The sequence below is a fragment of the Mercurialis annua genome, linkage group LG1-X, assembly GCF_937616625.2.
Source record: "Mercurialis annua linkage group LG1-X, ddMerAnnu1.2, whole genome shotgun sequence".
Lineage (NCBI taxonomy): Eukaryota > Viridiplantae > Streptophyta > Magnoliopsida > Malpighiales > Euphorbiaceae > Mercurialis > Mercurialis annua.
In genome coordinates this window covers 62,615,638-62,687,105 of record NC_065570.1, presented here as the reverse complement: position 1 = coordinate 62,687,105, position 71,468 = coordinate 62,615,638, and the positions used below count along the sequence as shown (strand labels likewise).

At 31.7% G+C, this 71,468-nt stretch overlaps 9 protein-coding genes across 11 annotated transcripts in view; 7 read left to right on the top strand and 2 right to left on the bottom strand.

The window, feature by feature from the left end:
* The window catches only part of LOC126666125 (UPF0481 protein At3g47200-like), a 2,292-nt gene extending 1,588 nt beyond the window's left edge, over positions 1-704 (top strand). Inside the window, exon 2 of one of the 2 annotated variants that reach the window (XM_050359078.2) lies at positions 155-704. In XM_050359078.2, the coding sequence (XP_050215035.1) occupies positions 155-255 (101 nt within the window). In that variant the 3' untranslated portion in view covers positions 256-704. The other variant, XM_050359077.2, reaches the window with a different exon arrangement.
* Positions 705-5,855: 5,151 nt separating this feature from the next.
* On the top strand, positions 5,856-7,011 carry LOC126666222 (uncharacterized). Its single transcript, XM_050359227.2, has 2 exons — positions 5,856-6,362; positions 6,443-7,011. The coding sequence occupies exons 1-2, from the start codon at positions 5,856-5,858 to the stop codon at positions 6,935-6,937; spliced, it is 1,002 nt and encodes a 333-aa protein (XP_050215184.1). The 3' UTR covers positions 6,938-7,011.
* A 12,452-nt stretch (positions 7,012-19,463) lies between these two features.
* LOC126685920 (uncharacterized) lies at positions 19,464-22,230 on the bottom strand. Its single transcript, XM_050379930.2, has 5 exons — positions 21,745-22,230; positions 21,328-21,463; positions 20,831-20,898; positions 20,500-20,586; positions 19,464-19,774 (listed from the first exon to the last, which is right to left on the bottom strand). The coding sequence occupies exons 1-5, from the start codon at positions 22,108-22,110 to the stop codon at positions 19,694-19,696; spliced, it is 738 nt and encodes a 245-aa protein (XP_050235887.1). The 5' UTR covers positions 22,111-22,230; the 3' UTR covers positions 19,464-19,693.
* Positions 22,231-22,357: 127 nt separating this feature from the next.
* LOC126685911 (serine/threonine-protein kinase D6PK-like) lies at positions 22,358-26,821 on the bottom strand. The gene is made up of 3 exons (XM_050379921.2): positions 26,476-26,821; positions 23,818-25,703; positions 22,358-23,323 (listed from the first exon to the last, which is right to left on the bottom strand). Exons 2-3 carry the CDS (start codon positions 25,500-25,502, stop codon positions 22,495-22,497), a joined length of 2,514 nt encoding a protein of 837 aa, XP_050235878.1. The 5' UTR covers positions 25,503-25,703; positions 26,476-26,821; the 3' UTR covers positions 22,358-22,494.
* A 9,327-nt stretch (positions 26,822-36,148) lies between these two features.
* LOC126665303 (serine/threonine-protein kinase D6PKL2) lies at positions 36,149-41,359 on the top strand. The gene is made up of 2 exons (XM_050358062.2): positions 36,149-36,749; positions 40,359-41,359. Exons 1-2 carry the CDS (start codon positions 36,223-36,225, stop codon positions 41,158-41,160), a joined length of 1,329 nt encoding a protein of 442 aa, XP_050214019.1. The 5' UTR covers positions 36,149-36,222; the 3' UTR covers positions 41,161-41,359.
* A 5,400-nt stretch (positions 41,360-46,759) lies between these two features.
* On the top strand, positions 46,760-47,408 carry LOC126674444 (uncharacterized). The gene has a single exon (XM_050368888.2). It carries the CDS (start codon positions 46,899-46,901, stop codon positions 47,406-47,408), a length of 510 nt encoding a protein of 169 aa, XP_050224845.1. The 5' UTR covers positions 46,760-46,898.
* A 1,399-nt stretch (positions 47,409-48,807) lies between these two features.
* LOC126664965 (peptidyl-prolyl cis-trans isomerase CYP71) lies at positions 48,808-55,571 on the top strand. 2 transcript variants are annotated; one of them, XM_050357600.2, is made up of 14 exons: positions 48,808-49,061; positions 49,211-49,296; positions 49,589-49,677; positions 50,046-50,285; positions 50,388-50,509; positions 51,167-51,242; positions 51,385-51,492; positions 51,582-51,758; positions 52,003-52,220; positions 52,436-52,568; positions 52,986-53,209; positions 53,786-53,939; positions 54,512-54,666; positions 55,308-55,571. In XM_050357600.2, the coding sequence occupies exons 1-13, from the start codon at positions 48,892-48,894 to the stop codon at positions 54,593-54,595; spliced, it is 1,881 nt and encodes a 626-aa protein (XP_050213557.1). In that variant the 5' UTR covers positions 48,808-48,891; the 3' UTR covers positions 54,596-54,666; positions 55,308-55,571. The 2 variants fall into 2 exon arrangements, with proteins under 2 accessions (XP_050213557.1, XP_050213558.1); XM_050357601.2 differs by lacking the exons at positions 48,808-49,061; positions 49,211-49,296 and having other exon boundaries at positions 49,588-49,677; positions 50,038-50,285.
* A 2,321-nt stretch (positions 55,572-57,892) lies between these two features.
* On the top strand, positions 57,893-65,919 carry LOC126672340 (histidine-containing phosphotransfer protein 1-like). Its single transcript, XM_050366289.2, has 6 exons — positions 57,893-58,028; positions 58,543-58,673; positions 59,252-59,323; positions 61,889-61,975; positions 65,351-65,423; positions 65,795-65,919. The coding sequence occupies exons 1-6, from the start codon at positions 57,969-57,971 to the stop codon at positions 65,849-65,851; spliced, it is 480 nt and encodes a 159-aa protein (XP_050222246.1). The 5' UTR covers positions 57,893-57,968; the 3' UTR covers positions 65,852-65,919.
* Positions 65,920-71,424: 5,505 nt separating this feature from the next.
* The window catches only part of LOC126664689 (extensin-2-like), a 1,582-nt gene continuing 1,538 nt past the window's right edge, over positions 71,425-71,468 (top strand). Inside the window, exon 1 of the mRNA XM_056104301.1 lies at positions 71,425-71,468. This exon is cut by the window's right edge and continues 1,538 nt beyond it. The gene's annotated coding sequence lies outside the window, so the exon portion shown is untranslated.

The following is a 71,468-nucleotide window of genomic DNA, read 5'->3' as shown; positions in this document are numbered from 1 at the left end:
CCATCTAAACAGAACAATTGAATGTCTATCATTTTTTTCATGATTTTGCCCATTCATAAACCCCCGGTTCCTAGTTTGCTGATGATTGATATCATGTAAGAGTGGTAGACGAGAACTTCCCGGGTGTTCGAACACTATTATTTTTCCCTTGAAGGGCTACGTCTACAATCAACAAGCTCCGGTATGAAAGCAACGAAGACTACAGAACCAGATGCTCCATGGAGTTGTACACTCAGCATTTTACAGCGCGTGTAACTGGCGATGAAGCAGAGGAAGGGGGGTCATCCGAAGGACAAATTCTCGTCTACGGAACAGGAACAGTAGCTCAAAATCTTGTCTCTTCTACTTGAAGCTACAATTGAAAAGCTCGAAAATCAAAGAAACGGATTATAGAGTCAGATGGTTCAGCCCCTCGGCTTCCTGAAAATCCTGAAGCATTTGAAAATGGATATGTATTTGGTGATGAAGCGCATGAGTCACCAGAGGGTGAACTTTTCATCTAGAGGAATGTGATATTTAGATGGAGCATGTGATTGATGTTCTCGTCTTTGCCAAATTATGTTCCAATGGTGAATTCTTTTTCCAGTCGGTGGCCTCAAAACTACAAACTATTGCCCTTTTTCTTGCAGCCTGAACGATGTTCAAATGAAAGAAATACTCCTGTATGTTTGACAAGATTAACTAATGCGAAAATTTGATTCTTAGCATATAATATTATTTATATTTAAAAAATAACACGCTATTAATTGTTTTAATTATAAGATCTTATATTATTTAAAATTTAATTTATATTAAAATCACTTAAAATAAACATTACATTAATTTATTTAAGTTAACACAATAAAAAAAATAAAATAATCTTTACAATTAATTTATTTAAATTAACACAATATAAAAACTAAAATTAACAAAAACATAAGTCAATCCTTATAATAACCATGGTTCCTCCACAAATGCTCTATTAATGCTTTTATAATATCGTTTCGTAAAATTATTCATGTAATATTTTTATATTATTGTCTCGTTAAATTATTTTTATAATATCTTTATATTAATTTTAATATTTTTATTATAAAAAATAAATAAGTAATATAATTTAATATTATTACATGTAAAACTAGTGTATAAATATTTAATAATTAAATAATTAATCAAATACAACCACAAATTATAAATATCAAATTATAATTTAACTATAATATTTTATTCAAAAAGTAAAATGGTGACTTTCTTGAGACGAGGAGTCATCAATTCCCAATTTGATGACTACCCTAAGAGATCGCCTTAACTTCAATAATTTTACTTGATAGTTGATACATTAGCAAATTACCTTCTCAAAACCCACTGGTTCGCCATAGTAAGGTTCTGGAACTTCAGTTTCATCGAGTTTCTTGTGGTAAGCGCACATTACTTTACCTGCAAAAATAAAACAAACATAAGAGTTGAAAAAACAATCTATACATAGTTAAGGGTGTGCATTTGGTTGGAATTGAGTTGCTTTGGTTGAATTTTTGGTTATGTTTAGTTTGTATTAAAACTTAACTGACATTTTTTAAAATTTAAAACCGAACCGAACCAAAAAAAAATCAACTTTTTTACATCATCAACCGAACAATCGTTTTTATATCTTTGTTTATTCCGTTTTGCACACGCTTAATTATGTTTACACTAATAATCATGCCAACTCTTTTTGCCTCATAGTCAGGCAGTTGCGCTCTACATTTCCACCCAGTAAACGCCTCCGATATAACCTGTAAACACAAATTCAACGCGAACATTAAGTAAGCATATACCGCAAGTCATTGTCATGTTGTCTATTTGTAGAAAGTTTACGATTTCAGTTCCTCTCACTCCTTCAAATTTGCCAACTAAAAAAATAGGTAGAGGTGGCCACGATTCATAACCCGGCGGTTCCGGTTCGAAACCGCCGGGTTGCGGTTTAAGAAAAAGTGAAACCGGCCCGGAACCGCCTAAAAGACGGTTCCATGACGGTTCGAAACCAAACAGTTCCGGTTCCGGTTTAAGACGGTTTAGAAAAAATATTGAAAATAAAATTAAAATTTAATTACTAAAAAATATAATTTAACAATAAAATAACTCACGGAAATAGTATTAAAAGAAAATAAAGAATTTTTTTTGAAAAGAAAGTATTAACCAAAACTTTTAACTAAAACAAATATAACATATATTTTACTGCAAAAATATGTATATATTATATAATAAAGATATAATATATATTTTAATGTATAATATATATATTTTTTATCAACAGGTTTGACCCTTTAATCTCCGGTTCCGACCATGAACCGCCGGTTCACGGTTCAACAAATTTGGAATCGGCCCGGAACCGCCCTTTTTCTACGGTTCCCGGGCCGATTTTAGTCCGGTTCCGGGTTTGACCGGTTCCGTGCCGAATTTGACCGGACGGATTCCGGGCCGGTTCACAGGCTGACCCGGCCCATGGCCAGTTCTAAAAATAGGAACTACAAATATGAAATAACATATTTGTAATGTGTGCATATACTAATACATGTAGCCATGGACGGAGCTAGAGCGCACGGTGGATTATTATTGATCATCTTATAAATAATGTTTTAAAATAATATCGATGGTAAATTTGTTAAATAATATCAATAACAACTTCTAGATAACGTGATTAAATTGAAAATATGTATAAATTTGGTGATTTTATTATGTAATAACTATAGATTATATCATATTTTACGAATACGAAGCTATATAATATCATGTTACATGGCGGTTGATATGACAATCATCATGATTATATATTTTAAGAATAAATTTCATGGAGTTGTTATGTTATATTAAAAAATAATATGAAATAGAAATTATATTTCTAATGTTATTTTAATAAAAGTTTTTTTTTATCATTGGAGAGGGAAAATTGCTTGTGGTAAGAATTGAACACACGATCTAACAGAATGTATTCGACATTTGTGTCATTTGAGCTATAGCTTATAGATTTTTAATACAAATTGAAATTTAATTTCATATTAAAATATAAGCCTAATAGCAAAATAAATTCAAACATTTGCGGGTTGTTGCATTACACCAAAAATTGTAATTTTTGTAATAATAATCTAATATCAGCATTTCATTGCAATTTTAGTCATTTTATCCAATCAATTTTTTTTTTTCAATTTTTCACTTCAATACTATACCTATTAGCTTAAATTGACCTTTCTGAACATTTTTAGCTTCAAACTCTTTTTTTTACTTCAACCACCAAAAAGTTGGAGAAAGTAGAATTGATTTCTAATGTAATTTTTGATTTTTTTTAATATTAGAAATTAAATTATAAAATTTTTAAAAATGAATTCTACTGACTAGAAAAAAAAATTGACTAGAATTGCAATAAAATGATAAAATCAGAACATTATTACAAAAATTAAAAGTTTAGTTAAAATTAAAACACTTTGTAAAAGTTTGAATTTATTGAAAAAAAAATTAAATAGACCGAGTCTAACACATCATCCTAGACTAAACTAATCACATTATAACACCTCATTAAATGGAGGAATTTTTAGGTAAACTCAATTCACCACGTCATCTGTGAATTAAATCTATCACATAATGACATGTCATTAAAATGATGACAATTTTGGAAATTCGTTTATTACTTATTTACACATTTGAATAGTAATATTAGAATATTGGCATCATTTTAATGACGTGTCATCATGTGATAGACTTAGTCCACGAATGACGTGGTGGACTGAATCTACCTAAAAATTCCTCAAAATTATAATATCATCATTAAAATTCTAACACATTTACTACACATCTATTACGAATTTTCCATCATTTTAATGAAATGTTATAATATGATTGACTTAGAACATCCACAATGAACTCTCTATTTATATAAAACTCTTTATTTTAAAGAGTATTGATGGAGTCTGCCTTCTGAACCGGTGAGTGAACCTGCAAAACAGGGTAGAAGCTAACCGGACGGTGGTTGTCCGATTAACTCTCCGATGCTAAAGTCAGTTTAGAGCTTTGAGCAGCGTTTTGAGTATATGAATGTAATTGTGATTCTAGGCATACCTCGTGCTCCTTTTATAGTAGTCGAATATACCTAGTAGAGTTGTATTAGGTAGGTGAATCCTACTTTGTAGGGATTCGGCCGTATCTTAAGGATTCTCCTGATTTGTCGAGATCTACCTTAATCTGATAAGAGTCCTATTTAGGAACGTCTTCCTAAATAGTCTTATCTTCCTAAAGTAGAGCTTATCCTTCCATATGTAGTGTTTGTGTCCAAATAGGACAAGGTTTCCATATTTAGTCGTGTATCCGAATCCCGGACCTGACGCGCTCTTGGCGGATCATGTGGGATTCGGTCTTTATTAGTGTATTACCGAATCTTAGAGATTCGGTATCTCCTTCATATCTTTCCGTCTTCAGGGGGAGTCCGGTGTCGCCTGAGAGTGGATCTCCTGCAACTCGGCTCCATTATACTTACAGTAGGATTCGGTATCCATCATTAGCCCCCCCGCAAGTGAGCTGAAGTAGTTTGGCATTTATGCCTTAGTGGATTTTAGCTCTTTTGGAGCTGAGTTCTTTTATGCGGGCGAGTCGCTTTGCATTCCGGGCGAGTCGTTTCATATGTTTGTGGGTGACGTTTCTTCTTTAGTAAGATTCTGCGTTGCCACGTGTTGTCCATCAGTAGAGGGTTATGACTGGATGAAGGACAAGTGTCTTCGTGCGCTATTAGTTGATCCTTATTTGTAATTATGGGATCTCGTCTTTTCGGTTTCTTTGGTTTAGGCTATATAATTGTTCATTTTCTTCAATTTTCTTTCTTCTTTAACCTTTGCTTTCTCTGCAACTGCTTAAACCTTCGATTTCTTCAAGCTTTCTGTGGGTTTTCTTCTTCTGCTGTCAAGATTCCTCGTTTTCAAGTTGCTCCTTATCTTTCTTTTGATCCTGCGTATTTGCTTGCGAGGTATTTTACCTTTTCTCTAATTTAATTTCTTGGTAGTTTTTCAGTTTTCATTTTATTCCTTCTGTTCTTCTTGTTCTTCGTCTTGTTCTTCTTCTTTTCCTTTCTTTTGATCTTTTAGAGTTTTAATTTCATTATCATTCCGTGTTTCCCCCCCATTTTAAAAATTTTAAAATGTCAGAAGTAACTGAGGGGGCGAAGGGTGCTCGTGACGAGCTAGAATATACCCGGAGCTCCTTGTCAAGAGAGCAGATACTCGGTTATTCCGAGGAATTTAGCTTTCCCGAGTCGTATGTTATTCTGAGACCGGCAAAATCGTATCGGGCGAATCGTAGCACCGATTCGCCTTCCAAGATAGTAATTTTTCATGAACAGCTTTTAGCGGGTCTTAGGTTTCCCTTAGAGTCTTTAATCGTAGAGGTCTGTCATAATTTAGGTGTTCCTTTGGGTCAACTGCATCCGAACGCGATTCGCCTTCTTTGTTCTTTTATGGAATCGTGTAGGGTTCGGATGCAGGAGCCTTCGCTTGCTCTTTTTAATTATTTTTATGTTTTCTCCCGCCGAAAGGGTGAGGAATTTATTTTTGCTGGTGGTCGACCGAATCGGTCTCTTTTTAGTCTTCCTTCTTCTTTGAAGGGTTGGACCCCTAAGTTTTTCTTGGTTCAGCACTCTTCTTTCTCTTCTTTTTCGCGGAGTTTTACTTCTAGTAAGGTTTCGCTTACTAATGTACCTGATCTGGATGATGGGGAGAAGGATTTCGCCCTGTCTTTGCTGTCGGATTGTCGTTTTGACAAGCCCAAGTACAGCGTTCTTTTAGAACAGTATTTGAGTCGCCGTGAGATACTTTTGGCGGGTCTTCCTTTAGAAGGTATTTTTCTAATCTTTTGTTGTTATGTTTTTGTTTTGTAGGATGTCGACTTCTCTTGAACATTTGCTTGACAATTTTCATGTCGATATGACTGTAGATATGGGCGAGGTCACCAGTGGCGTTCCTAATCCGTCTTCGGTCGCCGTACCGGATCCAACGCCTAATCCGGTGGATCTTGGTCTTGCTTCCGGCGATCAAGTTCCTGCTGCGACTTCTGAGTCGCCTTTGCTTCCTTCGAAGGAATCAGCTCCTTCTCTGAAGGGGTTGCCTACTGGCGGTCAGAAGCGTCCTGCTGAGGACCAGGCTGGGGCTTCTGCCAAGCGTCCCAAGAAGAAGAAATCTTCTGGGGTGTCTTTCGAGGAGGCACCTCGGTTTGCTGCTTGGGCGGACGCGCAAAATCCGCCTCGTCTTTCAAACGTCGCCATTCTTCATGCATGCATGGAGAATATTATGATAAAGGAGGACATTGAGTCCATTGATCGCGAGCATGGCGATAATTTGGCTGAGTTCGCCTGTCTCGGCGGTTTTTCGGTATGCTTCTTTCTTTTTTATATTATGATTTGCTTCTTCTTTTTTCTTTTGTTTTTCTTATTTGTTGTTTTCTTTCGCAGGTGGTCCAGTCCATCGCTGTTTTGGAGCGCCGCCGAAGGGATGCGGTGGATCAATTGAAGAAGCTCCAGAGAGATTCCGAATCCTGGCTCTCCGAGAAACAAAAGATGGAGGAGGAGGCTGGCGAGGCGACTGGTCTGATCCAACAGCTGAGGTCCTCCGTATCTACCAAGACTCGGGAGATTTCCGCTTTAGAGGCTCGGGTTCGAACTTTGTCCGAGGAAGTCGAGTCTCTACAGTCTTCTTCAGGTGCTCTCACTAAGGAGAGGGATGATCTGAAGAAAGAAGAGGGGCGTCTCCGCCGGCGATTGGGTGACTCTGGGAGCTTTTATTCCCAAGTCATGACTCAATACCGGTTGGCGATCGGGGCAAAGCTGCGGGAGCAGAATCCTGGCGTCGATCTTTCTGGAGTCAATCAGTTGGATCCTGCTTCTTTGGCGAAGGAGGTGAAGGCGAAGCTTGATAAGCAGAAGCAAGACGCTTTGAATAGGGCTTAGTTTTTATTTTCTCCTTTTTGTATTTTTTGCTTTTTAGTATTTTTTGCTTTCGCCTTTTTTTTGTATCGGATCGTGGGCGGATCCTTTGTAATTTTTCTTCTGTGAATATAATGATCTTTTGACCATTGCTTTTCTTTAGTTGTAGAGTTAATCTAAACTCGTTTGTTATTTTGAGAAGTTAATCTAAACTTCTGCTGGTGTAATTTATTTGTAGGTCCGAATGGATCCTTTTATTTATTTGACTCAGACGAGTCTAAATTATTTTTTAACTAAGATTCAAACGACTCTTGTTAAATTGTATGTATTAGGTCTCGAGCGAGCCTATAAGGTTTGTTTCGCCAAATCGCCTTTTATTTCAAAAATGGAAATAAGTACAAGCCATGAATTTATTGATAATACTTTCTCAGGTGTTCTACATTCCAATATCTGGGTACCATGGACCCAGTTATTGTCTTTAGTCTATATGCGCCTTTGCCAGTAGCTTCTTCTATGATGAAGGGGCCTTCCCAATTAGCTTGCATTTTCTTTACTCCTGCGTTTCCTCTGCCAACTTCCGCGTTTCGTAAGACCAGATCGCCTCTTTGAAATTCTCTAAAATTCATTCTTTTGTTATGGTATTTTGCGGCTTGCTTCTTGTATGTAGCGGCTCGGGCTACCGCTTCATCCCTTCTCTCCTCTAGTAGGTCTAGACATAGTCTTGTTCTAGCCTCATTGGTTTCTTCTTCTAGATAGTTTACTCTGATACTGGGTATGCCAATTTCTACTGGAATTACTGCTTCGGTGCCGTAGGCGAGCCTGAAAGGTGTTTCGCCAGTTCCTTTTCTAGGAGTTGTTCTGTATGCCCATAGAACGCTGTATAATTCTTCTACCCAGTTCTCCTTGTACTGAGAAAGTCTCTTTTTTATTCCTTGTGCTATGGTTCGGTTGGTGACTTCTGTCATTCCGTTTGTCTGGGGGTGCGCCACCGAAGTAAATTTCAAATTGATCATTAGTCCTTTGCAAAATGCCTTGAACCGCTTGCAATTGAATTGTTTGCCGTTGTCTGCTATTACAGTGTGGGGTATGCCGAATCGGCATATTACTTCGTTCTTGAAGAATTCCTCTACTTTGGCTGCGGTGATGGTTGCGACAGGTGCTACCTCTACCCATTTTGTGAAGTGTTCTATTGCGACGATTAGGAATTTCGCTTGATGTTTTCCCGTTTCGAACGGTCCAACTATGTCAATCCCCCAAGTGGCGAACGGCCATGGGCTTTCCATTGATCCTTGAGGCACTGCCGGTACACGACTGATGTTGTCGTGTCTTTGGCATTTATCGCATTTCTTGACTAATGCTTTTGCGTCTTCTTTGATGGTCGGCCAGTAGTATCCCTGGAGTATTGTTTTTCTTGCTATGGTAACTGCTCCTTCGTGCGCGCCGCATATTCCTTCGTGGATTTCCTTTAAGATGGATTCTCCTGTCTGAGGCGAGACACACCTAGACCATGGATGAGTTAATGAGGTTCGGTAAAGAACTCCATTGTGAAAAGAGTAGTTGGCAGATTTTCTGATGGTGCGAATGGCTTCGACTTTGTCTGTTGGTAATTCGCCGCGGTCTAGATATTTGATCAGTGGAGTCATCCAGGAGTCGACCTCCTCGATTGCCATGACTTCTGTTTTTCTGGTGCTTGGTGATTCGAGAATTTCCTTTAGCTGCATTTTAGTGAATAGATCTCCGAGTTCTGACGCTGATTTGGCGATGGCGTCGGCTTCGGTGTTTTCCTCTCTCGGGATTTGAATGATTTCCCATTGTCCTCCTTGTGCTTCCAGCTGTTGAAGCTGTGTTTTGACTTGACTCAGGTATTCGATCATCCCTGTTTCTTTGGCTTGATATTCTCCCTTGACCTGATTTACCACCAGCTGGGAGTCGCTATAGATTTTTAGGATTTCCGTTCTTATTTCTAATGCGAGGCCGAGGCCTGCAATTAGGGCTTCATACTCAGCTACATTGTTGCTGGCGGCGAATTGGATGTTTACTCCATATTCGATCTTGATTTTTTCGGGTCCTTTGAGGATGGCTCCTGCTCCAGCTCCTTTTTCATTCGATGCTCCATCTACGTGGAGTTCCCATACCAAGGCTGGTTTGGGTTGGCCAGTCTCGGTTGGAGTTATTTCTGCTACGAAGTCCGCCAGAGCTTGTGCTTTCAGAGTTGGGCGAGGTTCGTATCTTATGTCGTGTTCGCTGAGTTGGATGGACCAGTGGACTAATCTTCCGGAGGTTTCTGGTCGTTGGATCGCCTTTCGCAATGGTTGATTTGTCCTTACCACAACGTTGTGACTTTGGAAGTAGTATCTCAGCTTTTTAGCTGTGGTCAGTACGGCAAGTGCCATTTTTTCGATCTCGGGGTATCGTGTCTCCGCGCCCTTCAGGACTCGACTAATGTAGTAGATTGGCTTCATCTCGTTATCTTCTTCCCTTACCAGCACTGTCCCGATGGTCTCGTGCGTGGTGCTGATGTATAGGTATAGCGTCTCCCCTTTCAGCGGTCTGCTTAGCAATGGAGGGGTGACGAGGAACTTCTTTATTTCTTCAAAGGCGTTCTCGCAGTCTTCATTCCATTCAAATTTTTGTGTTCCTTTGAGGGCTTTGAAGAAAGGCAAGCATCTTTTTGCTGAGCAAGACATGAATCTACCGAGTGCTGTGATTCGCCCGTTGAGTTTTTGAACTTCATTTATGCTTCTTGGTGCCTTCATGTCCATAATTGCTTTGATCTTCTCGGGGTTCGCCTCTATTCCTCTCTGAGATATCATGAATCCCAATGGACTACTCCAATGGACTCTTTATTTTTAAAAATAAAAATAAAGAGTCAGTTTGGCTCTCCACATCTAGAAAGTCAAACCAGCTCTCTACTTTAAAAAAAATGCAACGTGTTTAAATCAAATGTCCTCCACTATTTTCTTGATTTTCGATCCCCATCAAAGTGAAACAATTCTATTTATTTTTAAGACCGGCAACACCAAATCCACAAGAAGCAAACCGATTTTAGAGAGAAAATGTGAATGATTCAAAGAAAAAACTTGTAACCCATCGTCAGAAATGTGAAAGTTTACACAGTGAAGGAAGAAAAATAGGAATTCTAGAGAAATAATAGGAATTCTAGAGAAAAATAGGAATTCTAGAGAAAAAACTTGTAACCGAATTTTTCCATTTTCGTCTTTTTCAATGGTTCCAGTTTTGATTATGGCAAAATTAAGAGTGTTTATTAAATTGAAAAAAAAAATTAATGTTGATAAAGAGGAATTATTTTCTAAGTCCCAATTATTTTCTAAAATTTCCTAAAGAGGAAAACTTCTGCTCATATTCTGCAATTGAAACTAATTTTTGTAAAAGATTTTAGAGAGTCCATTAAAATAAAGTTAAATTTTTACTCTCTATTATTAAAGATGCTCTTTATTTATTTAAAGATGCTCTTTAAAATAGAAAGTATTGTTGGAGATGGTAGTTAACGGATGACATGATAAACTCGGTCTATCCAAAATTTTCTCGAACTTTATTTTGCTATTAAACCTAAAATATAGAATAAGATTAAGAATTACTATGACTTTTTTTTGTCTGAAAGGTATCAGTATGACTTATTCATCTAAAAAACGTATTGCTATGAATTGTTCATCTAAACAAAAAGTATCACTATCACTATGACTTATTCATCTAAAAAACACGTATTAAAATTTTGTCTTAAAAAAATTGATTAATATTTTTTTTTTGTCATTATAAAGAGACAATGCTTGTGAGAAGACTTAAACTCACAAAAACAGAATGTTGTTTAATGCTTATACCATTTGAAATATAGCTCTCTAATATTTAATCTTCATAATCTCATCTAATAATCATTTTCATACTCTATGCTCATTGATTGGCAATATAAATAAAGAAATTATCTGATCAAAAAATTATCATCAAAATATAATCAAAATTCGCTATTAAATCTGTATACCTAAAATTTTGTGTTAAAAATAAAATTAAATATAAATTATAATTATAATTTTTTTATCATATGGAGAGATAGTTTTTAACGCTTGTGAGAATTTCTTTTTTTATAATTTTAAAGGTACTGCCCAGCGAACAGTTTATTTAAACTATACCTTATTGATAATGAAAGTTAGGATTACTTAGATAATTAGACTCTAAAACAATAATATTACTTACAAATATTTTTAGTACTTTAGATTATACTTAAGAATTTTTTTTTGGTATAAAATACATAGGGTGCCCCAGATATTAACTGTGAGACGACAATTTTAAATATTTCACATTCAGACTAATTTCCATTCGAGCCATGTAAGTCCTTAGCGAGAAGCGTTTTTAATCTCAAATTTTTAAATGGTTGTATACTTTAAATTTAAATAATAGAAACTGGACTTTTAATTTGACATTACACTCTTTAATTTAAAAAAAATTAATAATTTTAAAGAGTTATTTAGAAATACTTTAACTTTCATTAAAAAAACAAATATGGATCATATGCGCGTAAGTTAGAAATTAAAAATAAAAGGAGACAAGTGAATTTAAAGACTTCACCAGGTCAATAAAGCTATTACAAATCAATTTAAGGACTTCAACAAGTCAAGAAAGCTATTATCTTCCTCCCAACTGCCTCTTGCTTGGCCTAGACCAAGTATTTAAGGCGATTGGTGTATTTTACTACCTCCGTTCTTTTTTAGTTGTCCATTTAACCAATTTTATTTGTCTACAAATAGTTATCCATTTAGTAATTCCATGTGATATTAGCTACTTATCTTCCAAGTTTACCCATCCCTAATAAACGACCCTATGTTTTAATTTAAAAGGCATTTATTAACTAATAGGGCTATATTAGTATTTTTCTTTATAAATTAAGACAAAAGAAGCACTATCTTAGTATGTGCAATATTGGCTAAATGGACAACTAAAAAAGAACGGAGGTAGTAAATTTTTTTACTTGAAATCTCAATAAGGTTAGCAGTTTAAAGCCGATTTAGAAAATGAAAATTTAATTATAAATATAATTAGATTCTAATTTTATCAAAAAAAATATATTTTATGGTGTATTTACGTTATATAATTTAATTGTTTATATAATTATTTTTTCTTATTTTATTCATACATTTCTTCTTTTATAATGATGCTACTGATTTTGTAAATAACGAATGATTTGGTGTATTTGCTGTGTTTTTATGGTGTATTTATGTTATAGTGTATTTATAGTGTATTAATAGTGTATTTCTGGTATATTTATATTTTTGGTGTATTTCTGCCGTTTTTTTAGTATATCTATGGTGCATTTGCAGTGTTTATGGTGTATTTGCAGTGTTTTTATGGTATACACCATAAAAACACTATAAAAATACCATAGATACAATATATATATATATATATATATATATATATATATATATATATATATATATATATATATATATATATATATATATATTTTTATATTAGACTATAAAAACACCGTAATTACACCAAACAAACACAATAAATACACTATAAATACACTATAGTTACATTAAAAAACATGATTAAAAAAAATAAAAAAAACACCATAAAAAATCTATAAAAAAAAATAAATCATTAAAAAGTGAAAAAAAAAATATTTGTAAAACTAAAAAACAAGAAGAAGGTATTTTTAGTAAAAAAAAAAGATAGGGTCTGAAATATGTTAAAATGTAAACCCATAAATAAAATACAAAATAATATACTATAAGAAATTTCCACATTTTTATTATAGGAGAATTAGAGTATTTCTAAATGGCTATTTAAAATTATCAAATTTTTTTATTTAAAGAATTTGACATTAAATTAAAGATTCAATATCTATTATTTAAATTTAGATGACTTTTTTACTTTCTACTTTTTTAAAATAATAAAATATTAAATTTTAGAATAAATTAATTATTTGTTCTTTTAAATATAATATTATTTATTTTTGATATAAAAACTGGATCAATATATTTTTTTTATTTTTTATTTTTAATTATTATTTATAAAAATAAAATAAAATGAAGAGTCAAGAGTAAATATTGCTTTTTATTTGTAAGATGTTTTTTTGTTTTACAAATACTCTTTAAAATAAAAAAAAATATCATTGGAGATGCTCTTATCTCCCATTCGGATTTTTAAATTAAATCTCTTTTAATTTTTAACTTTTTTTAAAATTTAAAAGTTAGAATTTATTTTAATATTTCGGTTAAGCTGAAAGAAACACAAACAAATCGATTTTTCTTTACTTTAATTCGGATGATTTTTCATTTTTATTAAAAACTGAAAGATTTAAATATTTTTACTATCCAACCAAACCGAGCTTGGCACATCTCTAACCACACACCAACACATAAATCTGTTTAGAGGAAGTTTAGTCCTTATCATATAGCTCACAAGCCACCAATATTAAATAAATAAATGAAGCAAAATATAACATCTTCCTCGCAATTTCTCATTGCTTTTTTCTATATATGTATGTGTTATATGCAGTTCCTGGATATGAAAATAAAAAAAAACATCAACACACTAAGAAAATGGAACAAAATTATCAAATCTTTGATTTACCGGCTACACCGATAGATCGTTGCACACCTTATTTCAAAAACTTACCAGTTTATAAGCAGGAACAAGAGCTCAAAATCCTCTTTCTATTAACGGGAGGATCCGTTACTATCCAAAAGCTCGAATGTGCAAGCGAAGATGACTATCGAACCAGATGCTTCCACGTAATGTTTACTCAGCTCGACAACGACGATTATTATTCAGCATTTGTAGATACATATATAAACTATAATGATAATGCGTCGAGAATCCAACGGAGAATCCATCGAAGAAAAACTTTTCTTGCAGAAGAATATCGCCCGAGCAAGTTCAATACTAAAATTCAAAATAATCCGCGGAACAAGATGTGGAGTGCTCCCGATAAGAACTATTTCATGAGGAAGTTCCGAAGTTTGCCTGTTGATAAACAGGAGGAGGAGATCAAAAACTTGTCTGCACTTGTTCGAATAAGAGTAACTAATTATGCTAACAAACTGCAATGGGAAAGCGATAATGATTACAGAGCCAGAATATTCGGAGCGATGTTTGATCAGCTTCCTATATATTCGTTATATCCTGAATCATTTCGCGACACGTATGAACCCGAGATTGGTCGTGGAAAACAATTCTGCAGATTGGCTACCTATTTTATTCACTCTGCCATAGGTTCCGCAAAATGATCAACAAGCTACATCAATAATCTTTTTCTTTTTCTTCGGTCTTTAATATTTGGAAATTATTGTTTGTCTTGACTAGTTCAGAGTCGAATCAAATAAATTCTTATTTTTTTTTTGTAATGGGGAATATTGTATAACTAGGTCGATGCTCGTGCGTTGTGCGGGTCATTTTTATAATTTGAATATCTTTAATAGTAATTTTAATTCATGTTATGTTATTTAGATATCGCCGTCGCTAACTCATCGCTAATTTAGCGACATATTAATATATATCTAAACATGAGAGGTGTCATAGTGGATTTACAATAACTAACGGGTAAGTTGGTGTATTTCATTAAAACATAAAAAGGTTTAAGTTATATTATATCTCTGGTAACTAATTTCATTAAAACATAGTTAGTATATCTAATTAGGACTTTAGTTATATTATATCATTAGTAACTAATTAATCAATGACCATAAAACCGTTAATTAATAATAAATTAGAAATGATTATTCGGTAAATTTGCTCCCCCCCCTCTCCCATCCGTGCTTTTATATATAGTATAGATAAATAAATAAATTAAAAATAAAAATTAATTAATATTACTAATATTTAATATTTTTTATAATTTACAAAAATAAAATAAAGAGTCATGAATAAATATTCTTCTTTATTTATAAGATGTTCTTTTATTTTAAATGCTCTTTATAATAAAAAAAAGGTATCATTGAAAATGTACTTATTTCCAGTTCGAGTTTTAGAATTAATTTTTTTTTATGATTTTTATTTTTTTAAAATTATAATTTATTTTTATATTTTGATTAAGCTGAAAACCACCGAAACCGAATCATATTTTTCTTTTATAAAATTTGGATGATTTTTCATTTTTATCAAAAAGTGAAAGGTTTTAATATTTCTACTATCCAACCAAACTGACTGGGACATATCTCTAACCACACCAGCACATAAATATGTTTAGAGGAAGTTTAGTCCTTATCATATAAACACCTTCCTCGCAATTTCTCATTGCTTTTTCTTATATATGTATGTGTTAATTATATGCACTTCCAGACATAAACACACTAAGAAAATGGAGCCAAATTATCAAATCTTGGATTTACCGGCTACATCCATAGATCGTTGCACACCTTATTTCAAAAACTTACCAGTTTATAAGCAGGAACAAGAGCTCAAAATCCTTTTTCTAATAACCGGCGGATCCGTTACAGTCGAAAAGCTCGAATACGAAAGCGAAGATGACTATCGAACCAGATGCTTCCACATAATGTTTACTCAGCTCGACAACGACGATTATTATTCAACATTTGTTGATACATATATAAACTTTACTGATGATGCGGCGAGAATCCAACTGAGAGTTCTGGGAATCAAACGGAGAATCCATCGGAGAAAAACTTTTCTTCTGGAAGCATATCGCGGGAGCAAGTTCAATACTAAAATTCAAAATAATCCGCGGAACAATATGTGGAGTGCTCCTGATAAGAATCATTTCATGAGCAAGTTCCGAAGTTTGCCTGTTGATAAACAGGAGGATGAGATCAAAAATCTGTCTGCACTTGTTGGAGTAAGTGTAACTAATTGTATTAACAAACTGCAGAGCGAAAGCGATGAAGATTACAGAGCCAGAAGATTCGAAGAGATGTTTGATCAGCTTCCTGTATGTTCGTTATATCCTGAAGCATTTCGCGACACGTATGAACCCGAGATTGGTCGCGGAAAAATATTCGACAGATTGGCTACCTATTTTATTCACTCTGCCATAGGTTCCGCGAAATGATGAACATACATCAATAATCTTTATCGTCAGTATTTAATATTTGGAAGTCATTGTTTGTCGTGACTAATTCAAAGTCGATTCGAATAAAAAAATTCGGACAACGGAAAATATTGTATAATTTACACTAAGTGAATTATCGTCTTTCTCACTAAGCCGTCAAAAAAAATTAATTTGTACTCTAATTATTATTAATTGTTTAATCTAATAATTTAGTTGTTTTTGTCATTATTCATACGCTATTTGACATGGCGTGTCAATTGGAGTTTGATATAAACATCTAAAATTACCACATGGCGCCACATGGCAAAATTTAAAATTTTGGAGCCTTATCCCAAGAACCTCATTAAAATTGATAAAATAACAAAAATAACGACGGAAATAATTAAATAAACAATTATGAACACTTGAAATATGAATTAAAGTTTAGATAAAATTCTGAAAGAAACACGATAGTTTAGGGACAGAGTGCGTAAATTATCCAGGAATATCCCCACAACATACCATTTGAACTAAATTCGATAAAGTAAAACTTATTTAGAGTCTATAACAATTAATCCCTTCTTTGCCAATTGATCTAAGTTTTGTGGGTCAACTGAATAAATTCATAAAAAGAAGAACTCTTTTAGTACATAATCAATTTTGTAATGCCATAAAACTCTTCTCAAGAATCAAAGATTTGAATTCAAATCAATGAATGTAGAAAAGAAATTATAAAAGACAAAAGGGGTAGAGTTTGGTACTTCATGCCATCTTCTAATGAACTATATTCTCTTTACATGTCATATTATAGGCTTAATGCCTTTAAAACCCCGACTTTTCATCCTTCTTCCAATCATATCCCGACGTTAAAAATTTGTCAATTTTATCCTATTTTGTATTTTTTTCGTTTCAATCGTACCCTAAATCATAAAATTGATATTTATTTATTTGACAAAAGTTAAAAAAAAAATCTTCAAAAATGGTTAATTTAATATAAAAAGTTAACCTAATGCAAAAAGAGTCAATTTAGAAAAAAAAAATTGAACTTTTGCCAAATAAAAAAAGATCAATTTTATGCTTTAAGGTACAATTGACATGAAAAAATATAAAATAGGGTAAAGTTGACTAAATTCGACGTCAGGGTAGGATTGAAAAGGAGATGAAAGTTTGGAGTTTTTTAAGACATTTGGCCCATATATATAGGACTTTTTACACAATTATCCAACTTGCACATTATTTTAACAAAAATACTAGACTTAATGCCTTCAAAAAATTACTATCTTTTAACCCCTTTTCAATCCTATCCTATCCTAATGTTAAAAATTTTAACAATTTTTTTACTTAAATGATGAAATCATTCAATTAACTAAGTGTAAAGATTAATTTAGATTCATTTTGATTGAAAAAAGTACAAATAAATCCTTTATTTTTAAAAACCAAATAAAAACCATAATCAAACTAAAGTTGTTTTAAATATTTAATTAATTTAACTAAATCTAAGTAAATTTTAAACATATACAATTAATATATGCTAGACATGGAGAATATTTTTGAATATTTTTTTCAAATGAAAAAAACATCAATTTAATATTTCAGGATACAATTGAAAAATAAATATATAAAATAGCGCTTAATTTGTGATTTTTAAACGTCGTGATAGGATTAAAAAGGCTAAACGATCAAAGGGTTTTTAAAGCATTAGGCGAAAATACTACTCTCTTTTTGTATTTTGTAAAATACTGATAGATGTTAAATATCTTAACATTTATATCTTGATAATTCAAAAAAAAACCCAAAAACCACCACTTGCCTCTCTCTTTTCTTTTTTTCTTTGTTTCCCCTCCTTTTTCTCCTTTTTTTTTTTTGAGAGGTCAGCGACATTTATTGTTATTAAGACCTCGCTTAGTTGGGGATAAATTAACTAGGGACGTAAAACTTCCCAAAAAATGATAAAAAAATATCTACTTGATTCATTTTATATGGTACCGCATTATCTAAGAAAAACCTAAAAACCTCTTTTTTCTCTCTAAAAAAACCCTAGCCGCCAAGAGTTTTCTTCTTATTTCTTCTCCGGCTGCCGTCAATGGTTTGATTTTTGTTGTTGACGGTAGCCATCCCTTTATTTATGTTATTTTAATTTGATAGAATATAATAAATAGCGACTCTTTTTCATTTTTTTGATGGATTAAAACCTATCAACGAAGCGCAATTCATTTACCAAGAAGTGAAGATAGATCGAAGATCTTTCATCAATAAAATGGAATCGTTTATGAGCTATATTAGTTTTATTTGTTTTTCATTGTTTGTTTTTTTTCTGAATGTTTTATGTTGTCCTTTCATTATGAAAGGTTTGTTGTCCTTTCTCTGTGAAAGGTTTGTTGTCTCCTTTTTATGTAGGAGTTTGCTGTCTCTTTTTTATGAAGGAGTTATCAAGTGGTGATTGAATGGAATGCTCTGAGTTTGTGGGTGATTGGATAAGTTTTGATCGACGAGTGATCGAAGACTGCACTTATTTAGCAAAACAGTTAATAATTTATTTTTATTTTCGTAAGTAAGATCTGCGAATCAGGCAGCATGTTGTCTGTTCCATGTCAGGTCATCGGATTTAGTTTTCGAATTATTCCGAATTTCTTACAAATGTAACTGTTTCATATTCGATTTAATGAGATTTGATGATTTCAAAAAAAAAATGTCTTACTTCCCAGAAAGTTGATAGTCAAACTTCCCTTTAACTAGGAAAATAACTTCCTTAGCAAAATCTAGATAAGTTGTACTTCCATACATAAATAGATGTAAAATACAATAATATCTTTATATTTGCTTTAATTATTTGTTAAGAGTTTTATTGTATTTATCATTTAATGTATAAAAAAAAATAACTTCCCTAAAAGTTAAAAAAAAACAAACCAAATAGAATATTTTTTACTCCCCTAATAATTAAGTTCCTAAGTAATTGACTTTCCGGGAAGTTATTTTCCGGAAAGTGTATAATTACGAAACAAGCGAGGCCTAATACTACCGGCGTTGTTGATGTGTCGCCTCCGCCGTTTTTGTAGCTGTTTTCATCGTCGTTCTTCTTTCTTCTTTTTTTCGAATCTAAAATATATATTCATCGTCGTTCATCATTATTAATATAGTTGGTGTTTTCGTCATCCTTCTGTTTTTGTGGTTATTTTCATCGTCGTTCTCTTATTTAGATCTGAAAGTTTTTAGCTCTTATATCATCATTTTTATTCGTCTGTCATTGCCGTTATCATAACCATTGCCGCCGTTGTTCGTCTATTTTACTTCTTTTTTTCAATAAATTGAAGCAAATATCTTTAAAAGCCTGAAAAGTGCCTCACGTGATGGATTTTGAGCTTCAAAATATGCCGGTTAAGGATGAGTCCGAGTAGTTTTTTTCGATGAAAAGTCTGAGTAGCTGTTGAAGATTTATAAATTATCTACGATTTGATAATATGATGAGTCTGTAATTTCAACCCAGTCAAAAGTTTGCCCAAGGAAAGGGAAGATTACAGCTCCGTATCACAAACCAAGCTTAGATAATTAAATAATGTTACCTTCCATTCAATTGATTTCATTACTGACAATATTATTCAATCATAGCGTCATCTTCATAATTTGTGATGTGCCATGTACGGGGCAAAACAAAGATGGTAAAAGATTTGAATCGGGATTCTTCGTATTGGACACGATGAGCAACATGACGGATATTAAGTAATCACAGTATATCCTCAATTCAAGAATTGAAATTACCAGCTTTAATTTAGGAGTCATGAACTTAGGATGCCACTATTCTCGGCCACAATGCTGTCCAACAATGATTCACAGGCATCTTCAAGTAGATCCAAAACCTGTGATTAAAAAGAGAGAATATGAGTGTAACTAAAACACAAATTCAAACTTTTTGCGGATTTTTTTTTTCCATTTGAATACGCTAAGGACAGAACTCTGGAAGGGCACGCACATGATATCTCCTATGTAGCACGGAAAAGGAAATGCTGAAAATGACATATTGGAATGACTCCCCTCAAGTCCAAATTCCCTCCATTTCTCTCAAGTCCACTTAGATGGATGACACCCGAGCACTTGCTTAAATAAATTATTTCATTATATATCATTTTACTTTGGTGTCATCCATCTAAGTGAACTTAAGGGAAATAGAGGAAATTTTGGACTTGAGGGGATCAACCAAAATACATTATAGATAGAGTTTTGAAGTTTCATAAACGCTTTCATATTTGAAAACAGAACGCCAAAATGTAGGATTACATAAGTTTCTGTGCATGAAGGCACAAGTGAAATTTGTTTATAGGTGAAGCCTAGATGCCCAAAATATCAAACTATCAAATCATTTTTCCAGACTAATTGATGTATCAGATGAATATGTGCCACCCATTTAACTGCTGTTCGAACAATATCTAGTAATCATGATGCTGCTAAATCAAGATGCGCTCAATATCCGACAGCGTAAATAAAGTTTACCCAATAACGTGCAATTCACAGCATATGATTAAACATGAAATTAAAAGGTTATATGTTAGCTCCAATAATTTAACTTGATAAGTTAGCAAGTTACCTTCTCAAACCCCTGTGGTCCACCATAGTAAGGATCTGGAACTTCAGATTCCTCGTGTTTCTTGCAGTAAGAGCACATTAATTTAACCTGCAAAAACAAACAAACATAAGAAGAAACAATATATACTACGTTTAGGGGTGTGCATTTGATTGGAACTGAACCAATTGGTTTGGTTGGTTCAATTCATATTGAAACTAAACTGAGTTTTTTATATTCAAAACCAAACCAAAAACAACAGCTGGTTTTAATTTCATCAATTAACCAAATAATCTTTTTCATATCTTCGTTAATTCGGTTTTTGCACTCATCTACACTAAAAAAAATTGCTAACCTTTTTTGCTGCATCATCAGGCAGTTTCTCTCTAGATTTCCACCTAGTAAAAGCCTCCAATATATCCTCTAAACACAAATGAACCCGAACATGAAGTAAGCACATACCACAAATCATTGTCATATTGCCTATTTATAGAAAATTTACGAGTTCAATCCTTGTGACTCACCCCTTCAAATTTCCCATGGCACCAAAAAAGGGAACAGCAGATAACAGATGTGTCATGTGTGCATATACTAATAAATGCAGCCATGAGTACAGTGGACAACTGATCATCTTATAAATAAAAATATTTATATAGGATTTAAACCACAGTTTTGCGGACCTTAAATTTTTTGTTTTGCCCGCCTTAATAAAATTAAAAATGACTAGTTTTGGTTCCGTCATTGCATGTAGTAACTAAAAAACGACTAATTCTTGCAAGATACACCAGTGATTTCGAAAAACAAGACTGAACAAAGTCATACATATTGCAGCATTTGCGATTGTTATCTTACCTCTGTTTTGCTTGTCCATTGCAAGAATGATGTCAAAATCCCTAAAATCAGAAGCTCGAATTGGCCTCGATATGGATGTTATCTCAATTCCACGTCTCTTAGAGGCAGCTCTCATTCTTGGGTCAGCTGGATTACCCTTTGTTAGCCCAAAAAAAGTAACATAAACAAATCAAACACACATTTCTACCAGATATACAGTCAATTATTGTAGCATGGACACGGACAGGGCGAAACAGTGTGATTTGGAGGTCTCTGATGTTAAAAATGAAATTTCATGTCCGAAATGGAAAAGGTTGTCCATGCTACTGAGCATAGAATCTTAAACAAGAAACGAATCTTGATAGTGAGCTAGTTGGCCATAATTTTATGTGGTTCAATTTTCTTAGTAACCAAACAAAAGGGTCAACAGATAGATACCTCGTGGTAATTAATGGTACCAGCAGAGTCAATATTGAACTTGGAATCGAGACCTCTCTTAAGGACAACGTCTTTAAAGACACCTTCAGCAGCTGGGCTTCTACAAATGTTACCCAGACAAACAAACAGAACAGACAAGGCTTTGGTCTCTGTCTCGGTTGATGACGCCATTGATGAAGCTTTGACCGTAAATGCTCTAAAACGATGACTTCTGCAACTGGGTTTCTCTTGATGATGAATATGATTGGAATTGAGATTGTTTTTGATGAGTGGGTGAGTGATAAATGAGGGTTTTTGGGGGAGAAATTTGGGGGTGGAGTGGCAAAATTGTAAATTTATAGGCAGTCTGGTACTGGTGGCAATCATCCTCTTGGTAGAGTGGTGGTCTGATAGAGTAGTTATAGTGGTGGTTTAACTGAAAAACAGAATGAGGGGTTTGTAATAGATAGGCTGGCATATCGGAGGTTTGCTCCAAACCGACCGGAAACCGAACCGAACCAAATTGAAAATAGTCGGTTTGCTTGTACAATTTTAGAATGATCAAACAGTGAGAAAGAATGCTACATTTTCAGACTCGGGAAATTCCAAATCTAAACTAGTGATGAGGTATGTATACATAGAAATCTCATACATATTCCTTCCATAGCCGCCATTTTTCAGAAATACATTTTTACATACATTATATGCTATAAATACATATCAGTTACAACAACTCAGAGAAAAGAAAATCGATCATCTTCCTTTCTCAATCTAAAACATCTCAAAATTTGTATGCTCTTCCTTACTTTTCGTGCTGTCTTTGTTCTGAGGAAACGTGGAAGGAGAAAATTTAGGCATCTCCGGTGGTATTGCACACCGGATCAGTGCCCAGTTCAGGCCTTCGAAGAAGGCGTGCTGTTTGATCTCTGCAGCTCCTTTTGCGGATCCCAGTCGATTTTCGGGTTCTTTTATCAGTAATCCTCGCATCAAATTACGGGCGTGAAAACTGACTATAGGACTACTCGGAAACTTGAGGCTTCGTGAAACGACATTGGATAGGGTTTCATCATTTCCTGACCCTTTGAATGGCGTCTTACCGTATAACAGCTCGAACAGGAAAATTCCAAATGTCCACCAATCGACAGCGCTGCCATGACCATCGCCTTTGATGATCTCCGGAGCAAGGTATTCATGAGTTCCGACAAAGGAGTTAGATCGTGCATTAGTTGGCTCCACTACGAGCTGTGGGAGTGGGCTGACTAGAACAGCTACGTCAGTTTTTAACTTGCGAGAATTTGTAGAAACCGATAAAAGTCGAGGGGTGAAACATGAAACTTGCCAGGCTGGATGGACGCAGAACGGGTCAATGCAGCTACTTTCAGAGCATGGGCTTGACCTATTTTTAGCAGGCTCTTCAACTGGTGAAGATGACTGAACCAGAACTGGATTAGCAAAAGCACACCTCAGTGACAAGTCAAAATCTGAGAGCATTATGTGCCCATCTTCTCGGACAAGGATATTTTCGGGTTTTAAATCACGATAAACAACTCCAAGCATGTGCAAGTACTCAAGCGCAAGAAGGACTTCAGCAACATAAAACCTGCAGATGCGATGGAATTATTTTAATAGAAATGTCAAAGGATTTCCCATGATCATGAAGAAACAAACATCCTATAATATTCAACCGTCTAAAAAAATTTAAAACGGCTTTCTCATTCATCACGACTCACTCTGACCTCAACTTATCCTCCTTCCTCTCCCCGCAAAATAAAGGCAAAGTAAATATGACAGCTGCACGAAACTAATAGTGCTGGACTATATAGCACGGACAGAGATACGGAAAAACAGGACAAGTTGGACACGGAAAAACGGTGTTATTTTAAGGTTTTCTATGTTCAAAATGAAATTCAGCGTCTGAAATGCCAACTTCCCGACACGTTTGTTATGCATAGAAACTAGACTTATATTGCAAAAAAAAAAGGTCATTCTTAAGGGGAGAGATAAAGCGTCCAGTTGTACCGTACTATAAGATCAACTCACAAACCGAGTATTTTTTATGGGAATAACAAAAGAACTACTCAAAAAGACAAGTACCTTGCTGCTTGTTCAGAGAAACTTTTGCTAGGTTGCTTCTGCCGCAGCACATGTAGATCTCCGCCAGGACAGTGCTCCATAACCAGGCATGAAAATTTATCAGATACAAAATGGGCATACAATGTGGGGAGGAAAGGATGATCCAGCATTTGCAAAATCTCTCTTTCAGTTGCAGCCCTAGACATCTTCTTCTTGCTCGCCAAAAATTCATTGTCCATCACTTTTAAAGCAAACAAACAATTAGTACCAGTTAGCTCAGCAAGATAAACAGACCCAATGTCGCCACAGCCAAGCTTCTTGATGAGCTTGAAATGCTTCAGACCTAATTTTCCGTGCTGCCTCTGAACTTGACGTATGGCTTCCCACCTCAAGTCCCTAGACATATGCGGCCTAGTGCCTGAACGACTCGATCCACTTAGATTACTCTCTTCACTGCCACTAGTGCTACTACTGTAATCACCGATGCTACTTTTTGAACTTTGGGAGAATTCACTCTTTTCTCTTGATCTTGATCTTTCATCAACTTTTGCCAACACAGACTTAATTCTGTTTTCTGAATTACTTGAATCGAGTTTGCTTGAAATTGTCTCCTCAATGCCCAAATTGTATTCAATAATATGATTCACAACACTAGATGCTGAAGACAATTTCACAGTTTTGTGCTTCCCAGTCTCTGCAGTACTTTCACAAGAATCTGAATTACTTGTACTAGGATCAAGATCACTACTGACTTGTCCTATACATGAACCGGAAATGCTAGAGACAGAAGCCATGTCCTGCTTTATTTTCTTCTTCATAAGGCTCTTGTTCCTGAAGATTGGCTTCATAATACGTGGACTATTACATGCAGCGCTGTTCATCGCACTAGAAGGGCTGCAATTAGATGGTAAAGAAGTTGGATGTACATGACTTTTCTGCCTCTCCGGCAGTGGAGGTTTGGAGAAAACTTTAACTGAGGTCACACTTTTTGCATCAGCCTCTGGTAGTTCCTCACCATCATGACTGGTAGACGGGAAGTCTGAAGACTGAAGCTTGGTGGTTTCTGCTTTGGGTGTTTTAGCACTACATGTTGTATTCAAAGGAACATCTTTATCTTGAGAAGGATGAGCATTTTGATATGAAACTTGTGACTTGTCCATTTCTGATGTCTCGCATTTGTCTAAGGAATTTGATGCTACTATTTCTGGTACAATGGATATTTCCATCAAGTTACCATTACCTTCATTCAAGGGGACGCCAGATCCACTGGCCTCAATTATAACTGCTCTGTACATCCTTTTGATAGTTCCTGCCTCTGAGGACCTTGATGAACTTACCGGTTTTGATAAACGCTTCATAGCAGCCATATCTGATGCCTGAGAGATACATAAACCCCTCAATGCCTGCTTTAAACTTGCAGGCTCAGAAATTCCAATTCCTGACATTTGTGGTGAGCCAACTCTGATTGGTCTTTTCATTGCCTTCTTCCTTAAACCATCTCTACTACTTCCAGGGCTTAGCCCAAAACCCTTAGCTGAAGTTCTGATGTCAATGGCTTGAAATAGGCAATTGATATCATCCTCTATAGAATACCTATTAGCTGATTTTATAAAAGAATGCTTTCCAGCATTCCCATCCTTTTTTGAATCAAAACGTAATTCGTTGGTTGATTCAACAATTTCACAAGTACTAGGCAAAGCATCCATCCTCACAACATTCACTAAAATGCTAAAAAAACAAATGCTATCTCGTTTCAAGATCACTTTAACCCATTTCTGAAGATGAATTTCGGAGGTAAAGTAACACAGAAAGATACCCTTTGAAATTCTCTCCGATCATTACTGATTTCTTGAGTTGAATGACCCGTTGTAAACCCTTCACTAGCTTCAAAATGACGCGTTCAAAACCTGCCACAATCAACACAGATTTGCATAAATACAAGAAATGCCTCACAGATAAATACCATTCATCAGTAATATTATATACGACATAAACACTTGATGTTCCCATCAAGCGGCATATGCTTGAAATCCCACTAAACAGTTGGGCAAGTATCGACCAGAAGCTAAATAAGAACTTTTGCTAACCTCGAACAATTAGCAACATTTGGACATTTAGATAATTTCGGAAGTTCACATGCTCTCAGACAATCAATCAATGAAATGAAGACCATTCAACCATAATACCGTGAACAACATGCTCATTTTCAACAGCAAAAAATCAAGAAACATAATTCGTTTCATGTGTTACTCATCGCCTGCAATACTAAAGTTACAACTGGAAAAGTAAATCAGAATATTGCAGACAAGGACAGTGTTCTTCAAAAGTCTTTACAAGGTGCAGCAGCAGAACATTACAAGAAAGGCCGTTAATTACAAAAATTCAAAAAGGAAGACAGCATGTTATTAAATAGTGACAAATCAAAATAAAAACAATAACAATCATAATAACAACAAAGCATGTCGTGTGCGCTTGAACTGAATTTCATAGCATAGCTAACCAAATAATTAATGAAAAATACAAAAAAAAAAATTAAAAAAACAGAGAGAAAAGAGCATTTTCAGCAAATATAAAATTTCAACTAACATTAAAATCAAAAGCAAACAGCAAAACCGTTAACAATTAACTAAACAAACACGAAATATAAACTGTAAAATCTAAAAATAAAAGCTTCAGTACCTGAAACGCAATCAGAGCCATTAACGAAAGCAAAGAGTTGGAGTGAAGAAGAGATGAGGCGGCTTTGTTGAAGAAGAAGAAAGGTTTAGGGGTTAGGTGGAGTTAGGGTTAGGGCACGAGAGAGATGGTGTGGATCAGTAAATAAAAGTGTGTTTTTTTCTAGAGAGAGAAAGGAAGAGAGATAAAATCACGAGAAGAGGCTCTTCTTCTTCTTTCTCACCGCTTTTCTTTCTCTGCGTTGTTAATGGCGGAAAATTCTTACTTTTTTTTGAATTTTTCTTTTTTAATTATGTTAGCCGTATATAAGACACAATGCTACTAGGATTCTCTTATCCTCTACATCATTTCTATGCTATACTCCCGGCAAAAATTAAATTCCTCATACTTTCTTATCTTAGCCACAAATTTTCATTATTTATTTATTGAGCAAATTACTATGAGGAGATCCTTATATTTGTCATAATTCACGCTTTAGTCTCTCCTGTTTGAAAATCAAACTATTTGATCTTTCATTTTTGTTTTTGTCAACGATTTAATCTTTTTTTTTCAATTTTATTGTTAGTCAACGAAACTATAAGTATATAGTCCCCCACCTTTGTTTTAACAATATAGTCCATCACTTTTATTTCTGTCAACGATTTCGTCCCTCGTCCCTCATATTTGAAAATTAATATACCCCTAAATCCTTTAACTTCGTTGACTAACATAAAAAATGAATAGAGTGACTAAAATGTTGGCGGAAACAAAAGTGAGTGATCAAATTGTTTGATTTTCAAATAGGAAGGACTAAACTGTTGACGGAAACAAAAGTGAGGGACCAAATCGTTTGATTTTCAAACAGAAGGAATTAAAGTATAAAGTATGACAAATGTGGGGATTTCATAGCAGTTTGCTCTTATTTATTTTCATTATTAGGACGAAATTCAGGGTAATTAATTCTGAAGGTTATTGAACTTTTGAGTTTTTCATTTCAGTCACTAAACTATTTTTTTTTCTTTTTCATCACTGTACTTTCAAAAAAACAATTCATTTTAACTTTCCGGCCAAAAATGCTTAGGTGGTAGCAGGAATTAATTATTTTTTTTTACCTAATAACTTGCCATATATGCATAATTTGACTTAAAAACTCATTTTCAAAGTGAAATTATGTATATGTGATAAATTTTCAAAGTAAAACTAGCAACATCCGGTTATCATATATCAATTTTTTACTGCCAGTTAAGCTTTTTTGGCCGAAAATACTAAAATTAAAAAAAAATGAAAGTTCAATAATCGAAAAGAAAAAAAAATAGTTTAGTAGCTAAAATAAAAAAAATTAAAAAGTTCAATGATGGTCCGAATCAATGACCCCGAAACTCACCTCAATATCCAATCATCCATGTAAATTTCATCAAATCTATATTATTATTTTTAAGTAAACGGGTTTTTATTTGAAAAAACTAAAAATTTACTACCATAAATCTTCTTTTTTTATACCAAAAATAGAATTAATTGATGAAGAGTAAATTACAATTGGAAAGTCATATAACAAAGTTAATATATGATCTTTCAATTTTGATCTAAAACACTAAGGGGGTGTTTGGTTCAGCTTTTTGGTGGAGTTTTTAGCTTTTACTTTTCAAAAAGCTCTATAAAAGTGTTTGGTGAGATTTTCTTAAGAGATTTTTGGAGTTTTTGAACCTCCAACAGCTGCTGTTTGAAAAGCTCTATTTTGGAGCTTTTTGCCAACAGCTGATAGCTGTTTCAATATTTTTAATTATTTAGACCAAATTACCCCTATAAGAATATATCGTTTTCTTAATATATAAAGTTATTTAAATTATTTTTAAATACTCTAATTGTTTATAAATTATATAAAATTATTTTATTTATATTAAAACAACTATAATTTAATAATTTTTTTAAAATAAATCATAAATTTCTCAAAAAAAAATATCTAAATAAATTTAATCTAAATATTGCTTCTTATATAAAAATTATTATTAATTATATTTATTAAATATTATATAAAATAATATATTTATAGTTTAATAAATAAAAACAAAAATTATGCCCTTTACGGTCATTTTACATAAACAGCAACAGTTAATCAAATCTCACCAAACACGTATGGTCTATCAGCTACCAGCTACCAGCCAACAGCTAACAACTATCAGCAACAGCTACCAGCTACCAGCTGTAAGAAACAGCTGAACCAAACAGGCCCTAACAAACAACCCAAGATACAAGCATAATATAAATCGAAATTAGGCAAATCTAAACATCAATTCCGCATTAAGGACCGAACGAGAACTTAGGAGCGAAGTTCCGTTGAAGCGGGTCTTCGATTTGTCCTTCCGATTTGACCGACAATCCGCTTGATCCTTTGAAGTTTAGTATTTCTGATCCTCATCTCAATGAAATTCTAAGAAGTTAGAACAATACTCATTCAAAAAATTTAGATCTACAAGAAATTGACTATGAGGCTTGAACAATAACTCGAGATTTTTGAGAAATCTAAAAAAACACACCACAAAACCATAAAAATATAAATTTTCAAATCCAAAAATACTAAAAATCACTCCGAAAAAACTATCAAATAGGTAAATTTATTGAAATAAAATCTAAACTTATAATAAAAACTAATTTTTTATGGGCGGAGAGGGGGTGATTTCCGATTGAAATTGGAAAATCATCTCCTCTCACCCTTTAAGAGAATAACTTAAAGAGGAAGTTGTTTAGAGAGAAAAAGAGGGGAAATTTTGTTTAATTACTACCATAAATTGTTACTAACATTTATAATTTACATATAGTAGAACAAAATAATTGATACTCATCAAATGTCAAGTTAATTGATTTTTCAATAAAGTGTACCTTTGTTGATTTTTAATTGAGGATATTAACTATTGACGCGTAGATATTTACTATTGATGCTTGATTATAATTTTTTATTTCGCTCAATTTATATTAAGATGGGTTCTTATAAATTACGATCATTGTAATACGGAGGCTTGATGAAATTACTGATTGATCTCAAAAACCAAATAAATAAATAAATTATTAATCATTAGATGAAAATGGTGATATTCATCCAATGATTATTAAAGTTGTTTGGTGAAAAAATATTAAGTAACAAACGAAAAAACAACTATATCGTATATAGATATTAATAAACTTTTTTTATTTTAAAATAAAATATTTTCATGTATAATATATAGGGATTATTTTCTAAATACTTAGTTTTGGCAAAATATTTACACCATTTTGGCTCATTTTCCCCTTATTATCTACGCTACCTATTTCTCTAATTTATTTACCAAAAATACCCACTATATAAAAAGTCTTATCTCATTTTGGGTTAAATTTTTACATAGCCACTTTTTTTCCTCTCTTCTCTCTCAAAGTTGTCTTCTCTTTTCTTCTTCTTTTTCATTTGATTTTCAGTTTGTCTTCTCCAATTATTTTTCCGTTCGCGCTTCCGTTCGTCTACTTCCGATAGATTTCTCGTCGTTTCCGGTCGTTTTTTCGTTTGTCTTTCCGTTCGCGCTAGTCCGTTCGTCTCTTCCGTTCACGCTATGGATTTCTCGACTCGTTTTTAGATTTGTGTAATTTTTTAGGTTTTTTGTAATGATTTAAATATTTTGTAAATAAATTATTGTAGATCTATAATTTTTTGTTCATAAAATTGTTCTATTATTCATACAATTATTTATTTTATCTTCTCTTATTCATATATTTGTTTATTGCTACTGATTTTGTAAAGAACAAATTGATTTATGGTGCATTTTTAGTAATTTTATAATGTATTTAAGTTTTAGCGTATTTTTGGTGTATTTATAGTGTATTTGTGATATTTTTTAGTATATCTATGATGCATTTACAGTGTTTATGGTATATTTGCAGTGTTTATAGTGTATTTGCAGTGTTTATAGTGTATTTGCAGTGTTTCATGGTATAGACAATAAAAAACACTACAAAATGCCATAAATACACTATAAACACACTATATATACACTAATCTTACACTATAAAAACACTATATATACGCTATAAAAAAATTCAGAAAAAAAATCTATAAAAAAATAAATTATTAATAAATGAAAAATAGGGTTGTACATTCGGTCGGTTCGATCGACCGAACCGAAAAAACCAAAAACCGAAATTGGAAACCGAAAAAGGTATTTGTGAAATTAAAAAAAAGTATTTTTCATAAATAAAAAAAGTCAGAAAAGAAAATACAAACTTGACAGGTAAAAGTGTAAATAAATTAACAAAACATGTATTTCGGAAAATTACCACTAACATAATAAAATATTTTATTAACGAGTAGTAAAATTGACATAATTATTTATAAATTCCATTATATGTTTATATTAAAATTAATTTTTAAAGCATACATAATTGAATAATTTATTTTGTACGTCAGAAGCCTAATATTATCACCTCTTGTTTCCTCTCCTCTCAAAACCTCTCCCCTCATCTCCTCCGCTAACATTAGTCGCACTATACATTTTTCATTAAACCTTAGTTTTCTTCAATTTGCAACAATAAATAGTCTTTTATCATAAACATGAACTTATGCTAACTATTTTTAGTTTTAATTTTGTTTCATCCATCCCTTATTTATGGGGTTTTTAAAGGAAAATACTTTATTAAACTAAATCAGAAGCGAGACATCGGTTAGAAACAGAGATGGACAATGAAGAAGTTGGTACTCGGATAGATTATGAATGTGATAATTTACAAGTATATATAGAAGATATAAGTAGTTGTTGTCATCTAATCTAATCAGTGTCTGTATTTCAAACTAACACTAAGCTTTAGCCTTATCACTGAGTTGTATCCTTATCACTAAGTTTTATCCTTATCATCCTTATCATCCTCCCGCAAGCTGAGCAAGAGAAGACACGATGGTCAACTTGTTCCGCAGATAATCAAACCGAGATGACGAGAGAGGTTTAGTGAAAGCATCGATAATTTGTTCATGGGTGCTAATATAGCTAACCTGAACTTGTTTGTTTGAGACTTGTTCTCAAACATAATGGAAATTAGTTTCTAAGTGCTTTGATCGTGAATGAAAAATTGGTGTTGTTGTGAGGTAGGTTGCACTAAGATTATCACACCACAAAGTAGGACACGTTGAGCATGGCATACCAATTTCTTTGAGAAGGGAGAGCACCTATTGAAGTTCTAAAACCGTTGTAGAAATAGCATGTATATTCAAGTTCAGTTGATGATTTAGGGACCATCCGTTGTTTATGAGAGTCCCAAATAATCATATTGCTGCCATAAAAGATACAGAATTCGGAAGTAGACTTTCTATCATCAATGGAGCTTCCTCAATCGCTGTTACAGTAAGCTGAGATTGCTGGAGAACTTGTTGTCCAAAGAAGAAGACCATGATCAAGTGTATTTTTCAAGTAATGCTAGACACGTTTGACAGCACATCGATGTTCATCAAGAGGTTTGTGCATGAATTGAGCAACTATGTTCACAGAAATCGGGTCTTGTTAAAGAAAGATATTGCAGCCCGCCCACAATGCTACTAAACATTGTGAGATCTGAAATCGGCAGCCCAACAGTAAGTGACAATACATGCTTCAGATTAGCCGGAGTCGAAATTACCTTAGCACAAGTAACAATGTAAGCTCAAGGGACTTCAGGCTGGTGTTGCCTGAAAGCCACTCCGATGCTCAAGTCAGAAGGGTTCTTTGGTAGGTAAATGAATGAATAAGTATTGAAGTCACATGTGTGTGATTACCTTCTGAAGCCTCAGTTGTCTTCTATTTATAGGGTGTTTATGACTAGTTATTAACTGGAAAATCATGGGTATGGGCCACGTTTTCAGGTGGCTCTCAGGCCACATCCTCCGACTATCCTGGGTAGTGGGATAATGGGGGTGTAGGCGATGTTCGTCAAACGCTCTTGTATTTGGGCGATCCCTTCGGGGTGCTTTTGTCGAGCTTTAATCAGGGTACTCTCTAGGCATCCATGGCGATGCCTGGGCAACCCCTTGACGATCTTGGATCATGGCGTACTCCATAGTTCTTGAGCGAGTCTAAGTAAATTAGGCGAAATCTGGGGGTCAGTCATTTCTACTCCGGTATCAATTAGTAGTATTATTTTTTGTCATTTTATTTATATTAGTAGTGATCTTGTAAATTATATTTGGAGTTATAATTATTAATTAAAAAGAAAAAAAAGATATTCTTTTTATATAAAATGGACTGAAATACAACATGGACTTCTAAAATAAGATATTAAAAATGTGATATGAGCCTCTTTAATATAATAGAATGAAGCTAGTATTTAAAGAAAATAATGATTATTTATTTGATAGTAATAAGTAAACAAAGTAATTGTAGATGGGTTTGTGACTTGTTATGTTATGGGTCATTTTCAAGTGAAGAAACTAGTTAAAGAAAGATAAGAAGAGGGGACAAGAAGTTATGTCTTTTTGCAAATGTTTGATGGTATAAAGAGGAGCCGAGTCTCTATGCATGAGATAGATCTATAGACAATGCAATTAGTTTTTTTTATTTGATATGGACTAATAATCCCTTTTAATCCACAATTAACTTTTGTATTTGTATATTAGTAATCACTATAATGTGAACAAATTGATAGGGATAGTGCCATTTTGAAATTGATGTTTTAGTATTAGGTACAAATTGTTAGTATATTTGGCGGAAAAATAAAATCTATAAGCCCCTAAATAAACATGTAAATTTATGTATAGGATCATAAATGGGCAATATTGGGACAAACACGAAATATGATTATTCTAAATATAATACAATTAAAAATGGTGTTTGCTATATTAAATTTAAATAGGACTTAATTATAACACAAATTACATGATCAGATAATGTATTATTAAGTCAATTTATTTAAAATGACATGTCTATACTTATTTAATTATTTAGAAAATATATAAATGTATCTAATATAATGTTAACAGATTCACTAATACCTATTAAAATAAATAATAAATAATATAAATATAGTTAATACTTTAAAAAAAATTAAAATTAATTAATATCAATAAAAAAACTAATTATATGCATCAGGTGTATTTTATCTGTTTAAATACAAAACTAATTGTGTAACAAAAGAATTGACCCGAATATAATATAAATATATATTCATATCAAATTCAAATTTACTTAATTGTTTATCATGTCATTTAATTATACTATATTCAAAATTATAAGATTTATATATCTAGAGAGTTAAATAAATCTAATACACTCTAATTCAAACTAACATTGACTGCCGAGACACAAAATAAAGTTTTCATTATCACATAATGCAACTTTTACTAAAATACTAAAGAGCAAAGGGTCACTAAAGTCTTTAAATTAGTACATTAAATCAATTTATTCATATTTAATTATTTTAATTAATTGGGGACAATATTGTATAATTTCAGATAAATAAACTATAAAATTATATAAATTAACACCTCCATAAATCATGATAATTCAATTTAAGAGTTAATTGAAATAAATTTATAGAATAGTATATTTTATTGATTAAATAATTAGGTATGAGTTAATATATTTTGAAAGCAAAAATTGAGGAACCGCGATTATCACTTGTTCAAGGCAAAATGTATGAAAAAACATGTAGTTTTCCAAAAAGTGCAGATAAATCCTATAACTTATTCTGGATACAATTAAACCCCTTTAACTTATTTTCAGGTTATTTAAACCCTTTATATTTTTAAATGGCAAATAACTCCTTTTGTTAAATATTGTTTGTGGTCAAACATTAAATTGTTATGTGGTAATTAACACATTCAAAGTTATTAGAAAAAATAAATTCAAAGATGATCTTAATATTTACAATATCTCTCAAATTAATCTCTCAGATGTATTTTATTGGCAGAAACTTTAAATTAGAGGCCAATTGGCATTTTTTTCTTTTGATCTTTTTTTCCATCACTTCTTTTCAACCGATCACCACCTCTCCATTGCCATCTTTCCACAACTTCTCTGTCACGGTGAACAGATCTTCAGAGTGTTTGAGACGAACTCAATTCGTCTCAAAACTAGTTTCCGATTTTTGTCCTTTTTACTATTATTATTATTATTATTGTTATTTTTTTGGATAAAATTATTGTTATTTATTTAAAAATTGAATTGGATAAATATAATTATTAAGAAAGATTAATTTTGAAATGTTTTTTAATTGATGGTGTTTAAATAGAAAAAAAAGGTGAAAAAATGTTAAAAGATCCAAAAATATAAAATTGATAAATATTAGAATTATTTTTGAACCTTTTATCTATGTGGTTATGAGAGACACGTCAATAATTAATGAATATTTCTAATGGTGATTAACAGAAGGGATTAATTGTCCCATTTTAAAAAGTTAGAGGACTTAGTTGTATCCACAAATAGTTAAAAGGCTTATATGTACTTTTTGAGAAATTGTAGAGTTTGTTTGTTTTTGTACCTTCGTTTGTTCAAGGCAAAAGGTACAAAAAAACCCCTGAAATTTCTTCAAAAGTACAAGACAGTCTTTTTTGATTTTTGGGATACAATTCAATGCTCCGGTTTTTTTATTGAACAAAAAAGTCTCTCCGTCTATAATGTCGTTAACTGGTGACGTGGCCTTAGAAAAAAAGTTCAAAATGATACTTAATGTTTAAAATATTTACCAATTTTATATTTATAAAAAAATTAACATATTTTCACCCCCTTTGCTTAATTAATTTTTTTATTAAAACTAATAAAAACCTGATGAGATCAATCTAAACTCAATTAAATCAAATAAAATACGATCAAATATAATTAAATTAAACAAAACCTAATTAATAAAATCATAATTAAACTAATTAAAATATATTAAACCAATCAAACCCAATAAAAACCCAAGTAAAAATAATTAAACCAAATTTAATTCGATTAGAACCTATTCCGAAAATCGCAGGCCTTTTTTAAAAATCACCGTCAATTTTAAACCACCACCGGTCTTGAAACCGTAGCCGGTGCCAAAACCACCGTCGGTCCGAAAACAACCGCGACACGGCTGTTCTCAGATCTGAGAACAGACATGGCTTGTTCTCCGGTAGAGAACAGACCATGTCTGTTCTCAGCCTGAGAACACACCATCGTCTGATCTCAGCTAGGCTGAGAACAGACGATGATCTGTTCTCAGGTAGAGAACAGAGCATCGCCTGTTCTCAACCTGTGAACAGACCTTCGTCTGTTCTCAGGCGAGAACAGACCACAACCTCCAGTAGCCGGGGTCTTTTTATTTATTTAAATTTTTAAATTAAAAGAAAAGGAAAAAATATCATTCGGGTCCTTCGTTTAATTTTTTATAAATATAAATCCTTTGAAGGATCAAATTGAAATATATATACATATTAAGGATGTTTTTAAATCTTTTCCTTAAAGACATGTGACACCGTTAACTGCTATTTTTTAACGGAAGAGTTTTTTGTTCAATAAAAAAAATTAAAGGGTATTTTTGTTCAATAAAAAAAATCGAAGGACTGAATTGTACCTCAAAAATCAAAAAGAGCTGTCTTGTACTTTTTGAGAAACCTCAGGGATTGCCTTTGTTCAAATATTAAACTTTGTAATGTTCTGTAGTTGGACACAATTTTGTCTCTCCACGTCGTTGGCCCATAACTCGGCCCATTTAACTAGTCTCTTTTAAAATAAATAGAAACTAAAATCTCCTTCACCCCCTCTTCTCTCACTCCACTTCTCACTTTCTCTCTCTAAAACCATTTCTTTCACTCTCTCACTAAAAATGGAGCCATCACTGGACGACATAACCGACGATTTGCAAAGCATAAGTTTCGCATCCACCGCAACAACCACCATAACAACCACCACACTCCACCGCAGTACAAGTTCTGGCAGCTCCTCCTCCGCAACACTAACACCAGCACAGTCGACACACACTTCAAAACACCACCCCAACTCACTCTCTCTCTCTGACATCCGCTTCTCTCTCCGCCTCGGTTCCGGAGATATAGGCTCAGTTTACTTAGCGGAGTTGAAAAAAACTGACAGTTCAGCAGACGATACGGAGAGTCCGATATTCGCGGCGAAAATAATGGATAAAAAGGAATTAGTTAGTAGGAGTAAAGAAGGAAGGGCAAAAACGGAAAAGGAAATATTAGAAATGCTAGATCATCCGTTTTTGCCTTGTTTATACGCTTGTATTGAGTCACAACGCTGGATTTGTTTGTTAACGGAGTTCTGTAACGGCGGTGACCTTCATGTTCTCCGTCAGCGACGGCCGTTTAAACGTTTTGAAGAATCCGCTGTCAGGTAACAGTTACTGTTAGCTTTATATTTCAAATTTTGCTCAGTTTTTTTGAATTTTTAAAAAAGAAGTGTTTGATCAGTTAACTAACGGAAAAAACACACATAAAACACCGACGAGACGGAGAGTGGGCCCATTACCTGGCGGTTGACGCCGCGTGCATGTCAGTAAGTAGGCCCACTAATTTAGTTACGGTGTGGTTACTGTATAGGATATAAGTTTAGAGTGAGGAATGATCTTGAGCGGTGGAGTCTACGTACACTCATTATTAAGGTTTGACTTTGTGTTAGGGGAGTCAATCATGTTGCATTAGAAGGTGAGCCACGTAAATTATGTAGCACCATGTGATAGTTGGTCAATTTTGGGGCTTGATTTGAGCTAAATTTACTTCAGTTGCCACTGTTCGTTAGTTAATTACTTAATTCCAATAAGAAATAATTATAGTAGTAGTGTATGAAATTTTTGAATATATTATGTAGTACTTCAACTTTTATTTGTTTTTAAATTAACATTTTAAACTTTTTTTTATCATTTGGGGAGGGTTGATTTTATTTTTTTTACACTTATGGGAAGCATTGATCCCGCGAGGGTCACGAATGCTTAGCCCATTGGTAATATTTTAACTTTCTAAAAATACATTATATGAGTATTTTTAGTTATTTCCGACTACTAAATTTCTTAATAAAACAAAAAATAACTTTTAAATTTACTAATATGATTTGATATTTTGGTGCTACATAAAAAAATGTACCATTTACTCACCCTTAAAATTATTTTAATGCTAATATGATGATTAAATTTAAGCAAATATGGAATTTATTTTAATTTTTTAAGCTCGTTTATGACTGAAAAAGGGTCAAAAGTTCTTATTTGATGTATCTATGAAAAGTTATAAATTAATTTAAAACTAATAAAAGTTCAGACATTTAAATAGAATATTCTGAAAAGTTAACTTAAGTGTAATTCGTCCATTCCAATACTGTTAGCTGGTGTGGTATCTCAGTGTCTAGCTGATATTAATTTCTATTGGTGTAATTCTTCCATTCCAATAGTATTAGCTGGTGTGGTATCTCAGTGTATAGCTGAAAATATTAATATCATTTCTATTAGTAGAAGAATCTGTACTGAGAGTGAGTGAGTGATTAAATGTTTACTTGCAATTAGGTGGTTTGCAGTTTAATAATTGACACCAAATGATATTAGTTTTGCTTGCTTACACTAGCAATTATAGAGAGAATTTGCATGTATCCTCACCTAATTTTGCATGTATGAAAAGAAAAATAAAGTGGGGTTGGGGGTTAATAATTAGATCAATTATCATTACATGTTATATGGTGTCGAGTCATTGTCAAATTACTAATGTGCCTTATTTTATATGAAAAGATAAAAAGAACACATCCATTTTTGTCTTGTAGTCATTGGTATTTGAAGCAACTGCAATTTAAAGATGTTTCAGTGTCATAAGGTAGCTTGTTAGGCATATCTGCGAGAGAAGTCTCAAAATGGTCCCTGTTATAGTACAATATTTAAGGCATTATGGTCCTCACTCATAAAATTATTAATTTTAGTTGGTCTTTTTCGGTTACTTAGTGTTACAAGTTTGGTAAATAGATATTGTATCAATAAAATTACAAGAGTTGTTTGATGAAGAAAAAAACTCACCTTTTTAATGATTTAAAAGATCTTTTAAAATTTGACACTTTACAATTCAGACTCTCATTGTTTAGCGCTTTACTACCTAATGTTGTCGTCCAATGTCATTTCATTGATTAATACTGCTAAAATCGGTATGATTTGATGAAAAAACACTTTTAGCGTAAATATGACAAAATGAAAGAGTTAATTGTCGAATACTAAATTTTTAAAAGCGTGCTTAAATTACTACAAAATTGTAAGGTGAGATTTTTTTCTTTCGAATACTCCATAAATTAAGTCTACTGTGTTAATTGTTAAATGCCTAAGTAAAATTATGTCGATCATGCCATATAGATCATAACATTTCGTTTCTTTTAGCTTTATTTAGGGCCTTTGTGGAGTTATTAGACTGTCATTTAGATCATAACAAGAATTTGCTGTTCATCATCCATGATTTCGAAGCTTTTGTTTCCTTCAGCAAAGGAATCAAAATTCTAAAATGGGCCATGGAAAATCCCAACATTCAGAATTTCCGTTAATTAACTGGAATTCCGGATATGCTTTTTGAGATGAACCTCAAGCTTGTGACTTGTGGACCCAAATTCTCCTCATCTTACTGTTTATAGCAAACACCTATTTATTTTTCTTTTCTTAGTCATGAAACAAATATCCTACCCTTATCCTCTCTAGTCGTTTTCTGTTTCTTTCTAGCCCTTTCCCCTTATTTAAAGGAGACAGACCACACAAGAGGGAGATTGGTCCAAGAATTACAACCGACACTTAATCCAATCGATGTTTCTTTCCGAACATGTGTTGGAAATTTGACGTTTCAGGGATAAAATTTCATTTTTAACATAAAAAACTTTGAAATAACATTGTTGCAAAGTGTTTATGTCCAAGTGTTCTATTTTTCTGTTTCCATGTCCGTGTTAGATACTGTCCATGGGTGATCATCCGGTCGGTTAAACCGACATAACTATTTAACCAAACTATTTTGGTTAAGTTTGATTTTAGTTAATTCAATTAGCTTGATTAATTCAGGTCGGTCAATAAAAGAATTTGGCTTAGTGATGGTAAAAAGTTTAAAATTTTGTTAACTGGATTAATCGAACATTTTCTATATTCTTTATTTTTTTTCATTTTTTTATCAGTTTAACCAAATTAACCAACTAATTTGATGAATCTGGTTTAATATTTTTTAAATTTTGGTTAATTAGGTTAATTCCGTTTCAATTAAAATTGATAATTCCATTACGTCAATTAAATAGAGCAAATCCAGATGAAATAATTGGATTAACTCATTTATATGCACTTGCTGTTTGATATAAGCTTAGAAACTTTATTTGCTTTATTTATCCACCTCTCATGTCAAGATATTTTTCTTTTTTTTCATCATTACACGGCTTTTTCTTTTCTCATTTTTACATATTATTTGCATTAGATTATTATATGAATATTGAGGTTGGTGGTCCCTTGTGTTAAAGAATTATGTAATGAAAACAAAGGAAAACAAATTATTATTCTACATGTAGCAGTTTAATCATATGATGATAAACAAAAACATAATTCCTGGTTGCTAATACACAAATAGGCCCCTTTGCTTCATGTTTAGGACTCTTGCAGCATCTCAATTATTTTCTTGCTCAAATGCATTATTACATTTGCACCAAAATATTTTTTTTATTAATAATCATTCTTTATATGTTTGCCGATTTAACCGACTAATTCACTCGGTTCGATTCATTTTTGTAAGAATTTGGTTAATTCGATTGATTTAGTTTTAGTTAATTAGGTCGATTTGGTGGGTTTTGATTCGATTGATTTAGTTTTAGTTAATTACCTCTCAACATAGTATTACGAATCTCACTTTTGGTAATTATATTGAGTTGGTTAACTGAACAAATGATTTATTTATAAGTAGAAAATTTGTTTGCCAATACTTATTTATTTCCAGTTAATTAATCTTGTATTATTTACAGGTTCTACGCATCCGAAGTAATAGTAGCATTGGAGTATCTACACATGATGGGAATTGTTTACCGTGACCTAAAACCAGAAAATGTACTCGTTAGATCAGACGGTCATATAATGCTCACAGATTTTGATCTCTCATTAAAATGTGATAATTCAGCATCAACTCCTCAGATCATCACTACTCAAAACACACCCAATTTCGCCCCAAAAAATGATTACACCAATGATCATCAGCCACGTTTCACGTCATCTTCATGCATTATCCCAAACTGTATAGTTCCAGCAGTTTCATGCTTCCACCCCAAACGTAACCGCAAGAAGAAAACAAACCCCCGCCACGGCGGACCCGAGTTCGTAGCGGAGCCTATCGATGTCCGGTCGATGTCTTTTGTGGGGACCCACGAGTATTTAGCACCGGAGATTGTCTCCGGTGAAGGCCACGGCAGTCCTGTGGATTGGTGGACGTTAGGGATATTTATGTTTGAATTATTTTATGGGGTTACAGCTTTTAGAGGTGTGGACCATGAGTTAACCCTGGCTAACATTGTGGCTCGAGCATTAGAGTTTCCTAAAGAACCGGTAATACCGGTTCAGGCTAAGGATCTTATTTCACAGCTGTTGGTTAAAGATCCGGCTAGAAGATTGGGTTCAACCATGGGTGCTTCTGCAATTAAGCATCATCCATTTTTTCAAGGGGTAAATTGGGCATTATTGAGATGTACACGTCCGCCTTATGTTCCTCCACCGTTCGTAAAAGAAGCTGTATCGGATGAGAGCTGTTCTGATACACCTGTGGAATATTATTAGTGAAAGTTTTTTAATTGAAAGAAGATTTACACGTACGGTGTGATCTATAGTAGTATATTCCTGTCTAGTTGCCTGCTAATATTTGCTAAATATAGGTAATAATTAGGGAAATTTTCTCTAGCGGTCTCTGAATTTTCTTTCTTTCAGTGGGGTATCTAAATTTCAATTCATAACTAAATGAATCTCTATTTCTATCAAAGTAGACTAATCGTGAAAGTGATGTGATTTTAAAGGTCCCCGTAATAGATAATAATTATTTTTAGCGCTTAAGAGAGATAAAATGATTTTATGAGGGTATCATGTAATTTCCAAGAGATGTGTATAGCCAAATCAATTTATTTAATATTTTAGTTATGAATTAAAATTCCGGTACTAAGCCGCAAGAGAAAAGAAAACTTAAATACCATCGACAGAAACTTTCCAAACAGTTAAGCGAGGTTTAAGTAGTTGAGATGATATTCCTTGGTCAATGCAAGTGTTGGGGAACATTGAACCCCGGCAATAATAGCATAAGAGAAAGATATTGACTTGGGGGAGGGAATGAAGCCGGTGTCCACGGATCGGCGGCGGGGCCTCGGATGGTAGGGAAGGGGAGCAATCGAGCATAGACATAAGATGAGGAAATTGGTGGTTGTTTTTTTATGTGCATTTGGATGTGAAGACGAAGGCCTCAACTCCCCCATGTGAGTTGTTTAGTGAATAAGGGTGAAAATGTGGGGACTATAGGCTGGAGGTTATGAGGAATAGCGGTGCTTTTTTGTTTTTGTTTCTTATAAAGGATCACATGATGACTTCTTTGTTTTATGTTTCTTACTTGTTGCAAAATGATGTAAAGAAGATTGCGGTAAGTAGAAAGGTAGATTCCTACTAATCTTCTTTGTTCATGATCCTAAAGTTGAAGTTATGGTAAATCACATTGAACTATGCCTAATGCCTTAAGAAAATCTCGACTTTTTAGTCCTTTTTCAATCCTGCTCTGATGTTGAAAATTGGTTAATTTTATCTTATTTCGCATTTTATCGTTTCAATTCTACCCCAATTTTTCAATTTTTGTCATTCTTTTACTTAAAATGATGAAATCATTCAATTAAGTTTAAAGATAAAGTTAAATTCATTTCCATTCAAAAAAAGTAAAAATAAGTCCTTTATTTTTAAAAAGACAGAAGATATAGAAAAGCCCTTGACTTTTTTTCAAAAGTACAGATCATTTTTTTACTTTTTCTGGGCATAATTAAGCCCTCGTGTTTTTTTAAATTGAACAATTAAATCCTTATTATTTTAAAATCGAACAAATAAACCCTTTTAGTTTACTTTTGGGATACTTACCCCCTCAAATTTTTGGTAAATATTTTAAATATTAATTTTTTAAAAAAACTTTTTTCCTATATGATTATAAGAGACATGTCAACCATTAACGAGTGTTTCTAATGATGTTGGATGAAAGGAGTTATTTATTTTACTTGAAAACAAAAAGGGCTTAATTATACCCAAAAAAATAAAAAGGTTGATTTGTACTTTTTTGAAAACTACGAGGATTTTTTTGTACCTTTTGCCTTTTAAAATTAACTAAAAACCATTATCAAGTTAAAACTAATTTAAATTCTTAATTAATTTAATTAAATCTAAATAAATGTTAAACACATACAATTAACATATGCTAGACGTCAAGAACGTTTTTAAATATTTTCCAAATAGACGTCAATTTAATATTTCAGGGTATAATTGAAACATAAAAATGTGAAATAAGTAAAATTAACCAGATCTCAACGTTATGGTAGGATAGAAGAGGAGCTAAAAGGTCGGGGTTCTCAAGACATTAGATCCATTGAACTATTACAATTTCATGTTCATAATTTTCATTAATGTAGAACTCGAGGTCAAAAAATTAATGGTCTTGGTGATCCGTGAATTTTACAAGTTACGAAATCGACTTGCAGCAGCCAATACTCAGAATATTCTAGGTCAAATTCATAAGGACGGACTCTTAAATTGTTATTTAATTCAATTTTTATTTAAACAAAATTTTTCATTAGTTTGAATTTTTTTACAACTAATTGATGGAGTCTGCCTTCTGATCCGGTGGATTAACCTGCAAAACAGGGTAGAAGTTAACTGGATGGTGGTTGTCCGATTAACTCTCTGATGCTAAAGTCAGTATTGAGCTTTGAGCAGCGTTTTGAGTATATCAATGTAACTATATGTTTGGGCATACCTCAAACTCTTTATATAGTAATTGAATGTGTACCTTGTAGTCTTGGAATAGGAAAGTGAATCTTATTTAGTAGGGTTTGACCTGATTAAGAGTGCGATTCCTTATTCAAATGAGAGTCCTATTTAGAAATATCTTCCTAAATAGTCTCATCTCCCTAAGTTGGAGTTTATCTTCCTAAGTTGGAGTTTGTATCCAAATAGAAAAGATCTTCATGAATCTTCGTAGATCTAATCTATTGTCCGAATCTCTGGGTGGACTTGCTTTGTCCGAGTTCGCAGGGGGTTCGGTCTTATCTTTAAAATATTATTTCAGTAAGGCGAATCTCATGAATTCGGTTGTTAGTTTCGTCTGACTCAACCCCTTGGATGGGAGTCCGATATCGTCTGAGGATGGATCTCCTGCGACTCGGCTTCAGAGTGCTTATGATAGGATTCGGTATCTATCATTAATGAATTAAATGTTATGAAAAGTGTGGGAACCCGATGTTACGACAAATCTGATGTTCATAATTTATATTAGGCATAGCATATTTTAGGCTCTACCTTTATTTATTTTTAACATTGGATCCATGTATTTTTGTTTGTCAACGTTGAATTTTTACATTTTTAATTTTATAGATGTTGAATTTTTCGGCACAAAAAAATATTAACAGTTCAATTTAGACTCAACAACATTAAATTTAGGGACTTAATGTTAATAAAAGGCCTAATCACTCAAAAACCCCCCACCTTTAAATTTTTTTCAATTCCACCCCGACGTTGAAAATTTGTCAATTTTACCCACTTTTGAATTTTCCGTTTTCAATTGTACCCCAATATTTGAATTTTTGTTAATTTTTTTTACTTAAATAATGAAATCATTCAATTAATTAAGTCTAAACATGAAATTAAATTCCTTTTTATTCAAAAAAGTACAAATAAGTCCTTTATTTTTAAAAACTAACTAAAAACTATAATCAAATTAACACTAATTTAAATTCTTAATTAATTTAACTAAATTTAAATAAATTTTAAAAATATACAATTAATATATGCGAGACATATAGAATGTTTTAAACAAATTTCCAAACGCAAAAGACGTTAATTTAATTTTTCAGGGTACAAATGAAACACAAAAATACAAAATAGGGTAAAATTGACAAATTTTCAACGTCAGGGTATGATTGAAAAGGGGCTAAAAGGTCGGGATTTTTTAAGACATTAGGCCTTAATAAAATAACAATAAAATTAAATAAAATTAAAGCATGAAAACGAAAAAAAAAACATCGGATGAATCTGACACTTCTACTATATATTATATTAAAGGGGTATTGGCAAAACAGATCCCAACATTTCATTTTTATAGCTATTTCATTACAATGTTCATAACGTTACTGATGGATTCGTCCTTCGTGACGGGTCATGAATCTCCTTTGATAGCCTTTGACCTGCAAAACAGGGGTTAGACTGCTCATCAAACGGTGGTTGTCTGATGGGCACTCCGATACTTTAGTCAGTATTGAGTTTGAGAGAGTATTATAATTGTAATATGTTGTGTATTTAGACATACCTCACCATCTTTATATAGTAGTAGTGAATGAACACCTTGTAGAGTCCAAATAGGAAAGGGATTCCTATTTGACTTGTGAATCTAAATATTCATGGAGTTTATTTAGTTATGAATCTCCTATATAAGGTTTATCTTTCTTGAATAGGAGTATGACTCTGAATAGGAATGTATTTCCTTATTCTTCTCGAAGATCTAAGTCTTTCAGAACCTTCATTTATTATTGATATTCAGCTTTCTAGATCTTTGAATATCATTATCCGGATCCGATCACTGAATCCTATGGGATTCAGTCTTTTATTTATTATGGCGAATCCGTATAAATTCTTCTTGATCTTGATTGTCTTTAATATATCATTATTCATCGAGTCTCGAGGTCCGCCTCGGTGGGCGAATCACACAGGATTCGGTACATAATATTTCGATATCCATCATTAGTCCCCCGCAAGTGAGTTTTGAGCCTTGGTTGTTTGTAGCTTTTGTTCGGTGATTTTGAGTTTCGCCTTGGCGAGTCATCTTCTTTTGGCGAGACCCTTGGTGAATCTTTTTGATTTATTTTGATGCCTTTGTGATATGATCCATCGGTCTTTTAAAATTTCTAATTTTTGTTTGTTTACTCTCTTTTTCTTCTTTGGCGAGACTCGTTTCTTTTGGCGAGACTTATTGTCTTCTTTTTATTGTTTTATGTGGCGACTCTTCGTCGTTCGATGAAGCCTTTATACTAGATGAATCTTCATCAGTGGGCGAAGCCCTTGTACTGGGCGAGCTCTTATCTTTGGGTGTTCCCTCATTTTGGAAAAATCTTCATTTTTCTTTTGGATGGAACCTTTTATAAAGGCGAACCTTCTTTGATTTCTTGATTTTGAACCTTTCTTGTTTAGGACTCAGTTGAGTCTTTTCTTTATTTACTGCATTACTCTTTATTTCCCATTTGGTTTGCTGTGTTTTGTCTTCAAGTACTTGATCTTCATTGATTGTGATTTTAAGTTTATTGTTTATTCCTCTTCGTTCTTATTGTTCATTCCTTTTTTCCTGTATTCTTTGTGTTTGTCTTTATCTTTCTTGAAGGTGATCCGCGTATTCCATCTTTCTTTTAATTGGGGGATGCCATTATAGTTGACAAAACTAATATCTTTGGGGTTAAACTTTTATTTTGGCGGTATCTTTAAATTTTACTCTTTTTATTGAGTAATTATTTCTTCAAGGTGATTCTTCTTATTTTCCTTTATGCAATTCTTTTTCATTTTGAGAGTTATGTTTTATTCTTTGAACAGATATGAGCCTTTCAAGCTCCCCAACAAATATACCGATTTCAGAGGGTAATTATGCCCGTTTTTGAGATCATGTCATTCAATTTGTTTCGTTGATTTTCCTCTGTTAATTTCGACACTTACTTTCAAACGATTCGGTACCACACTTTTAATTTTGTAAACGATTTGGTCCCTCTCTTTTAATTTTATTAAATGATTTGGTCCCTCACTTTTAAACGATTTAATACTCGAGTTTCAATCCGTTAAACGATTTGGTCCCTCAAATTAATAGAAAGATCTCTCAGTTAACGGAATTAAAACTGAAAGATCATTAAGTAGAGTTTTGGAAAAAGGGTATTGAACTGTTAATTATGATATACCTTAAAAGTCTCTAAGTAATTTGCTCTAAATAATATTGAACAAAGGATCACTTTCACCCTCGAACTTGCGTCAAAGTATCAAAAAAGTCCAAAGCTGGGAAACAGGATCGTTTATACCCTGAACTTGTGTAAAACGGGTCAAAACCCCCCCTCACCAGTCTCTGTTTGGCGTTTGAGTTACACGCGTGGTTTTGACAAACCACCAAACCAAAACCACTTGATTTCATTCATAATAAATCCCCAAATTCAATGAAATCCCTAATTTACATTCTTCCCAATTCAATTCTGATAATACATAAACCCTAAATTCACCCCTGCTACAATTTATCTCGCAAAACCCTTAACCCTAACATGTCCAGTTCTTCAAATTTGCATGGTTCCTCTGCTAGATCCAGCAGACAGCATCGCCCTCGACAGAGGCGTGGTAGCAGACCTGTTTACAATTACGAGGGAGGAGCTCGTTACTGCAAATGTGCGTTTTCTGTCAAAGCTCCGATTTGGGTGGCATGGACGAGGGAAAATCCAGGAAGACGATTTTATGGGTGCAGGAAAGGAGCGATTGGCTGTGGATTCTTCGATTGGTATGATGAAGAACCCTTTACGAGTAGATCGAAGGAAGTCATTAATGAACTGTTAGATGAGATTGATGAAATTGTAAAGGGTCATGGGAATTTCAACTACCTGGAAGATAGGGAAGACCAGAGATATGCAGAAATGAGAAATTCATATGAATTCATGGTCAAATTGGCTAGAGAGGAAGGGCAAAAATACAAAAACAGGTTCTGGTGTGTTGCTGTTGGCTTTGTGTTAGGGTTGATGGTTTTGATTCTTGTAATTCTTGTAATTGCAGTTGTTAGATGAAGAGAAATGATTGTAACTGCCATCAGATGTAGTCTTTGAATGAGAAAATTTCCCTTTCTGAAGCAACTGTTGTAGTTATTTTGAATTTGAATGTTGATGTGTGTGTATGAGAATGCAAAAATGGCTGTTTCAAACACACAACTGATTTCCAGGAAATATGGGTCTGTTCGTGAAGAACTTCACTTTATTGTTTCATTTACCCCCCTGAACTTCACTTTATAGTATCATTTCCCCCCTTAACTATAAATTAATGGATCAAAAAACACCTCCAATTTGTAATAAAATTATCACAGATAATCTATAAAAACAACCTGTTTTGAAATAAAAAGTATGATGAATACATATAGAATACCACAACTGCCTTAATATGCTCACTGATTGAACCCCCTGTTGGAAGCCAAAACAACCTAGGCATATGACCATAGCCTAACCGCTTAACTATGTTAATAATCCTACCATAATCTAACTCTTCAATATCAGCAATAGTCTCCCTATGATACTTCCCCCCATGATATCTCAAATCTGGATCAAACTTAAAAACCCCTCCATGCTTAATTTTTAGAAAAATTTTAACCCCCTCATCAATCAATTCATATCTGCCATAAGAGAAATTAAGAAAAAAATTAACAAACTTAAGCCCTACTATCACAACACATACAGAATGTAAAGAGAACAAAACAAAAAAAAAATTCCATACACATGAAAACTGAACAAAACAGAAAAAAATTTCTAATTAACAACACTATAACAAATACGTACTCTCTAAACCTAAGAAAACAAGCAATGCAATCAAAATAGGGTAGAAAAAACATACTTGCGGAAGTAAGGAGTCCCAGTCATTGTGTATAGTTGGAACAACCTTCATACACTGGAAACCGGACAAATTGCTTTTCTTTTTACGAAACAAACACTGAATCTTCACCACGAAACTTGATAACCCACAGATTACAAGCAATGTTGATTAATTTTGCAACAATAGAAAACGCCTAAATTTGACCTAGCAGAGAGAAGGAAAAAAATTTGAGAACGAAGGTTGGGGAAAGTGAAATGGTAATTTAATTTTTTGACCGTTAATTACAGTGGTAATTTAATTTTACACCCTTTCATCCACGTGTCGCAACTATTGGCATTAACTAATGAACGAATTCCAATCAACTCTCCATTTTCAGAGCGTGTTATACAAACAACCGAGGAGGGGGGCTTTTGAGCCGGTTTACGCAAGTTCAGGGTATAAACGATCCTGTTTCCCAGCTTTGGACTTTTTTGATACTTTGACGCAAGTTCGAGGGTGAAAGTGATCCTTTGTTCAAATAATATTTACTCTTTTAAATTATACTCAGAAAAAAATTAATAAAACCGAAACCAGGTAAAAGAATAAAACCGGACCAAACCGGCCCGCAGGAGAAAATTAGCGCGCATCAAAAACCTCAGAACCTGCAAATTTTCACTTCTTTCCAAAACCCTAGAATAATAAAAAACGGTGATGGAGGAACCGCAAACCGGCAACGGAGGTGCGAATGCAACTGAGACTGTACCACCACCGGAGACCGATGATGAGCCAATGATCGGTCCTGGTCCGGTTACGAAAGCTCGCGCTAAGCGTCCTCTTCAGTTCGAACAAGCTTATCTCAATGCACTTCCATCTGCTAACATGTACGCATAACAATTATTTAAACTTCTTTTAACTGTTCCTAATTTTTGTAATTGTTTTTAATTTGCGATTCTGCATTTCTTTTTTTATGAAATTTGGTTAGGGTTTATATTAATTTAGATTTAAAAATGAGTGTGGTTTTACACTTCAGGTACGAGAAAAGTTATATGCATAGGGATGTGGTGACACATGTTGCTGTTTCAGCTGCTGATTTTTTTATAACAGGAAGTACTGATGGTAATGTATCTGAACAATCGTTGCATTTTTAGTGAAAATGAGGTTTCTTTCTACAATTTGTTGTGTAAAGGACCTTAAATTATTGAATTGCTGAACTCTCTAACTGTGTTTGAGAAACAACTGGATATGGAGTTTGCATGAAATGCTCGCTGTAAACTTAATCCTGGAAGTTGGTTTATGATTTTAAATTTTTAAGTATTTTCATGCGGGGTTTGAGTAGGAAATTTGTTTGTTGATAACATGATTGTTGATTGCTTTTAACATCCATTTTACTTTCATTTATTATATCCAGGGCATTTGAAATTTTGGAAGAAAAAAGCTGCTGGGATTGAGTTTGCTAAACATTTTAGATCCCATCTTGGTCCCATAGAAGGCTTAGCGGTGAGTTCTTTTTTCTTGGTTGTTTACATGTATATCGTAGACCGTGCAATTTGATTTGGAATTAATCCTTGCTTTCTTTGTTAGTTTGAATCTTGAAGATTTTTACTGATAAAAATGTTATTGTTACTTGTAATATTCTACGAATTATATGCATTTCACTTCCTTAAATCATACTTTGAACCTTGCAGTGGAAAAATCGTCTTCAAATACTTCTATTGAATAGTTTTGATGCGAACTTAAAATTTGGGTGCACTGATGTTTTTCTATACTAGGAACATGCCAAATAGTTTTTTACCTTTTTATTTATTTGATTGTCCTTTGTCACTTCTTAGTGCAGTCATCAACCATGACTTTGTTCAGCTATGCAGGTTAGCATGGATGGTTTACTTTGCTGTACAATTTCCGATGATCGTTCTGTAAAAGTGTATGATGTTGTGAATTATGACATGATGGTCATGATCCAGCTACCGTTCACTCCTGGAAGTGTTGAGTGGGTATATAAACAAGGGGATGTCAAAGCTAGGCTTGCCATTAGTGATCGGGACTCCAAATTTGTGCGCATATATGATGCACGATCTGGTTCAAATGAACCTATCATCTCTAGAGAAGTATTAAGTTGCTCCAGTGCTTGCATTTTCAGATCTTTCTCCCCTTTCCTTTCTTTATATTTAAAATATAAAGATATCACAATTTCTCTCTCTTTTTTGTAGATACATTTGGGCGAAATTAAAATTATGAAATACAATCCCGAATTTGACACTGTTATATCTGCCGATGATAAAGGAATGATCGAGTATTGGAGTCCTACCACGTTGCGGTTCCCCGAGAGCGGGTATGTGCATAAATTCATGTTTATATAATTTATTGGATTTTCTAATAACAAAGGACCTTTAAAAGTTCAAGGGTCAACTCTTCTTTTTCTTATTGGCACTGTAATCAGATGAGATTTTAAAGAATTTTGGGCATATTTTTTGGTGTTAAGTGTTATTCTTTCAGATACGGCTCATAATTTCTCTCTAATATTAAAAAATCCTTTTATTTCTTTCTTTTGCTGTTGTATTTTATGCTGTACGCTCTAATATAATATATATGGACATTGGGCTTTCTTGATGGCCGAGCCAACTTTTTCTAACTTTCCACAACATTAGTTGATGAGTACAATCTTCATTATTGGAACCATTTAAAAACTGATGTTATTTCATTGATATTTTATATCTTGTTTGAATGATTGATGCCATTATTTTGAGACACTGTAACAATTTTGACATGGTTTAAATTTAGCAGCTAAAGGAAAGTCCTGTAAGATCCTGATGGGTGGTGTTACCTTTCATGTTCTTCTAGATGTTTGTTTTATGACTATGCTATAATAAACTCTTGCCCAAAATGCTTTTGATTTTTTCAGTTTGAGGCATTCGTTTGTGGATACTTTCCAGGTTTCATCTGCTTGCCATGGATGCCTGACAATGTTTTCATTTGTCTGGTAATGCAGAGTGAATTTTAGACTGAAAAGTGATACCAACCTGTTTGAAATTGTGAAATGCAAGACAAGTGTTTCCACTATAGAGGTAATATGCTGTGTATCCTTTGCATAATATGAAGAATGCTTCACGCACATGCATCATTATTAACATGGTTTTCTAATTGCTTAATCTTTTTATTAAATGGCCTTCTATATTAAAAGCTAAATATTTCAATGTTGACCATCAGGTGAGCCCAGATGGCAATCAATTTTCTGTGACATCACCTGATCGTAGGATACGTGTATTTTGGTTCAGAACGGGTAAGCTAAGGCGAGTCTATGATGAATCTCTGGAGGTAATAATACTTCTATTTGGAAATTGCTGCAAACATTGTTTTTCTGTTGGAAATGTAATGTCTTACTGGAATCATCTTTTGCTGGGTAGGTGGCTCAAGATCTTCAGAGAAGTGATGCACCCTTGTATCGGTTGGAAGCTATTGATTTTGGTAGAAGAATGGCTGTTGAGAAAGAAATTGAGAAAACAGAAACTGCACCACAGCCAAATGCTGTTTTTGATGAAAGTTCTAATTTCCTGATATATGCAACCCTCCTTGGGATAAAAGTAAGTATATAACATACGGACATTACTTTATTATCTGTCTGTATCTTATTTATTGCATGAATTAGCTTTTTGTTGTGTTCAGAACATCTCTAACTTTATTATGTTATTCTTATTTCCTTAGCTGCTAAAGCTTGGTGTTTGCTTCATATGTCTATTATCAACAATTTATCGAACAGTTGGTTATTTTTTGTACATTCTCCTTCCTAAAACGTACCTAATATTGCTCGTGTCTTTGTCATTTTAGGTGGTTAATTTACACACCAATAAAGTTGCCCGAATTCTTGGAAAGGTAGAGAACAATGACAGATTTTTGCAGATTGCCTTGTATCAAGGTGATCGAAGCAGTAAGAGAGTGAGAAAGATTCCCGCAGCTACAGCAAATGTCAATGAGAGTAAAGAGCCTCTATCAGATCCTACTCTCTTGTGCTGTGCTTTCAAGAAACATAGGATTTATTTATTCAGGTAAAAATGTTATATTTAGTTTCTTTTTTCATAGTTTCATTCACTGCCGTGTCCTTATTGCTAAAATAGCTCACATATTTGAATATTTTCTGCCTGCTACATTGAATATTAAAAAATGAGGATATTTTTATATACTTATCCTCTGGCTTTTGAATTAGGAATTGCCATTTTATGATTAAATGTAGTATTTACTTTTTTTTTATTGGCCGAGCTAGCCAGAGAGAACCAGAAGAAGCTGAGGATGCAACAAAGGGAAGGGATGTGTTTAATGAAAAGCCTCCAGCAGATGAACTTTTGTCTGCATCAGATATAGGAAAATCAGTTACTACATCTCTTCCTGACAATGTGGTATGATCTGCTTCTTATTTTCGTTATATGCTCTAGTTACTAGTGTATTTAAATCAAATTGATAAAAACCTTTTTATTGATTATTTTTGTTTATTCATTCATGATTCAGCTCTACAACATGCTAATTAAGGATTTTTGTGTCTTATATATTTGGACTTATTTGGAAATTATCATTGTTTCACTTGCTCATTGTGTTACAATGTTATTCATGCAATACAATGTTATTCATGCATGTTTGGTAAGTTGTAACCAGGATGCTTGATGTATATGTGTTGTATTTTCACATCTCTTATGATCTCCATAATCCTCTTAACTGCAATCTTTTGTTCTCTATTTGGGGGAAGCTATCTTAGCTTGTATACTTTTATGTGCGTGCTTCTAGTTACAATTGTTCTAACTCATACTGCTTCCTGCTAGATTATGCATACCACAATGGGTGACGTTCAATTGAGGCTGTATCCTGAAGAATGTCCAAAAACTGTGGAGAATTTTACTACACATTGCCGAAATGGCTATTATGATAATCTTATTTTCCATCGTGTTATCAAAGGTTTCATGATACAGACTGGAGACCCCTTGGGAGATGGCACTGGTGGGCAGTCTATTTGGGGAAGGGAGTTTGAGGATGAGTTTCATAAAAGGTAATTTGTTTGTTTTGCTGCATTGTGGTTTTTATTGTCCACTTCTTCATACTTCTACTGGTCACTTGCTAAGTAAACATTATACAGAAGTTAGTGACTGATATATTCCAATCTGGCTAATGAGGCAATGCATGTATTGTTCATGTGATTGATACATACCAGTTAAGTCAAGGAGCGGATGCATGCACTGCCATCTTAGGGGTTATTAACAGTTTTATACAATAGCTTTTCTTTAAAAAGAAAATTATAATAAAATAAAATGAAGTAGAAGTCCCAAACTTTAGTAATGGCTTTATTTTGTACAAACTCCTCCAGCAATAATTTTGCACTGTGTTCCATGCAATTTGGGTTATAGTACATACATTCTATATTTATGTGCCTTTAAAGAGGGGCCAATTCTTCTTTATGTTTTAATTCGTGATTATCTGTTTATTAAAATATACTGCATCCGGCAAGTTTCTTCTTTTCTTTTCTTTTTTATTCTGCTTGTCCTTTTTTTTTGTTATTATAATTTTCATGTGCTAATACTTTCCTTGTGTTTGTACTACTAACTTATTGATATGTACACGTCTGCAGTTTACGGCATGATAGACCTTTCACAGTGTCGATGGCAAATGCGGGCACAAATACAAACGGCTCACAGTTCTTTATCACTACTGTGGCCACACCATGGCTGGACAATAAGCACACTGTTTTTGGTAGAGTTGTAAAGGGAATGGATGTTGTCCAGGTAAGACATTGCTTTTTTGCCTACTGTCTATATTGTCTTGCACATATAGAAAACCGAACGGGATGCTAATGACTCTCAATTCTTTATCACCTTTTTAACCGAACTAAAAATAATTGGTTTTGGTTTGGTTTTTACTTTTGAAACACCGAAAAAATCGAACTACATCTACATAGTTTGATTTTTCAAGAATAATGTTATTTTCTTAAGAATAATATCATTTTTTATGTATTTAAATGATTAAAATGTATGTTATATTACAATTTAGTTTAGATTTGATTTCTAAATTTAATATTTATTAGTTTTTAATTAATTTTAATTTTCATCTTTAAAATGAAAAATTATTCTTGTATTTCGGTTAAACCAAAAACCGAACTATACTCTTTACTTCGGTTTGATTTTTATTTTCTTTAAAGCCCGAACAGTTTTGATATTTTTACTACCGAGCTGAACTGAATCGACCGATGAACACCCCTAGTAATTACTGCCCTTGCCTTAACCTATGCTAATACATGATGCCATGTTCTCCTTTAACTTTTTAAATTGTTTTTACAATTGGTTTACATTGTTTGCAGTCAATTGAGAAGGTGAAGACTGACAAGGGGGACAAGCCATATCAAGATGTAAAAATCCTGAATGTTACTGTCCCCAAGTCCTAGAAATCTTCTACCTTTTCGTTGGTGAATCTTTCTTGATATTGATGCTGGTCGGAAAGAGCATCAAATCTCAAGTAAGTCCCTTGTTGAAATCAGACAGTGCAATATCTGAGTTTTACTTTATGTTTTTAAATTTATATTCTGATTGTTAAATTTACTTGTCATTGCATGAGCAATCATTGTCAAATGACACATTGTGAAATTTCATTGGTAAATTTCCGTGCAGTTAATGAAAGTTCGTTAATAAGCCATGATAGCCTGTATGCCGCAAAAGACTTGAATTATAGAAAACTATACTTCCAATGCATGTAGTACACATGAAATCGACTAACATGTTCTGCTCTGGATAAGGAAAAGTGGCAAAAAGGACGATTATTGTCTGATCTAAATTTAGAGAACCAATTTAAAATTTATGGTGCGTTTGGTTCAAATGCATTCCATAAACTTTTGTAGATAGATTTGTGAATGAATATAGTTGTTTTTTGTTTATTTATATATTCATTTAGTAACTCTATGTTATAAATTTTATAGAATTTATCATGTTTATGTGAAATGAAGGCTTTACTACTTGAAATATTTCTCACCAAGTGATTGTTTATATCTTTTAAATTTTAAATTTCTTGTAGCTCCGTTTTCATTTTTATCCATTTATTTATAGCGAATTTATTGTTACTCGATTGTTTACCTGTTGCTTTAATGTGTTTTATGTGCTCAGGCATAACAGTACATTGAAGATGGACATCTTAGTTCTGCAGTCTTAGATGCCTTTAAAGAGGCTTTGCCATTTACGGGGATTCTTACCATTCCGATCTTTGTGGTATGAACGAGTAGTTCCTGTATAAGATTACTGATTGAATCATCGATGAAAATTGTCACAATATCTTCTAGTATTGATATGTGATTTTTTATGGTTTGTTGACGTTTACTTGCTTTAATGCATGCTTTTGGGGTTATCTTATTTTTAAAACTATTTTGCTTATTATATATTTTAATACTCATATTTCATGTGGATTATATTTCTAGCACAAGCCTGTATAGCTACTAGCTAAATGCATGCAAACTCAATGTTCTGTTATAATCCAAAGTTTGATATTTTACAATACAAGGCAAACTCGATCATTGAACTCAATAAAAAAAAAACATAAATGGTATAACTTTTTTTTTGTCAAAGACATAAATGGTAATAATTAGTACATGTATTTTTTTGTGTAACATTTAACTTGGTGGTTCTCGTCAAGGTATCCTCCATAACAGGTGCTCTGTCAAATTTGAGATTTTTTTTGTGTTTTTCATTTGGATGATTAGTTTTCAAATTTAATTTTACTTGATTTTTGTTCCTTAAATTTGTTATAGATCTATGACTATTTTGGTTGTAGTTATTTATATCTGTAATTTATTGTACCTATTTAGTTAGATTTATGTTAAAATCTAGTTTTTACAGGCTTTGTGTATTAAATATTCATTTGGTCCATAATATTTGTTATATTTGAGATTTTTTTTGTCCATAATATTTGTCATTTTAGAATATCACTAGAGCATTAATTGCTAATTTTTTAAATTTGTCCCTTATAAATTTATTAAAAGAATACAATAACACAAATAAAAATAGTAGTCATAAATATCAACAAGTTTCAAAATAGTGTTAATTTAGTAAAAGTGTTTATATTTTCTTAGTTATTGTGCTAAAGTCAAATGCGAGAAATATTATAAACTGGAGGGAGTAGTTATTTGGCTGGCTTTCAATAACCAAAAGCCCTATCTTTCTATAAGGTTTGTTGTAATTTTTAGTCCAAACATTGTGGCTGAAATTGAGATTTCTGTCGTTTCCCATTGATAAAATTTTATTTTTGACAGAAAATTGATAAATAAAATAGGAATAACTATAAAACTATTCTAAAAAATCACTTGATTTATAAAAATACGTACTAGTCAAAAAAATTTAATTTTACCTAAAAGTTTAATTTTTTTACATAATTTACGTACTTTGTTTACTATAAAAAATACATTTTTAATACATGTTTGATACATATTTCTGATATAATACGTAAAAAGTGAAAAATTATTTTGTATTTTTGTAAATTTTTTAGGTATTAAATGTAAATCATTTAAGAAGTACGTATTTCTGTAATTTTTTTTGTAATTTTTCTTATAATGTATAAATATAAAACCATTTTATTTTTCAAAAGTAACAATCAATCAATGGATGTCAAAATCATAGCCAAAACGAGATGCATTCATGATACACTGTCCAACTATAAATAGGTAAAAATAAAATCTGTAAATAAAGATAAAAATAAAACCTCTATAAAAAGTGCACATAATTAGTAATTACACTAACCCCTCGGATAAGCATGGCCTGAAAAGGAACTTTATGAACATTTGTAAAACATGTAAGGAGAGTGAACCAAGCGCGTGGAAAAGAGAGAGTGAGAGTGTCTATGCATGTATTGTAACACATCTCCACGCATAAAATGAGTGTAGTGTTTCAGTGCCAGTTTAGATTTTTCTTGGTACAGGTTATGTCTGAAACAACTGTTACTACTCATTCTGACCGAACCGAGATAAAATTCCTTTTTAATTTTATACATGTAATAATTTAACTATTTTAATAAATATATCTTTAATAAACTTTAGACGGAAGGATCCGTCAATTTAACGAATATTATATCTGAATTTTAATTCAATTAACGATACAAATTACCAACGAGCTGTAGCTCAAATGGTATAAACGCTGGACAGTAAACTATCAAGATTGTGAGTTCTAATCTTCCCACAAATGCTCCCCCTTCCCTATTATTAAAAAAATAAAATAAAAAATTGACCATACAAAACTCTCTCAATCAAATAAATCAACATAAGTAATTTACATCGGACCAGATATATCTTGAATGTACTTGTCCTAATTCAAAAAATTAGCGGAAACTATTCAAATACTTTAATATAGAACATATTTGTGAAAACAACTAAAACTATGAATATATAAGTTATTTTATCTATTTTAAAATTATTTCATATTCAGAATTTAAATTCAAAATCTCTGGTATTAAAGAAGGATTACCACTTTATTTCAACTCTAATTGATAGTATCGATTTAGATTTTTTTTTTCCGAATAAAGTACATGAAGTTTTCTGAATAAATCATCACTATGGAATTTTTGACATTCAGATTAAGCTCCACTCGGTCTGAATAGGTCTATTGCGGAAAGTAAAACCCTACTCAAATTTAGATGCGATATAAAGACAAACTGCCCCTACCACCTTATTTCTCACTACAAGAAAGAGAAATTGGTGAGCGTTAGCGCTGGAGAGTAGAGTCTCGGGTTTGTTTTGTCTTAGTTTCTTGAAAAAATCAAAACCAAAAGCAGAAACAAGAAATATGGTTGGGATTGATCTTAAGCATGAACAAAGACTTCTTGTCAGAAACTTCAAACGCCAGGTGAGATCCTTCATCATCTTCATATATGTTTATGAAGACTCTTTCTAATGATTTCTTTTTATGTTTTGAAGCTTAAAACAATGAATCTTTATGTTCTTGTTTTGACTCCATTGTTGGATTTTGGAATTTTAAGCTTCAGAAACTTAACTTGTTTGATCGGTGAACATGATTTTTCTCAAATTATAAGTTTTCATCAAGAGAAAAATAAAAAGGGGGCATGCATTTATGTTTACTGTGATAATGCTGATCTTTGAAACCAATCCTTTTTTGCTCAAACCAGAAAAACTTTTTAACCTAAAAGATTCTTTAATGTTTTTATTGATGATTTTGAGTGAATAGAGTGCTGTAGATGATATTACGTGTACATTAGACTAAAGATTCTAGCAAGCTAAACTTTTATTTTACATGTTAATTTGGTATGATCAATTTTTTGTTTATCTATATTTGTCATATAGACTAGTTTCGATTTAAATTTTTTAAGTTTTTGACTTGTGCATTTGTTTATTAATTGCAGGGAATATTGGACAATCACTTTGATCAAATCCTTGAGATTGCTACACCAGAAAATCCTCGTTTCATGTTGGAAGTGATGATGGTGTTCTTGAACGATGCTGATCACTGTGTATCGGAGCTGAATCGACTATTGTATTAATTCTCTCTACTATTTTTAATTGGCAAAATGATTATATATCAAAAATATTTTTGACAGTTTGATCCGTCAATTTTATAAATTCTTATTATTATATACATGTAGTAAATAAAAAAAATTAAAGGATCAAATTGATAAAAATATTTTTCTTTAGTCCCTTAACTTATATATACAATAAACTATTTCACAATTAAAAAAAAATTTAAGAAATTATCTATCTAATTTTATACACTTTTATATATGATGATTAAAATATTTTTATTATTACAAGGACATTTTAAAAATATTGCTCTAAATATGAACTTAATTATCATAAAAATAATTTAAGACACTGAATTGTATCTTACTTTAATTAATAAGATAATTTATTATTTTATTTGCTTCTCGGATATAAATGTCATGGTTTACGAAATTGACGGACTAAATTGTCAAACTTTTCAAGAATATTTATGTTAATTTAATCGTAGCTGTGGATATTTAAAATTATTTTTCCTTTCTCATTTTCTGATTAATCTTAAGATAATTAAGTTTTGATTACAATTAGTTTGGACTTAATTTTCATACAATTTATCAGGAATATTGAAGCTGCTGTTGACTATGGACTGGTTATCAACTATTGTCACCAGCTTAAAGGCAGTACCGCAAGGTAATACCTTTTTAATTGCTCTATGATTTTTTTATTCAATTTCTTTCTAAATATATCTTTAGTGCATTGCATTTATATGTTCATATATTATGGAAAGCATCCAATAATTCTCTTTAATTTGTATAGATTATTTGAGTAGCAATCTTCTACTAGCAAATCATTAATTTAGAAGCAAGAATTACAAGTTAAAAAGATAATCTTTGTCGTGTACCCGATTATTTTAGCATCCAAAATAATCGGAACGGAGTTAAAGTGTTTCAAAATAGATAATAAGAACGCGCGTTCACGTGTATTATAGCGCATATTAAATTATTAAGTTGTGTAGATAGCACTAGAAGCAAAAATTACTAGATTAAAAGTTAATATTTGTCGTATACGCAAATATTTTACTATCCAAAATAATTGGAACGGAGTAAAAAATGTTTCAAAATAGATAACTAATGACATCAATATCCACGCGCGTGATGACATGTATAATTTTTAATGCACGTTCGTGCGTCTTGTAGCGCATATTGAATTATTAAGTTGTATAGACAACATTAGAAGAAAAAAATTACTAAATCAAAAGTTAATATAAGAGCGCTATGTATTAATTTTTTAAAAAGCGTGTTTAATTTCCTGCGCGCTTTTGAACTATTAAGATGTACAGATATGATTATTGATTTAAATAGATATGAGGTTAGTTAATTATGCGATATCAGGATATAGCTTACGTAAATAATTTTTTGCTGTATATAAAATATGGCTTGTAACTTTTTTAGTACACATGCACTAAAAGGTTACCCTCATACATCTCCATCTAAATGAGGTCTTTAAGCCTTATTTGCTAACTCTAACGATCAATCATTCAATCATTTTGCCTGGCAAATAAAATCATGAACTATATAGCATCATTTACAATACTAGCACAAATTTTTAATTTTAATACAAACTTTTATTATTTGCAATTCAAATCTTGAAAATCCAATTAGTCGGCGGTGATATGAACACTGAAATTCATCTTACCATCAGGCACTTTATTATTTGAGTTTTGATGTTTCACACCAATAATGATTGATAGGATATTCAATCGGGGTTTTAAATTGTAAGAAATAATAAAATGGAAATTCATGTTCTGAATTGGAATTTTTTTAAATTTGTGTTGAAATTATAAAATATTCCGTTCACTCCCTTCCAAATCAATAGATTTTTTTTTTTTATAAATGTTTGAAATTCTAGGCTGATTTTTATTTTTAAAAGTTAGTTAACTAAATAAATATCTAAAATATCTTTAATGAAATTTGTTTTAATATGATCTTGTTAAAACAATAATTTATAAGTTTATATAATTTTAATATTAAAATTAATATGCATTTTAAAGTCAGTTATGGTGAATGAGTCGCCTATTTAATAATTGTATTAGAGTACTAATACTACCTCCATCCTGAAAACTTTCTATTTTTAGCCTTCCAATATATATAGGCATAGTTGCTGTTTTAGTTAAAATAATTAATTGAAATGACAGTTTTATCTTTATTAATCACAACAGTTTTTATTATATTTTCTTAGTCATTAAGTATTTACTTTATCCAATAAAAAGGTGACAATAAATTTGCTTCCTCCATTTTTTTTATTCATTTAGTCAAATGCATTTATCTATAGTTACTTGTCCTTTTAAGATTTTAAGATGATTTTAACTGCTACTCCCTCCGGTCCATAATATTTGTCGCATTTGACTATTTCACATAGATTAAGAAAATAATAAATATGTGTTGATTTGTGTATAGTTTTACTAAATTGTCCATATTAATTATCACGTATTTTATGTTTGACAAGTTCTTTTAACCTTACAAAATATTTATTGCTAGGGATAATTTTGGAAAAATAGCAATTAATGCTTTCTTGAAACTCTAATATGACAAATATTATGGACCAAAAAAAATTCTCAAATGCGACAAATATTATGGACCGGAGGGAGTATTATTTTTTTAAATTTATCACTTTCTAATAAATGACTTTACAATTCAATTTATAAAATATTTATTAACTAATAGGGCTATATTAATATTTACTCTTATAATATAAAAGAAAAAATCACTTTTTTAATATGTATAGTTTTAGCTAAATGAACAAGTAAAAAAAATATGGAGAGAATAACTTTTAAAACTTTACTTTTTAATCCCTAGAAATAATTGGTGGCTTCAAATATACCATTATAATACCTAAATAATTAAATTAAGGGTAATAATAGAAAGTTAACAAAAATAACCAATTAACAACTATATTTCTTAATCCATATGCAAAACAAATTTCGCTTGTCTTTATGAGACGAAAGTAGTATTATCTTAACTAAAAAATAAATTTATTAACATTTGTGTAAGTTAAATAAACCTATTAATTCGAGACCGGGAAAGTATAATTTATGATTGTATTTACATTTAAACCTTCATTTATTTGCTATGTATAATTTCTCTTTGCCATGAACTTAAGGAAAATGAAATTGCACATAATAAATATATAAAATTTAAAACAAGTTATGTTCATCTGTAATTGTAAATGAAAAAAATGATGAAACTGGAGTTGCAGCATTGGTGCTCGTCTGGTGGCCATTGCTTGTCGTGAGCTTCGCATTGCTACTAATGAGATGGCTACAAATGAGATGAACAAAGATAGGTAATATATTATTTATTCATCATCCTTCAATTTATTTATTTTAAGGTTAATGTTTTAAAATAGGCGTAATGATACAAACAAAGCCAAAGCTTTTCGACCTTTTGGCAAACAACCAAAATCTTTCAAAAATCTATCAAATTTGGTCAATTTGCTAGAAGTTTATCTAATTTTGAAAGCTAAATCTTTGCGTCTTTTATCAACTATGCATATATCATCATTCATTTTAGGAGATACTTGGTCGGTTCAAAAGTAAAAGGAAAATGAGAATGAATCATTCTTATTGTTTGTGTTTGTTTTACCAAATCCACTAATCAAAATGTTTTTTATTTTTTAAATTGACCAAAACTAAAATTTAAAGGGAGTAAAATCTTCTGCACTCGTCGATTAGGTCAGTATTTTGATTCGGTCGAATATTTTGATTTAGTTTATTTTAGAACTTAAAAAAATTTGTATCCAAAACCAACGTGAACTGAAAAGTCAAAATTTTATATAAATCAAACAGTAGCAAATTCAGTTTTTTTTTGGTTTGGTTCGATTATTTTGGACTAGATTATTTTAGAAGTTAACTGGAAAAAACATTATGTCCAAATCCGAACCAAACCTAAAACCGATTCTTTATAATATCGAACCAAATCGAACAAAACCAAAATTTTCTCTCTCTTAAAACCAAATCAAAATGAATTGAATCAAACTAAACCGAATCAAACCGAACCATAATTTTCTACCTTTTCAATTATAAACTGAACCAAAATTTTAAAGATTTAATTTTTTTCATACCAAACTAAACCTATCGGTTTGGTCTGATTTTTGGTTAGGTCAGATTCTTAGTTCAGCTTATTATAATTTAATTAAAAAATTATGTCTAAAATCAAACCGAACCGATAAACTATTTATTTTACAACATCAAACCGAATCAATAAAGGTTCGATTTTAACGCACTCATTTTCATTCTCATTCATATTCCTACACTAATTTATTAAACCAAACAACATATGCAAAACAATCATTCCCATGCACATTCATTTTCCTCATCAGGGTCGATCTTAGATGAAATGAGACCCTATACGATTTTTTAGATATACGCTCGTTTTATTTTTTTCATAAAAATGTGTTTACTTTTTACTTTTTTTCTTACAAAAGTATGCTTTTAATAGATCATTGGTAAATTTTTGTTAGATTATTAGTAAATTTTTAATACGTTTTTTAAAAAGCCTTTTTTTCAAAAAAATAAAAAGAACATATTTTTGTCAAAATAAAAAAAATATACATTAGAATTTTTTATTAAATAAATAAATAAAGAGAGATTAGTATACGATTAAAAATATATAGATTTTATATTATTTTATTGGTCTCAGTTAAAAATAATTTAAGTGGCAATTTGCCCCTTCAACTTGTAAACAATGGGCAATTAACACATAAATTTATTTTGTGGGCTATTAGTCACGAACTTGTTGATTATGGTCAATTAACTCTATTTTGGAAATTTGCCTCCTCAACTTGTAAGCTAATGGTTCCCTAAATTGGTAATTTACCCCTTCAGCTTGTAAACTAATTTTTCCAAATGAGATTAATTGCCCATTATTATCAAGTTTGTGACTAATTTATCCATAAAATTAATTTATATGTTAATTGCCCATTTCTTGCAAGTTGAGGGGGCAAATTGTCATTTAAGTCAGTTAAAAATTATACATTTATTAGTAATGGGTCCAATTAACTTTTAGAATAAATTAGAACACCTATAACTAAAAAGCCCGTAGTAATTTATATTTTAAATAGTTTAATAATTTTTTTAAAAGACCTTATATAAATGTGGGGCCTTTTAATATTTAGGTTAATTGCAAATTGATACACAAACTTTACCCTAATTTGCAATTACAACATGAACTTTGAAATTTGGCAATTACACACCAACTTTTTTTTTCCAGCAAATTGGTACACCGATCAATTATGCAATAACACGTGGTTGTATATTACAACGTCCACATTAGAGTTTTCTAGTTCGATGTACTAATTTGCCAAAAAATGAAAGTTGGTGTGGTAATTGCTAAGTTTTTAAAGTTCATTTCGTGTATTAATTTGCAATTAACCCTAAAATGTATGACTTTAATTATTAAAATATCTAACTAATTTTTAAAATAAAAACCACATAACTTATCATTAAAAAAAATCCAATTAATACATATAAATAAATTAATATTTTTTATAGGACCACATGTAAAATGGGGCCTTTTAAAACTTGGGGCCTTAGGCATAGATTTTAGGGAAGTTTAGCAAAATACCTAAAAAACTAAAAATATTTGCAAAATTTAACTCATAAACTGAAAATTTGTAAACATACCTAAAAAATTTAAATATTTATTTGTTTACTCTGCAGTTTCAAACGGTTACAAACAGTTTCAGAAAACACAATTTGAAACCGTTTTGCAAAACTTTTCGCATACAGTTTCAAATAGAGTTTCAAACAGTTTTAAAAAGAAAAAAAATACAATTTGAAACTGTTTTATAAACAGTTTCAAAAACAGTTTATAATAGGGTTTCAAACGGTTTATAACAGTTTATTAAAAAATAATTTGAAACCGTTTTCAAAAACAGTTTCAAATAGAGTTTCAAATGGTTTCTAAAAAATAGTTTCAAATACAGTTTCAAACAGTTTACAAAGTATTTTTACAAATTTTCATAGTAAAAAAATAAATTTTCGAATAAAATAAAAAAATAAATTTTCAAAAACGGAATATTTTGACAAATATTTTTTAAAACGGAGTATTTTCTGCAATTTCCCATGGATTTTAGTGGCCTATGTCTAAGGTCGGCCCTGATTTCCATTTCCATTCCAATTACCATTCTTTTAACTGGATTGTATTCGTCAAATGTATTAGGAACTAACAATTGGTCTAATAACTTTATATTATAGCCAGTATTAATTAAAAAATGAAGGATCTAATTATAATTAAAAAATATTATAATTAGTTTATTTTATATAATAAATTAGTTTATACTTGAAGAAAAATTCATAATGTTTTATTTAATTGTCTATATAATTTTATTAACTTCTGCATACATTTTTTTTATATCAAAAGATGCATGTAAATTTTGTTTAAAAATAGACTAACTTATCATAAAAATAGTTTAAGATACCAAAGTATATCTTATTTAAGCAAAAGCTAATTACATATGCATCTTGACCTGAAATGAAAGTAAAGTTTAATAATCAAAACAAAATAAATCATAGTTTGGTTTGCAAAATAAACTAATTACAAACTGTTTTATTTTATGAATAACTTCGAAAATTAATTATCCATAGAAATGATATAACAAGGTTGATGTCATTTTTTTTTGCCGGATGTTGATGTCATTAGAATTCATTAATGATTTTAGGTGCTTGGAGGCATTTGGCAAGCTAAAGGATGCGTATCAGATTCTGAAGAACAGCCTTAATATTATCATCCAGGTTAAAATTTTGCTTTAATTTTAGTTAATTTGCCAATTAAAATATACTTGGAATGCAATTAAGGGTCTGTTCGGATCAATTTTAGTGTAGCATTCATTTCAATTCATTTCATTTTTAAATGAATTTTACACGAAAATCATTTGAAAAATGAATTTTTGTATTTGATTTTTCAAAATTTTAAATATGAAAATAATATTAAATTAAGTGAAATAAATTGAATATTATATTTTAAGTATAAATATAAATTTAAATTGTGAAAATTCATTTGAATCAAACACATATTTTGTAGAGTTTAATTAAATTTCATAGAAATTGTGAAATTCATTTGAATGAAACGGACAAGTGATTGATAGTAGTTCATTTGACCGCAGATTGAGAGAACCATTGTCGCTAACAGTGACAGGCGCCGCCGCAACACTCGCCCATAGAACGTTCGTCTGTAATGGCTTCGCATATATAAGCTACTTTCCTTTTTTTCATATTAAAAAAAGATTGTAATAATCTAGTTTTGTACTCAGGTTAAATATCTGATTAGTAGCTGAATTTTATTTTATATTCCGGATTGATATTTAAATTTCAGTTTTTATCTTTCTAATATTTATCTTTTATTTTTATTTTAAATAAAAGTATTTTAATGTTTTCTTATTAAATTAAGTCGACGTATTAAACCGGCTGACTTTTATATTCTTAGAATATAATAGAAAAGGTATTAGAGTATTTTGCTTTTATTATATCCTATTTCTAATGCAATGCAAATACTCATGTGTTCAGAACCTACCAATAAAAATCCTACGGTTATTATTAGACTTAATTATAGTTACAAGTTACACTATAATATATAATTCTACTTCTGATGCAATTTAAATACATTAATTGTGTTGCAAATCTACCACTGAAAACATATTTTATTTTATTTAATTAATTATTAACTTAATAATTTATTTTGATTCAATTATATCATATAATCCTACTTATACTTTAATTAAAATACCCACCAATTTTACGCAAAAAAGAAAAAAAATACTCACCAATTGCATTCAAAATTTACTATTAAAAGTTTAAATCTACTGCACAATATTCGATATTTACTAAATACAAAATAAGATATTTAACAATTGTCATTTTAATTAGTATTTAATCATGTAAAATTTTAATTAAGATAAACATCTTCTAATAAATTACTACTATGAGTATTATTTGATATATTTTTTTTATATTCTCTATAAATAAAATAAACTATTCCTAATTAACTATCATTTTAATTAATATTTGATACTTTATACTTAAATACTACCTATAATTATAGAAATTATTACTAACTAAACATAAATATAATTACACTAATCCATAATAATTATAAATATCATTATTTGACGAGTCACACTACGAGCCACGTGTGAAACACGTAAAACGACGCTAGTTAACTAAAAAGTGAAAAATAAACGTTCCTTTTAGGCTAATAATCACCCATGGCCTCCGACTTTTAACATTGTGATCACTAAGCCCTCTTGTGTTAAAAAACGATCATTAAACCTCTGATTTTTATGGCGGCGCTCATTTAACCACCTGAAACTAAAAATCGGCGATTGTTTTTTAAAATGATGATGTGGCAACGATTTTTTATGCCAGAGCCAACAAAAACCTGCTCCCATGTCAGATGTCAGCTGACACCTCACCAAAAATTCAAAATACTCCAAAATTCAATTAAACAAAAATTAAAGACACTCAACCCAATTAAATCCAACTCAACCACTCCACCCCTAACTGCCATCCACCCCGCCACCATTTTTCGGCCACTGCCGCCACCACCACCGCCCCTCAACGGCCAGAATTTTTTCCGGTCGTCTTTTTTGATTTGTTTTTCCAACCCCTCTCGTTGATTGTAACATTTTGCTACTAATCTTGCTTTCTATATTTCTGTACTACCATCTGATCTATACTTAATCTTTAGTCAGAACTCCCCTACTACTCTCTGTATTCAGTTAGCTACTCTGCTTCAAGTTACAGCCATGGGAGGGTAGGATAAGTACCTGGGGCTGCCTATTTTATTAATGAAGTCTAAATGGAAAACCTTCATAGAGATATGCGAAAAAGTGCGTAACAACGTGGCGGGTTGGAAAGATAATTTTCTCTCGTATGGCAGCAGGGAAATCCTTATCAAAAGTGTGGCCACAGCGGTTCCCATTTTCTCTATGTCTTGTTTTCTTCTTCCGAAAAAACTTCGCAAGGAGCTTAATAAAATTATCTCCAATTTCTGATGGGGTCAGAAGAATGGGGAACGGCGGATGCATTAATTGGGTGGCCTGAAATCGTATATGTATATCCAAAGAATCTGAGGGCCTTGGTTTCAAAGATCTTGAGAGGTTTAACTGAGCTCTCTTAGATAGTCTCGCCTTCACAAGAGATATTCCTGCCAATGTAACAAATGTGTAATATTATAATATTAGTATCAATTAATGACATGTTATAATATAATGAGTTAATTTCATATAAAATCACCATCTGTATACATTTTTTATTTTAATTATGTTTTTTTTTAAAAAGTATTAAATAAAATTACCATCTTTCATTTTTTGAAAATCTACCACCGATGAGAAAATTTAGTGTCTTTTTTTTTAAAACAAATATCATAATCTGGCTAATGTTCTAATTAACACAAAAAATACCTTTCACTTTTATCTAATGATATATATATATATATATGTGTGTGTGTGTGTGTGTGTGTGTGTGTGTGTGTGTGTTATTTTGCATAAATTTTATTAACAAATATCTCATCATGGATGTTTAAGTACAAAAGTCAAGGCACCATAAAACATATTGTTCTATAAAATTTCGCCACCTACCAATATTGTTTGAAGGAGAATTTTTTAAGTATATTCAGTCCACCACGTCATCTGTGAGCTAAACCTATCACATTATAACAGTCATTTTATAATATTACTATTTAAAAGTGTAAAAAAGTAGTAAATAAAATTGCGTTAGTGCCATTATTTTAATGACGTGTTATAATGTGATAGGTTAGTTCACAGATGACGTGGTAAACTGAGTATATCTAAAAATTTACCATTATTGAAGAGCTATATATAATTAATTTATTAATAATAATTATGATATAACATTTGAATTAATTTTATTTTATTGAACTTTAAAAATTCCCCAATTGATTCGAATGAATTCATTGATTGAGTAGTTTTACATACTAACAAAAATTAGAGATAATTTTATATACTAAAATCATGAGGTAATAATATCTTGCTTGTTCCAACTTCTATGACCAGATCAAACATAGAAATTTCTGCTTTACATGCACCAATTTTTGCAAATTTGTTTTTATTTATATGTTGACTTCAAATGTCCCTACATCTCACAATCTTGTTATTTCTATGAGAATTTTTTATATAAATTCAACACGTCATCTGTAAATTAAGCCAATTATATCATAACACTTCATTAAAATGAGAGTATTGTTGTAATTTCGTTTGTTATTTGCATACATTTTTTAATATTGATATTATAAAAATACTCTCATTTTAATGAGGTGTTATAATATGATTGGTTTAGTCCACAGATGATGGCGGACTGAGTCTACCTAATTTTTTTTATTTCTATTATCTTTTATCATATACAGTTATGTAAAATTAATACTTAGACCGTTAAACATTTGGATTTGTGAGTAAAATTTATGATAGACATAATTCGTTGCAAATTTACGGCAAATTAATATTAGGTCTAATGGTAAAAATTTAGGCTAATAGACTAAAAAAACTCTAACCTTTGTTTTAATTTTCAATTTCACCCCAACCTAGTAATTTTTTCAATTATACCCTATTTTGCATTTTCAGTTTTCAATTGCACCCTGAATTAAAAACATTAAATGAATTTATTATTATAAGGACTAAAATATATAAAACAAATACATTTAAGGATTAGTTCATACTTTTTTCCATTTGGCAAAATTCAAACAAGTCCTTATACTTAAATAAAATTCAAATAAATCCTAAAAATAAAAATAATTTTTTTTTAATTTCCGGAGGAGGAGCAGCTGCTCCTCCTCCGGCAGCTCTTGGCCTGAGGAGCTGTCGGAGGAGGAGCAGCTGCTCCTCCTCCACAAATTTTAAAAAATATTTTTTTAATTAATTTAATTTTTTTTTGATTTATAGAGAAGATGGTTTTTTGGTATAATTTATAACATTAAAGGACTTTTAGGTTCTTTAATAAAAATGAAGGACCTATTTTGAATATTAACCAAATGAAAATAATTCAATTTAATACATCAAAGTGCAATTGAAAACTAAAAATACAAAATAGGGTATAATTGAAAAAATTGCTACGTCGGGGTGGAACTGAAAATTAAAACAAAGTTCGGGGTTTTTTCAGCCCATTAGCCAAAAATTTAAACCTTTATGACTTGTTTTAATTTAATACAACTTTTTAATTTTTATAATAGTACCCAAATTGCATTTTTTTATTGCAATGATAGAAATTGAAGGCCAAATTTGTTATTTTCAATTAGGCTATTAGGCTATTATTATATTTTGATGAATAATGATATATTAAAAGCCACAATAAGTGGCAAAAAGTTCAAAACTATTCAAAAGTTTTTGTACAAAAAATGCAATTTTGCTATTATTGCAACGAAAAAAAATGCAATTTGACTATTGTTATAAAAATTAAAAAGTTTGAATTAAATTGCAACTTTAATAAAATTAATTAAAACGATTGGTAATGGAATTTATGATAAACTTTTTATTTTGAGCGCCCAATATATAGACCGCTATCTACACTAATTAATTAAAATAAAAAAGTCAATTTTATCCTTCCTTAATTATAATAATTTTTATTATATTTTTTTAATCATCATTAATATTTACTTTATACAATAAAGAGTTAATAATAAATTTAGCTTTTAAAAATGTTTTTTAGTTTCAATAAGTAATTGTTCAAAAATACTATAATGATGTTTTTTTAGATGCTAATACTATAATGATGTTGACAATATCTAAAATAGATTAATATAGTGGAAAACTAATATAAAATAATTAATTTAACTATTATTTTTGAATTCATTTGCAAAATAAACTTTATCTATCTTTATGAACAGAAATAGCAAAATTCTTGTGAATCGAGTCTAAAGAACTCGGTCCAGATTAGGGGTGAGCATCGGTCGGTTCGGTGGGAAAATTTTTGGTTTTTTCGGTTTTCGGTTTGGAAATTTCCCAAACCGAACCGAACCGAACTTTTAGTTTGAAAGTAAAAAAACCGAACCGAATTAAACCGAAATATTTCGGTTCGGTTCGGTTCGGTTAAAACCGAATTTAATTATTTTTTTAATTTTTTTATTAAAATTTATTCAAATATTAAATAATTAGAGTCTAATATACTTTCATATATGTTTAAATAACAATTATTAATTCATATATCAACAATAATAAAGATATAAATACAAAAAACATATAAATATAAGTATATATGTATATTATTTTTAAAAAAGTTATATATTTTATATTAAACTTCGGTTCATTCGGTTTTTTCGGTTTTTCGGTTTTCAAAACACCCAAACCGAACCGAACACCGAACTCCGAACTTTACCTAAAGTAGGAACCGAACCAAACCGTTTTCACCGAAAAACCGAACCAAACAACAAAGTTCGGTTCGGTTCGGTTCGGTTTTTCGGTCTGGTTCGGTTCTTGCTCAGCCCTAGTCCAGATAATACATTTTCTATACAATTACAATATGATCAACCCTATAATTGGCTATTTCCTCTAACATTAAAGTATTATTATTACATTAATACCGAATTATATAAAAGAATAAAAGGCTTGACATTTTCATAGCATATATTCAAATTAATAAGATGCATAGTGGGATTCCACAAAGTATAACAAGTTGAAAATAGAGAAACAAATATGCTTATGTAATTGAGCCAGGCTGTGATCATAATTAAACAAATATGTGTATGTCACCGGTGATTAAACAGATCACTATATAAAGAACTTGTATTCTCATTCATTATTCACAACACATATCAATTCTTCTCTAATCTAA

Coding starts and splice junctions, on each gene's coding strand:
- LOC126666222 (XM_050359227.2), top strand. CDS start 5,856: ATGTTTTTGTTTTGTAGGATGTCGACTTCTCTTGAACATTTGCTTGAC. Junction 6,363..6,442: donor CCTGTCTCGGCGGTTTTTCG/GTATGCTTCTTT, acceptor TTTCTTTCGCAG/GTGGTCCAGTCCATCGCTGT.
- LOC126685920 (XM_050379930.2), bottom strand. CDS start 22,110: ATGATTGCCACCAGTACCAGACTGCCTATAAATTTACAATTTTGCCAC. Junction 21,464..21,744: donor GTACCATTAATTACCACGAG/GTATCTATCTGT, acceptor GGGCTAACAAAG/GGTAATCCAGCTGACCCAAG. Junction 19,775..20,499: donor GACCACAGGGGTTTGAGAAG/GTAACTTGCTAA, acceptor TTTTAATCACAG/GTTTTGGATCTACTTGAAGA.
- LOC126685911 (XM_050379921.2), bottom strand. CDS start 25,502: ATGGATGCTTTGCCTAGTACTTGTGAAATTGTTGAATCAACCAACGAA. Junction 23,324..23,817: donor TTCTCTGAACAAGCAGCAAG/GTACTTGTCTTT, acceptor TCGCATCTGCAG/GTTTTATGTTGCTGAAGTCC.
- LOC126665303 (XM_050358062.2), top strand. CDS start 36,223: ATGGAGCCATCACTGGACGACATAACCGACGATTTGCAAAGCATAAGT. Junction 36,750..40,358: donor TTTGAAGAATCCGCTGTCAG/GTAACAGTTACT, acceptor TATTATTTACAG/GTTCTACGCATCCGAAGTAA.
- LOC126674444 (XM_050368888.2), top strand. CDS start 46,899: ATGTCCAGTTCTTCAAATTTGCATGGTTCCTCTGCTAGATCCAGCAGA.
- LOC126664965 (XM_050357600.2), top strand. CDS start 48,892: ATGGAGGAACCGCAAACCGGCAACGGAGGTGCGAATGCAACTGAGACT. Junction 49,297..49,588: donor TATAACAGGAAGTACTGATG/GTAATGTATCTG, acceptor TATTATATCCAG/GGCATTTGAAATTTTGGAAG. Junction 53,210..53,785: donor GAGGATGAGTTTCATAAAAG/GTAATTTGTTTG, acceptor ACACGTCTGCAG/TTTACGGCATGATAGACCTT.
- LOC126672340 (XM_050366289.2), top strand. CDS start 57,969: ATGGTTGGGATTGATCTTAAGCATGAACAAAGACTTCTTGTCAGAAAC. Junction 58,029..58,542: donor TCAGAAACTTCAAACGCCAG/GTGAGATCCTTC, acceptor TATTAATTGCAG/GGAATATTGGACAATCACTT. Junction 59,324..61,888: donor CTTAAAGGCAGTACCGCAAG/GTAATACCTTTT, acceptor CTGGAGTTGCAG/CATTGGTGCTCGTCTGGTGG.